Consider the following 72089-nt stretch of genomic DNA (forward strand, 5'->3'; position numbering starts at 1 on the left):
GAAGGCTAACACCTACGAATTTTTGACCAAGAAATGGTCTCCACCATAAATCCAAGAATGTGATATATGGCAAGGAAACATATGTGGGGTGAGGTGTACGAGCCTCTGGTCAATGATCAATGGCCACACAACCCCCATTTTTGTCGAAAATAGCCATGAACGACCATTCTCAATAATACCGAAGGCTAACACCTACGGATTTTTGACCAAGAAATGGTCTCCACCAGAAATCCAAGAATGTGTTCTATGGCAAAGAAACATATGTGTAGTGAGGTGTATGAGCCTCTGGTCGAAGATCAATGGCCACATAACCCCCATTTTTGTCGAAAATAGCCATGAATGACCATTTTCAATAATACCGAATGCTAACACGTTCGGATTTTTGCCCAAGAAATGGTCTCCACCAGAAATCCAAGAATGCGATCTATGGCAAGGAAACACATGTGGGGTGAGGTGTACGAGCCTCTGGTCGATGATCAATGGCCACACAATCCCCGTTTTGTCGAAAATAGCCATGAACGACCATTTTCAATAATACCTAAGGCTAACACGTACAAATTTTTTACCAAGAAATGGTCTCCACCAGAAATCCAAGAATGTGATCTATGGCAAGGAAACATATGTGGGGTGAGGTGTACGAGCCTTTGGTCGATGATAAATGGCCACACAACCCCCATTTTTCATGAAAATCACCATGAACGACCATTTTCAATAATACCGAAGGCTAACACCTACGGATTTTTGACCAAGAAATGGTCTCCACCAAAAATCCAAGAATGTGATCTATGGCAAGGAAACATATGTGGGGTGAGGTATATGAGCCTCTGGTCGATGATCAATGGCCACACAACCCCCATTTTTGTCGAAAATAGCCATGAACGACCATTTTCAATAATACCGAAGGCTAACACCTACGGATTTTTGACCAAGAAATGGTCTCCACTAGAAATCCAAGAATGCGATCTATGGCAAGGAAACATATGTGGAGTGAGGTGTATGAGCCTCTGGTTGATGATCAATGGCAACACAACCCCCATTTTTGTCTAAAATAGCCATGAACGACCATTTTCAATAATACCGAAGGCTAACACGTACGGATATTTGACCAAGAAATCGTCTGCACTAGAAATCCAAGAATACAATTTATGGTAAGGAAACATATGTGGGGTGAGGTGTACGAGCCTCTGGTCGATGATCAATGGCAACACAATCCCCATTTTTGTCGAAAATAGCCATGAACGACCATTTTCAATAATATCGAAGGCTAACACCTACGGATTTTTGACCAAGAAATGGTCTCCACTAGAAATCCAAGAATGCGATCTATGGCAAGAAAACATATGTGGGGTGAGGTGTACGAGCCTCTGGTCGATGATCAATGGCCACACAACTCCAATTTTTGTCGAAAATAGCCATGAACGACCATTTTCAATAATACCGAAGGCTAACACCAACGGATTTTTGACCAAGAAATGGTCTCCACCATAAATCCAAGAATGTGATCTATGGCAAGAAAAAAATGTGGGGTGAGGTGTATGAGCCTCTGGTCGATGATCAATGGCCACACAACCCCCATTTTTGTCGAAAATAGCCATGAATGACCATTTTCAATAATACTGAAGGCTAACACCTATGGATTTTTTACCAAGAATTGGTCTCCACTAGAAATACAAGAATGCGATCTATGGCAAGGAAACATATGTGGGGTGAGGTGTACGGGCCTCTGGTCGATGATCAATGGCAACACAACCCCCATTTTTGTCGAAAATAGCCATGAACGGCCATTTTCAATAATACCGAAGGCTAACGCCTACGGATTTTTGACCAAGAAATGGTCTCCACTAGAAATCCAAGAATACAATCTATGCCAAGGAAACATATGTGGGGTGAGGTGTACGAGCCTCTGGTTGATGATCAATGGCAACACAACCCCCATTTTTGTCGAAAATAGCCATGAACGGCCATTTTCAATAATACCGAAGGCTAACACCTACGGATTTTTGACCAAGAAATGGTCTCCACTAGAAATCCAAGAATACGATCTATGGCAAGGAAACATATGTGGGGTGAGGTGTACGAGCCTCTGGTCGATGATCAATGGCAACACAACCCCTATTTTTGTCGAAAATAGCCAAGAACGGCCATTTTCAATAATACCGAAGGCTAACACCTTCAGATTTTTGACCAAGAAATGGTCTCCACCAGAATTCCAAGAATGTGATCTATGGCAAGGAAACATATGTGGGGTGAGGTGTACGAGCCTCTGGTCGATGATCAATGGCCACACAACCCCCATTTTTGTCGAAAATAGCCATGAACGACGATTTTCAATAATACCGAAGGCTAACACCTACGGATTTTGACCAAGAAATGGTCTCCACCATGAATCCAAGAATGTGATCTATGGCAAGGAAACATATGTGGGGTGAGGTGTACGAGCCTCTAGTCAATGATCAATGGCCACACAAACCCCATTTTTGTCGAAAATAGCCATGAACGACCATTTTCAATAATACCGAAGGCTAACACCTACTGATTTTTCACCAAGAAATGGTCTCCACCATAAATCTAAGAATGTGATCTTTGGCAAGGAAACATATGTGGGGTGAGGTGTACGAGCCTCTGGTCGATGATCCATGGCCACACAACCCCCATTTTTTGTCGAAAATAGCCAAGAACGACCATTTTCAATGACAGTGAAGGCTAACACCTACGAATTTTTGACCAAGAAATGGTCTCCACCATAAATCCAAGAATGTGATCTATGGCAATGAAACATATGTGGGGTTAGGTGTACGAGCCTCTGGTCGATAATCAATGGCCACACAACCCCCATTTTTGTCAAAAATAGCCAAGAACGACCATATTCAATGACACTGAAGGCTAACACCTACGGATTTTTGACCAAAAAATGGTCTCCACTATAAATCCAAGAATGTGATCGGATTTTTGCCCAAGAAATGGTCTCCACCAGAAATCCAAGCATGTGATCTATGGTATGGAAACATATGTGGGGTGAGGTGTACGAGCCTCTAGTCGATGATCAATGACCACACAACCCCCATTTTTGTCGAAAATAGCCATGAACGACCATTTTCAATAATACCGAAGGCCAACACCTACAGATTTTTTACCAAGAAATGGTCTCCACCATAAATCCAAGAATGTGATCTATGGCAAGTAAACATATGTGGAGTGAGGTGTACAAGCCTCTGGTCGATGATCAATGGCCACACAACCCCCATTTTTGTCGAAAATAGCCATGAATGACCATTTTCAATAATACCGAAGGCTAACACTTATGGATTTTTGACCAAAAATGGTCTCCACCAGAAATCCAAGAATGTGATCTATGGCAAGGAAACATATGTGGGGTGAGGTGTACGAGCCTCTAGTCGATGATCAATGGCCACACAAACCCCCATTTTTGTCAAAAATAGCCATGAACGACGATTTTCAATAATACCAAGGCTAACACCTACGGATTTTTGACCAAGAAATGGTCTCCACCATAAATCCAAGAATGTGATCTATGGCAAGGAAACATATGTGGGGTGAGGTGTACGAGCCTCTGGTCAATGATCAATGGCCATACAACCCCCATTTTAGTCGAAAATAGCCATGAACGACCATTTTCAATAATACCGAAGGCTAACACCTACGGATTTTTGACCAAGAAATGGTCTCCACCATAAATCCAATAATGTAATCTTTGGCAAGGAAACATATGTGGGGTGAGGTGTATGAGCCTCTGGTTGATGATCAATGGCCACACAACCCCCATTTTTGTCGAAAATAGCCAAGAACGACCATTTTCAATGACATTGAAGGCTAACACCTACGAATTTTTGACCAAGAAATGGTCTCCACCATAAATCCAAGAATGTGATCTATGGCAATGAAACATATGTGGGGTGAGGTGTACGAGCCTCTGGTCGATAATCAATGGCCACACAACCCCCATTTTTGTCAAAAATAGCCATGAACGACCATATTCAATGACACTGAACGCTAACACCTATGGATTTTTGACCAAGAAATGGTCTCCACTATAAATCCAAGAATGTGATCGGATTTTTGCCCAAGAAATGGTCTCCACCAGAAATCCAAGCATGTGATCTATGGCAAGGAAACATATGTGGGGTGAGGTGTACGAGCCTCTGGTCGACGATTAATGGCCACCCAACCCCCATTTTTATCGAAAATAGCTATGAAGGACCATTTTCAATAATACCGAAGGCTAACACCTCCACCATAAATCCAAGAATGTGATCTATGGCAAGGAAACATATGTGGGGTGAGGTGTACGAGCCTCTGGCCGATGATCAATGGCCACACAACCCCCATTTTTGTCGAAAATAGCCATGAACGACCATTTTAAATAATACCGAAGGCTAACACCTACGGATTTTTAACCAAAAATGGTCTCCACTAGAAATCCAAGAATATAATCTATGGCAAGGAAACATATGTGGGGTGAGGTGTATGAGCCTCTGGTCGATGATCAATGGCCACACAACCCCCATTTTTGTCGAAAATAGCCATGAACGACATTTTCAATAATACCAAAGGCTAACGCCTACGGATTTTTGACCAAGAAATGGTCCCCACCAGAAATCCAAGAATGTGATCTTTGGCAAGGAAACATATGTGGGATGAGGTGTACGAGCCTCTGGTTGATGATCAATGGCCACACAACCCCCATTTTTGTCGAAAATAGCCATGAACGACCATTTTCAATAATACCGAGTGCTAAGACCTACGGATATTTGACCAAGAAATCGTCTCCACCAAAAATCCAAGAATGTGATCTATGGCAAGGAAACATTTGTGGGGTGAGGTGTACGAGCCTCAGGTCGATGATCAATGGCCACACAACCCCCATGTTTGTCGAAAATAGCCATGAACGGCCATTTTCAATGACATTGAAGGCTAACACCTATGGATTTTTGACCAAAAATGGTCTCCACCATAAATCCAAGAATGTGATCTATGGAAAGGAAACAAATGTGTAGTGAGGTGTATGAGCCTCTGGTCGAATATCAATGGCCACACAACCCCCATTTTTGTCGAAAATAGCCATGAACGACCATTTTCAATAGTACCGAAGGCTAACACATTCAAATTTTTGACCAAGAAATGATCTCCACCAGAAATCAAAGAATGTGATCTAGGGCAAGGAAACATATGTGGGGTGAGTTTTACGAGCCTCTAGTCGATGATCATTGGCCACACAACCACCATTTTTGTCGAAAATAGCCATGAATGACCATTTTCAATAATACCGAAGGCTAACACGTACGGATTTTTGACCAAGAAATGGTCTCCACGAGAAATCCAAGAATGTGATCTTTGGCAAGAAAACATATGTGGGGTGAAGTGTACGAGCCTCAAGTCGATGATCAATGGCCACACAACCCCCATTTTTGTCGAAAATAGCCATGAACGACCATTTTCAATGACACTGAAGGCTAACACCTATGGATTTTTGAGCAAGAAATGGTCTCCACCATAAATCCAAGAATGTGATCTATGGCAAGGAAATATATGTGTAGTGAGGTGAATGAGCCTCTGGTCGAAGATCAATGGCCACACAACCCCCATTTTTGTCGAAAATAGCCATGAATGACCATTTTCAAAAATACCGAAGGCTAATACATTCGGATTTTTGCCCAAGAAATGGTCTCCACTAGAAATCCAAGAATGTGATCTATGGCAAGGAAACATATGTCGGGTGAGGTGTATGAGCCTCTTGTCGATGATCAATGGCCACACAACCCCCATTTTGTCGAAAATAGCCATGAACGACCATTTTCAATAATACCGAAGGCTAACACGTAAGAATTTTTGACCAAGAAATGGTCTCCACCAGAAATCAAAGAATGTGATCTACGGCAAGGAAACATATGTGGTGTGAGGTGTACGAGCCTTTGGTCAATGATAAATGGCCACACAACCCCCATTTTTGATTAAAATAGCCATGAGCGACCATTTTCAATAATACCATAGGCTAACACCTACGGATTTTTGACCAAGAAATGGTCTCCACCAGAAATCCAAGAATGTGATTTATGGCAAGGAAACATATGTGGGGTGAGGTGTATGAGGCTCTGGTCGATGATCAATGGCCACACAACCCCCATTTTTATCGAAAATAACCATGAACGACCATTTTCAATAATACCGAAGGCTAACACCTACGGATTTTTGACCAAGAAATGGTCTCCACCAGAAATCCAAGAATGTGATCTACGGCAAGGAAACATATGTGGGGTGAGGTGTATGAGCCTCTGGTCGATGATCAATGGCCACACAACCCCCATTTTTGTCGAAAATAGCCATGAATGACCATTTTCAATGACACTGAAAGCTAACCCCTATGGATTTTTGACCAAGAAATGGTCTCCACCATAAATCCAAGATTGTGATCTATGGCAAGGAAACATATGTGTAGTGAGGTGTATGAGCCTCTGGTCGAATATTAATGGCCACACAACCCCCATTTTTGTCGAAAATAGCCATGAACGACCATTTTCAATAGTACCGAAGGCTAACACATTCAGATTTTTGACCAAGAAATGGTCTCCACCAGAAATCAGCGAATCTGATCTATGGCAAGGAAACATATGTGGGGTGAGGTTTACGAGCCTCTGGTCGATGATCAATGGCCACACAACCCCCATTTTTGTCGAAAATAGCCATGAATGACCATTTTCAATAATACCGAAGGCTAACACGTACGGATTTTTGACTAAGAAATGGTCTCCACCAGAAATACAAGAATGTGATCTATGGCAAGGAAACATATGTAGGGTGAGGTGTATGAGCCTCTGGTCGATGATCAATGGCCACACAACCCCCATTTTTGTTGAAAATAGCCATGAACGACCATTTTCAATAATACCGAAGGCTAACACCTACGGATTTTTGACCAAGAAATGGTCTCCACCAGAAATCTAAAATGTGATCTATGGCAAGGAAAGATAGGTGGGGTGAGGTGTACGAGCCTTTGGTCGATGATCAATGGCCACAGATCCCCCATTTTTGTCAAAAATAGCCATGAACGACCATTTTCAATAATACCGAAGGCTAACACCTACGGATTTTTGACCAAGAAATGGTCTCCACCATAAATCCAAGAATGTGATCTATGGCAAGGAAACATATGTGTAGTGAGGTGTATGAGCCTCTGGTCGAATATCAATGGCAACACAACCCCCATTTTTGTCGAAAATAGCCATGAACGGCCATTTTCAATAATACCGAAGGCTAACACATTCAGATTTTTGACCAAGAAATGGTCTCCACCAGAAATCAAAGAATGTGATCTATGGCAAGGAAACATATGTGGGGTGAGGTTTACGAGCCTCTGGTCGATGATCAATGGCCACACAACCGCCATTTTTGTCGAAAATAGCCATGAACGACGATTTTCAATAATACCGAAGGCTAACACGTACGGATTTTTGACCAAGAAATGGTCTCCACCAGAAATCCAAGAATGTGATCTATGGCAAGGAAACATATGTGGGGTGAGGTGTACGAGCCTCTGGTCGATGATAAATGGCCACACAACCCCCATTTTAGTCGAAAATAGCCATGAACGACCATTTTCAATAATACCGAAGGCTAACACCAACGGATTTTTTGACCTAGAAATGGTCTTCACCAGAAATCCAAGAATGTGATCTATGGCAAGAAAACATATGTGGGGTGAAGTGTACGAGCCTCTGGTCGATGATCAATGGCCACACAACCCCCATTTTTGTCGAAAATAGCCATGAACGACCATTTTCAATGACACTGAAGGCTAACACCTACGGATTTTTGACCAAGAAATGGTCTCCACCATAAATCCAAGAATGTGATCTATGGTAAGGAAACATATGTGTAGTGAGGTGTATGAGCCTCTGGTCGAAGATCAATGGCCACACAACCCCCATTTTTGTCGAGAATAGCCATGAATGAACATTTTCAATAATACCGAAGGCTAACACATTTGGATTTTTGCCCAAGAAATGGTCTCCACCAGGAATCCAAGAATGTGATCTATGGCAAGAAAACATATGTGGGGTGAGGTGTACGAGCCTCTGGTCGATGATCAATGGCCACACAACCCCCATTTTGTCGAAAATAGCCATGAACGGCCATTTTCAATAATACCAAAGGCTAACACGTACGAATTTTTGACCAAGAAATGGTCTCCACCAGAAATCCAAGAATGTGATCTATGGCAAGGAAACATATGTGGGGTGAGGTGTACGAGCCTCTGGTCGATGATAAATGGCCACACAACCCCCATTTTTGATGAAAATAGCCATGAACGACCATTTTCAACCGAAGGCTAACACCTACGGATTTTTGACCAAGAAATGGTCTCCACCAGAAATTCAAGAATGTGATCTATGGCAAGGAAACATATGTGGGGTGAGGTGTATGAGCCTCTGGTCGATGATCCATGGCCACACAACCCCCATTTTGTCGAAAATAGCCATGAACGACCATTTTCAATAATACTGAAGGCTAACACCTACGGATTTTTGACCAAGAAATGGTCTCCACCAGAAATCCAAAATGTGATCTATGGCAAGGAAAAATAGGTGGGGTGAGGTGTATGAGCCTTTGGTCGATGATCAATGGCCCCACAACCCCCATTTTTGTCAAAAATAGCCATGAACGACCTTTTTCAATGACACTGAAGGCTAACACCTACGGATTTTTGACCAAGAACTGGTCTCCACCATAAATCCAAGAATGTGATCTATGGCAAGGAAACATATGTGGGGTGAGGTGTATGGGCCTCTGGTCGATGATCAATGGCCACACAACGCCCATTTTTTTCGAAAATAGCGATCAATGACCATTTTCAATAATACCAAAGGCTAACACGTATGGATTTTTGACCAATAAGTGGTCTCCACCAGAAATCCGAGAATGTGATCTATGGAAAGGAAACATATGTGGGGTGAGGTGTACGAGCCTCTGGTCGATGATTAATGGCCACACAACCCCCATTTTTGTCGAAAATAGCCATGAACGACCATTTTCAATGACACTGAAGGCTAACACCAAAGGAATTTCGACCAAGAAATGGTCTCCACCATAAATCCAAGAATGTGATCTATGGCAAGGAAACATATGTGTAGTGAGGTGTATGAGCCTCTGGTCAAAGATCAATGGCCACACAACCCCCATTTTTGTCGAAAATAGCCATGAGTGACCATTTTCAATAATACTGAAGGCTAACACATTCAGATTTTTGCCCAAGAAATGGTCACCACCAGAAATCCAAGAATGTGATCTATGGCAAGGAAGCATATGTGTTGTGAGGTGTATGAGCCTCTGGTCGAATATCAATGGCCACACAACCCCCATTTTTGTCGAGAATAGCCATGAACGACCATTTTCAATAGTACCAAAGGCTAACACATTCGGATTTTTTACCAAGAAATGGTCTCCACCAGAAATCAAAGAATGTGGTCTATGGCAAGGAAACATATGTGGGGTGAGGTTTATGAGCCTCTGGTCGATGATCAATGGCCACACAACCCCCATTTTTGTCGAAAATAGCCATGAATGACCATTTTCAATAATACCGAAGGCTAACACGAACGTATTTTTGACCAAGAAATGGTCTCCACCAGAAATCCAAGAATGTGATCTATGGCAAGGAAACATATGTGGGGTGAGGTGTACGAGCCTCTGGTCGATGATAAATGGCCACACAACCCCCATTTTAGACAAAAATAGCCAAGAACGACCATTTTCAATAATATCGAAGGCTAACACCAACGGATTCTTGACCAAGAAATGGTCTCCACCAGAAATCCAAGAATGTGGTCAATGGCAAGAAAACATATGTGGGGTAAAGTGTACAAGCCTCTGGTCGATGATCAATGGCCACACAACCCCCATTTTTGTCGAAAATAGCCATGAACGACCATTTTCAATGACACGGAAGGCTAACACCTACGGATTTTTGACCAAGAAATGGTCTACACCATAAATCCAAGAATGTGATCTATGGCAAGGAAACATATGTGGGGTGAGGTGTACGAGCCTTTGGTCAATGATAAATGGCCACACAACCCCCATTTTCGATGAAAATAGCCATGAACGACCATTTTCAATAACACCGAAGGCTAACACACACGGATTTTTGACCAAGAAGTGGTCTCCACCAGAAATCCAAGAACGTGATCTATGGCAAGGAAACATATGTGGGGTGAGGTGTATGAGCCTCTGGTCAATGATCAATGGCCACACAACCCCCATTTTAGACGAAAATAGCCATGAACGACCATTTTGAATAATACCGAAGGCTAACACCAACGGATTCTTGACCAAGAAATGGTCTCCACCAGAAATCCAAGAATGTGATCAATGGCAAGAAAACATATGTGGGGTAAAGTGTACAAGCCTCTAGTCGATGATCGATGGCCACACAACCCCCATTTTTGTCGAAAATAGCCATGAACGACCATTTTCAATGACACGGAAGGCTAACACCTACGAATTTTTGACCAAGAAATGGTCTCCACCATAAATCCAAGAATGTGATCTATGGCAAGGAAACATATGTGAGGTGAGGTGTACGAGCCTCTGGTCGATGATAAATGGCCACACAACCCCCATTTTTGATGAAAATAGCCATGAACGACCATTTTCAATAATACCGAAGGCTAACACCTACGGATTTTTGACCAAGAAATGGTCTCCACCAAAAATCCAAGAATGTGATCTATGGCAAGGAAACATACGTGGGGTGAGGTGTATGAGCCTCTGGTCGATGATTAATGGCCACACATTTTTTTCGAAAATAGCCATGAACGACCATTTTCAATAGTACCGAAGGCTAACACATTCAGATTTTTGACCAAGAAATGGTCTCCACCAGAAATCAAAGAATGTGATCTATGGCAAGAAAACATATGTGGGGTGAGGTTTACGAGCCTCTGGTCGATGATCAATGGCCACACAACCCCAATTTTTGTCGAAAATAGCCATGAATGACCATTTTCAATAATACCGAAGGCTAACACGTACGGATTTTTGACCATGAAATGGTCTCCACCAGAAATCCAAGATTGTGATCTATGGCAAGGAAACATATGTGGGGTGAGGTGTATGAGCCTCTGGTCGATGATTAATGGCCACACAACCCCCAGTTTAGTCAAAAATAGCCATGAACGACCATTTTTCAATAATAACAAAGGCTAACACCAACGGATTTCTGACCAAGAAATGGTCTCCACTAGAAATCCAAGAATGTGATCTATGGCAAGAAAACATATGTGGGGTGAAGTGTACGAGCCTCTATTCGATGATCAATGGCCACACAACCCCCATTTTTGTCGAAAATAGCAATGAACGACCATTTTCAATGGCACTGAAGGCTAACACCTACAGAATTTTGACCAAGAAATGGTCTCCACCATAAATCCAAGAATGTGATCTATGGCAAGGAAACATATGTGTAGTGAGGTGTATGAGCCTCTGGTCGAATATCAATGACCACACAACCCCCATTTTTGTCGAAAATAGCCATGAACGACCATTTTCAATAGTACCGAAGGCTAACACATTCGGATTTTTGACCAAGAAATGGTCTCCACCAGAAATCAAAGAATGTGACCTATGGCAAGAAAACATATGTGGGGTGAGGTTTACGAGCCTCTGGTCGATCATCAATGGCCACACAACCCCCATTTTTGTCGAAAATAGCCATGAATGACCATTTTCAATAATACCGATGGCTAACACGTACGGATTTTTGACCAAGAAATGGTCTCCACCAGAAATCCAAGAATGTGATCTATGGCAAGGAAACATATGTGGGGTGAGGTGTACGTGCCTCTGGTCGATGATAAATGGCCACACAACCCCCATTTTAGTCAAAAATAGCCATGAACGACCATTTTTCAATAATACCAAAGGCGAACACCAACGGATTTTTGACCAAGAAATGGTCTCCACCAGAAATCCAAGAATGTGATCTATGGCAAGAAAACATATGTGGGGTGAAGTGTACGAGCCTCTGGTCGATGATCAATGGCCACACAACCCCCATTTTTGTCAAAAATAGCCATGAACGACCATTTTCAATGACACTGAAGGCTAACACCTATAGATTTTTGACCAAGAAATGGTATCCACCATAAATCCAAGAATGTGATCTATGGCAAGGAAACATATGTGTAGTGAGGTGTATGAGCCTCTGGTCGAAGATCAATGGCCACACAACCCCCATTTTTGTCGAAAATATCTATGAACGACCATTTTCAATAATACCAAAGGCTAACACATTCGGATTTTTGCTCAAGAAATGGTCTCCACCAGAAATCCAAGAATGTGATCTATGGCAAGGAAACATATGTGGGGTGAGGTGTACGAGCCTCTAGTCGATGATCAATGGCCACACAACCCCCATTTTTGTCGAAAATAGCCATGAACGACCATTTTCAATGACACTAAAGGCTAGCACCTACGAATTTTTGACCAAGAAATGGTCTCCACCATAAATCCAAGAATGTGATCTATGGCAAGGAAACATATGTGTTGTGTGGTTTATGAGCCTCTGGTCGAATATCAATGGCCACACAACCCCCATTTTTGTCGAAAATAGCCATGAATGACCATTTTCAATAGTACCAAAGGCTAACACATTCGAATTTTTGACCAAGAAATGGTCTCCACCAGAAATCAAAGAATGTGATCTATGGCAAGGAAACATATGTGGGGTGAGGTTTACGAGCCTCTTTTCGATGATCAATGGCCACACAACCCCCATTTTTGTCGAAAATAGCCATGAATGACCATTTTCAATAATACCGAAGGCTAACACGTACGGGTTTTTGACCAAGAAATCGTCTCCACCAGAAATGCAAGAATGTGATCTATGGCAAGGAAACATATGTTGGGTGAGGTGTACGAGCCTCTGGTCGATGATAAATGGCCACACAACCCCCATTTTAGACGAAAATAGCCATGAACGACCATTTTCAATAATATCGAAGGCTAACACCAACGGATTCTTGACCAAGAAATGGTCTCCACCAGAAATCCAAGAATGTGGTCAATGGCAAGAAAACATATGTGGGGTAAAGTGTACGAGCCTCTGGTCGATGATCAATGGCCGCACAACCCCCATTTTTGTCGAAAATAGCCATGGACGACCATTTTCAATGACACGGAAGGCTAACACCTACTTATTTTTGACCAAGAAATGGTCTACACCATAAATCCAAGAATGTGATCTATGTCAAGGAAACATATGTGGGGTGAGGTGTACGAGCCTTTGGTCAATGATAAATGGGCACACAACCCCCATTTTTGATGAAAATAGCCATGAACGACCATTTTCAATAACACCAAAGGCTAACACACACGGATTTTTGACCAAGAAATGGTCTCCACCAGAAATCCAAGAACGTGATCTATGGCAAGGAAACATACGTGGGGTGAGGTGTATGATCCTCTGGTCGATGATCAATGGGTACACAACCCCCATTTTTGTCGAAAATAGCCATGAACGACCATTTTCAATAATACCGAAGGCTAACACCTACGGATTTTTACCAAGAAATGGTCTCCACCAGAAATTCAAAATGTGGTCTATGGCCAGGAAACATATGTGGGGTGAAGTGTACGAGCCTCTATTCGATGATCAATGGCCACACAACCCCCATTTTTGTCGAAAATAGCAATGAACGACCATTTTCAATGGCACTGAAGGCTAACACCTACAGAATTTTGACCAAGAAATGGTCTCCACCATAAATCCAAGAATGTGATCTATGGCAAGGAAACATATGTGTAGTGAGGTGTATGAGCCTCTGGTCGAATATCAATGACCACACAACCCCCATTTTTGACGAAAATAGCCATGAACGACCATTTTCAATAGTACCGAAGGCTAACACATTCGGATTTTTGACCAAGAAATGGTCTCCACCAGAAATCAAAGAATGTGACCTATGGCAAGAAAACATATGTGGGGTGAGGTTTACGAGCCTCTGGTCGATCATCAATGGCCACACAACCCCCATTTTTGTCGAAAATAGCCATGAATGACCATTTTCAATAATACCGATGGCTAACACGTACGGATTTTTGACCAAGAAATGGTCTCCACCAGAAATCCAAGAATGTGATCTATGGCAAGGAAACATATGTGGGGTGAGGTGTACGTGCCTCTTGTCGATGATAAATGGCCACACAACCCCCATTTTAGTCAAAAATAGCCATGAACACCCATTTTTCAATAATACCAAAGGCGAACACCAACGGATTTTTGACCAAGAAATGGTCTCCACCAGAAATCCAAGAATGTGATCTATGGCAAGAAAACATATGTGGGGTGAAGTGTACGAGCCTCTGGTCGATGATCAATGGCCACACAACCCCCATTTTTGTCAAAAATAGCCATGAACGACCATTTTCAATGACACTGAAGGCTAACACCTATAGATTTTTGACCAAGAAATGGTATCCACCATAAATCCAAGAATGTGATCTATGGCAAGGAAACATATGTGTAGTGAGGTGTATGAGCCTCTGGTCGAAGGTCAATGGCCACACAACCCCCATTTTTGTCGAAAATATCTATGAATGACCATTTTCAATAATACCAAAGGCTAACACATTCGGATTTTTGCTCAAGAAATGGTCTCCACCAGAAATCCAAGAATGTGATCTATGGCAAGGAAACATATGTGGGGTGAGGTGTACGAGCCTCTAGTCGATGATCAATGGCCACACAACCCCCATTTTTGTCGAAAATAGCCATGAACGACCATTTTCAATGACACTAAAGGCTAGCACCTACGAATTTTTGACCAAGAAATGGTCTCCACCATAAATCCAAGAATGTGATCTATGGCAAGGAAACATATGTGTTGTGTGGTTTATGAGCCTCTGGTCGAATATCAATGGCCACACAACCCCCATTTTTGTCGAAAATAGCCATGAATGACCATTTTCAATAGTACCAAAGGCTAACACATTCGAATTTTTGACCAAGAAATGGTCTCCACCAGAAATCAAAGAATTTGATCTATGGCAAGGAAACATATGTGGGGTGAGGTTTACGAGCCTCTTTTCGATGATCAATGGCCACACAACCCCCATTTTTGTCGAAAATAGCCATGAATGACCATTTTCAATAATACCGAAGGCTAACACGTACGGGTTTTTGACCAAGAAATCGTCTCCACCAGAAATGCAAGAATGTGATCTATGGCAAGGAAACATATGTTGGGTGAGGTGTACGAGCCTCTAGTCGATGATAAATGGCCACACAACCCCCATTTTAGACGAAAATAGCCATGAACGACCATTTTCAATAATATCGAAGGCTAACACCAACGGATTCTTGACCAAGAAATGGTCTCCACCAGAAATCCAAGAATGTGGTCAATGGCAAGAAAACATATGTGGGGTAAAGTGTACGAGCCTCTGGTCGATGATCAATGGCCGCACAACCCCCATTTTTGTCGAAAATAGCCATGGACGACCATTTTCAATGACACGGAAGGCTAACACCTACGTATTTTTGACCAAGAAATGGTCTACACCATAAATCCAAGAATGTGATCTATGTCAAGGAAACATATGTGGGGTGAGGTGTACGAGCCTTTGGTCAATGATAAATGGGCACACAACCCCCATTTTTGATGAAAATAGCCATGAACGACCATTTTCAATAACACCAAAGGCTAACACACACGGATTTTTGACCAAGAAATGGTCTCCACCAGAAATCCAAGAACGTGATCTATGGCAAGGAAACATACGTGGGGTGAGGTGTATGATCCTCTGGTCGATGATCAATGGGTACACAACCCCCATTTTTGTCGAAAATAGCCATGAACGACCATTTTCAATAATACCGAAGGCTAACACCTACGGATTTTTACCAAGAAATGGTCTCCACCAGAAATTCAAAATGTGGTCTATGGCCAGGAAACATATGTGGGGTGAGGTGTACGAGCCTCTGGTCGATGATCAATGGCCACACAACCCCCATTTTTGTCAAAAATAGCCATGAACGACCATTTTCAATGACACTGAAGACTAACACCTACGGATTTTTGACCAAGAAATGGTCTCCACCATAAATCCAAGAATGTGATGTATGGCAAGGAAACATATGTGGGGTGAGGTGTATGGGCCTCTGGTCGATGATCAATGGCCACACAACGCCCATTTTTGTCGAAAATAGCGATCAACGACCATTTTCAATAATACCGAAGGCTAACACATATGGATTTTTTACCAAGAAATGGTCTCCACCAGAAATCCGAGAATGTGATCTATGGCAATTGGCAAGGAAACATATGTGGGGTGAGGTGTACGAGCCTCTGGTCGATGATCAATGGCCACACAATCCCCATTTTTGTCAAAAATAGCCATGAACGACTATTTTCAATAATACCGAAGGCTAACACCTACGGTTTTTTGACCAAAAAATGGTCTCCACCAGAAATCCAAGAATGTGATATATGGCAAGGAAACATATGTGGGGTGAGATGTACGAGCCTCTGGTCGATGATCAATGGCCACACAACCCCCATTTTTGTCGAAAATAGCCATGAACGACCATATTCAATGACACTCAAGGCTAACACCTACGGAATTTTGACAAAGAAATGGTCTCCACCATAAATCCAAGAATGTGATCTATGGCAAGGAAACATATGTGTAGTGAGATGTATGAGCCTCTGATCGAATATCAATGGCCACACAACCTCCATTTTTGTCGAAAATAGCCATGAACGACCATTTTCAATAATACCGAAGGCTAACACCTAAGGATTTTTGACCAAAAAATGGTTCCACCAGAAATCCAAGAATGTGATCTATGGCAAGAAAACATATGTGGGGTAAAGTGTACAAGCCTCTGGTCGATGATCAATGGCCACACAACCCCAATTTTTGTCAAAAATAGCCATGAACGACCATTTTCAATGACACTGAAGGCTAACACCTACGGATTTTTGACCAAGAAATGGTCTCCACCATAAATCCAAGAATGTGATCTATGGCAAGGAAACATATGTGTAGTGAGGTGTATGAGCCTCTGGTCGAAGATCAATGGCCACACAACCCCCATTTTTGTCGAAAATAGCCATGAATGACCATTTTCAATAATACCGAAGGCTAACACATTTGGATTTTTGCCCAAGAAATAGTCTCCGCCAGAAATCCTTGAATGTGATCTATGCCAAGGAAACATACGTGGGGTGAGGTGTACGAGCCTCTGGTCGATGATCAATGGCCACACAACCCCCATTTTTGTCGAAAATAGCCATGAACGACCATTTTAAATGACATAGAAGGCTAACACCTACGGATTTTTGACCAAGAAATGGTCTCCACCATAAATCCAAGAATGTGATCTATGGCAAGGAAACATATGTGTAGTGAGGTGTATGAGCCTCTGGTTGAAGATCAATGGCCACACAACCCCCATTTTTGTCGAAAATAGCCATGAATGACCATTTTCAATAATACCGAAGGCTAACACAATCAGATTTTTGCCCAAGAAATGGTCTCCACTAGAAACCCAAGAATGTGATCTATGGCAAGGAAACATATGTGGAGTGAGGTGTACGAGCCTCTGGTCGATGATCAATGGCCACACAACCCCCATTTTGTCGAAAATAGCCATGAACGACCATTTTCAATAATACAGAAGGCTAACACGTACGAATTTTTTACCAAGAAATGGTCTCCACCAGAAATCCAAGAATGTGATCTTGGCAAGAAAACATATGTGGGATAAAGTGTACGAGCCTCTGGTCGATGATCAATGGCCACACAACCCCCATTTTTGTCAAAAATAGCCATGAACGACCATTTTCAATGACACTAAAGGCTAACACCTACAGATTTTTTACCAAGAAATGGTCTCCACCATAAATCCAAGAATGTGATCTATGGCAAGGAAACATATGTGTAGTGAGGTGTATGAGCCTGTGGTCGAAGATCAATGGCCACACAACCCCCATTTTTGTCGAAAATAGCCACGAATGACCATTTTCAATAATACTGAAGGCTAACACATTCAGATTTTTGCCCAAGAAATAGTCTCCACCAGAAATCCAGGAATGTGATCTATGTTAAGGAAACATATGTGGGGTGAGTTGTACGAGCCTCTGGTCGATGATCAATGGCCACACAACCCCCATTTTTGTCGAAAATAGCCATGAACAACCATTTTCAGTGACACTAAAGGCTAATACCTACGGATTTTTGACCAAGAAATGGTCTCCACCATAAATCCAAGAATGTGATCTATGGCAAGGAAACATATGTGTAGTGAGGTGTATGAGCCTCTGGTCGAAGATCAATGGCCACACAACCCCCATTTTTGTCGAAAATAGCCATGAATGACCATTTTCAATAATACCGAAGGCTAACACATTCGGATTTTTGCCCAAGAAATGGTCTCCACTAGAAACCCAAGAATGTGATCTATGGCAAGGAAACATATGTGGGGTGAGGTGTACGAGCCTCTGGTCGATGATCAATGGCCACACAACCCCCATTTTGTCGAAAATAGCCATGAACGACCATTTTCAATAATACAGAAGGCTAACACGTATGAATTTTTGACCAAGAAATGGTCTCCACCAGAAATCCAAAAATGAGATCTATGGCAAGGAAACATATGTGGGGTGAGGTGTACGAGCCTCTGGTCGATGATAAATGGCCACACAACCCCCATTTTTGATGAAAATAGCCATGAACGACCATTTTCAATAATATTAAAGGCTAACACCTACGGATTTTTGATCAAGAAATGGTCTCCACCAGAAATCCAAGAATGTGATCTATGGCAAGGAATCATATGTGGGGTGAGGTGTATGAGCCTCTGGTTGATGATCAATGGCCACACAACCCCCATTTTGTCAAAAATAGCCATGAACGACCATTTTCAATAATACTAAAGGCTAACACTTACGGATTTTTGACCAAGAAATGGTCTCCACCAGAAATCCAAGAATGTGACCTATGGTAAGGAAACATATGTGGGGTGAGGTGTACGAGCCTCTGGTCGATGATCAATGGCCACACAACCCCTATTTTTGTCGAAAATAGCCATGAACGACCATTTTCAATAACACTGAAGGCTAACACCTACGGAATTTTGACCAAGAAATGAACTCCACCATAAATCCAAGAATGTGATCTATGGTAAGTAAACATATGTGTAGTGAGGTGTATGAGCCTCTGGTCGAATATCAACGACCACACAACCCCCATTTTTGTCGAAAATAGCCATGAACGACCACTTTCAATAGCACCGAAGGCTAACACATTCGGATTTTTGACCATGAAATGGTCTCCACCAGAAATCAAAGAATGTGATATATGGCAAGGAAACATATGTGGGGTGAGGTTTACGAGCCTCTGTTCGATGATCAATGGCCACACAACCCCCATTTTTGTCGAAAATAGCCATGAACAACCATTTTCAATGACACTGAAGGCTAACACCTACGGATTTTTGACCAAGAAATGGTCTCCACCAGAAATCAAAGAATGTGATCTATGGCAACGAAACATATCTGTAGTGAGGTGTATGAGCCTCTGGTCGAAGATCAATGGCCACACAACCCCCATTTTTGTCGAAAATAGCCATGAATGACCATTTTCAATAATACCGAAGGCTAACACATTCGGATTTTTGCCCAAGAAATGGTCTCCACTAGAAACCCAAGAATGTGATCTATGGCAAGGAAACATATGTGGGTGAGGTGTACGAGCCTCTGGTCGATGATCAATGGCCACACAACCCCCATTTTGTCGAAAATAGCCATGAACGACCATTTTCAATAATACAGAAGGCTAACACGTACGAATTTTTGACCAAGAAATGGTCTCCACCAGAAATCCAAAAATGTGATCTATGGCAAGGAAACATATGTGGGGTGAGGTGTACGAGCCTCTGGTCGATGATAAATGGCCACACAACCCCCATTTTTGATGAAAATAGCCATGAACGACCATTTTCAATAATACTAAAGGCTAACACCTACAGATTTTTGATAAAGAAATGGTCTCCACCAGAAATCCAAGAATGTGATCTATGGCAAGGAAACATATGTTGGGTGAGGTGTATGAGCCTCTGGTTGATGATCAATGGCCACACAACCCCCATTTTGTCAAAAATAGCCATGAACGACCATTTTCAATAATACTAAAGGCTAACACTTACGGATTTTTGACCAAGAAATTGTCTCCACCAGAAATCCAAGAATGTGATCTATGGCAAGGAAACATATGTGGGGTGAGGTGTACGAGCCTCTGGTCGATGATCAATGGCCACACAACCCCCATTTTTGTCGAAAATAGCCATGAACGACCATTTTCAATAACACTGAAGGCTAACACCTACGGAATTTTGACCAAGAAATGAACTCCACCATAAATCCAAGAATGTGATCTATGGTAAGGAAACATATGTGTAGTGAGGTGTATGAGCCTCTGGTCGAATATCAATGACCACACAACCCCCATTTTGTCGAAAATAGCCATGAACGACCATTTTCAATAGTACCGAAGGCTAACACATTCGGATTTTTGACCATGAAATGGTCTCCACCCGAAATCAAAGAATGTGATATATGGCAAGGAAACATATGTGGGGTGAGGTTTACGAGCCTCTGGTCGATGATCAATGGCCACACAACCCCCATTTTTGTCGAAAATAGCCATGAACAACCATTTTCAATGACACTGAAGGCTAACACCTACGGATTTTTGACCAAGAAATGGTCTCCACCATAAATCCAAGAATGTGATCTATGGCAAGGAAACATAACTGTAGTGAGGTGTATGAGCCTCTGGTCGAAGATCAATGGCCACACATCCCCCATTTTTGTCGAAAATAGCCATGAATGACCATTTTCAATAATACCGAAGGCTAACACATTCGGATTTTTGCCCAAGAAATGGTCTCCACTAGAAACCCAAGAATGTGATCTATGGCAAGGAAACATATGTGGGGTGAGGTGTACGAGCCTCTGGTCGATGATCAATGGCCACACAACCCCCATTTTTTCGAAAATAGCCATGAACGACCATTTTCAATAATACAGAAGGCTAACACGTACGAATTTTTGACCAAGAAATGGTCTCCACCAGAAATCCAAAAATGTGATCTATGGCAAGGAAACATATGTGGGGTGAGGTGTACGAGCCTCTGGTCGATGATAAATGGCCACACAACCCCCATTTTTGATGAAAATAGCCATGAACGACCATTTTCAATAGTACCGAAGGCTAACACATTCGGATTTTTGACCAAGAAATGGTATCCACCTGAAATCAAAGAATGTGATATATGGCAAGGAAACATATGTGGGGTGAGGTTTACGAGCCTCTGGTCGATGATCAATGGCCACACAACCCCCATTTTTGTCGAAAATAGCCATGAATGACCATTTTCAATAATACCAAAGGCTAACACGTATGGATTTTTGACCAAGAAATGGTCTCCACTTAGAAATCCAAGAATGTGATCTATGGCAAGGAAACATATGTGAAGTGAGGTGTACGAGCCTCTGGTCGATGACAAATTGCCACACAACACCCATTTTAGTCAAAAATAGCCATGAACGACTATTTTCAATAATACCGAAGGCTAACACCAACGGATTTTTGACCAAGAAATGGTCGCCACCAGAAATCCAAGAATGTGATCTATGGCAAGAAAATATATGTGGGGTGAAGTGTACGAGCCTCTGGTCGATGATTAAAGGCCACACAACCCCCATTTTTGTCGAAAATAGCCACGAACGACAATTTTCAATGACACTGAAGGCTAACACCTACGGATTTTTGACCAAGAAGTGGTCTCCACCATAAATCAAAGAATGTGATCTATGGCAAGGGAACATATGTGTAGTGAGGTGTATGAGCCTCTGATCGAAGATCAATGGCCACACAACCCCCATTTTTGTCGAAAATAGCCATGAATGACCATTTTCAATAATACCGAAGGCTAACACGTACGAATTTTTGACCAAGAAATGGTCTCCACCAGAAATCCAAGACTGTGATCTATGGCAAGGAAACATATGTGGGGTGAGGTGTACGAGCCTCTGGTCGATGATAAATGGCCACACAACCCCCATTTTTGATGAAAATAGCCATGAACGACTGTTTTCAATAATCCAAAGGCTAACACCTACGGATTTTTGACCAAGAATGGCCTCCACCAGAAATCCAAGAATGTGATCTATGGCAAGGAAACATATGTGGGGTGAGGTGTATGAGCCTCTGGTCGATGATCAATGGCCACAAAACCCCCATTTTTGTCAAAAATAGCCATGAATGGCCATTTTCAATAATACCGAAGGCTAACACCTACGGATTTTTGACCAAGAAGAGGTCTCCACCAGAAATCCAAGAATGTGATCTATGGCAAGGAAACATATGTGGGGTGAGGTGTACGAGCCTCTGGTCGATGATCAATGGCCACACAACCCCCATTTTTGTCGAAAATAGCCATGAACGACCATTTTCAATGACACTGAAGGCTAACACCTACGGATTTTTGATCAAGAAATGGTCTCCACCAGAAATCCAAGAATGTTATCTATGGCAAGGAAACATATGTGGGGTGAGGTGTATGAGCCTCTGGTGGAATATCAAGGGCCACACAGCCCCCATTTTTGTCGAAAATAGCCATGAATGACCATTTTCAATAGTACCGAAGGCTAACACATTCGGATTTTTGACCAAGAAATGGTCTCCACCAGAAATCAAAGAATGTGATCTATGGCAAGGAAACATATGTGGGGTGAGGTTTACGATCCTCTAGTCAATGATCAATGGCCACACAACCCCCATTTTTGTCGAAAATACCATGAATGACCATTTTCAATAATACCGAAGGCTAACACGTATGGATTTTTGATCAAGAAATGGTCTCCACCAGAAATCCAACAGTGTGATCTATGGCAAGGAAACATATGTGGGGTGAGGTGTACGAGCCTCTGGTCGATGATAAATGGCCACACAACCCCCATTTTATTCGAAAATAGCCATGAACGACCATTTTCAATAATACCGAAGGCTAACACCAACAGATTTTTTACCAAGAAATGGTCTCCACTAGAAATCCAAGAATGTGATCTATGGCAAGAAAACATATGTGGGGTGAAGTGTACAAGCCTCTGGTCGATGATCAATGGCCACACAACCCCCATTTTTGTCGAAAATAGCCATGAACGACTATTTTCAATGACACTTAAGGCTAACACCTACGGATTTTTGACCAAGAAATGGTATCCACCATAAATCCAAGAATGTGATCTATGGCAAGGAAACATATGTGTAGTGGGGTGTATGAGCCTCTGGTCGAAGATCAATGGCCACACAACCCCAGTTTTTGTCGAAAATAGCCATGAATGACCATTTTCAATAATACCGAAGGCTAACACATTCGGATTTTTGCCCAAGAAATGGTCTCCATCAGAAATCCAAGAATGTGATCTATGGCAAGGAAACATATGTGGGGTGAGGTGTACGAGCCTCTGGTCGATGATCAATGGCCACACAACCCCCATTTTGTCGAAAATAGCCATGAATTACCATTTTCAATAATACTGAAGCCTAACACGTACAAATTTTTGACCAAGAAATGGTCTCCACCAGAAATCCAAGAACGTGATCTATGGCAAGGAAACATATGTCGGGTGAGGTGTACGTGCCTCTGGTCGATGATAAATGGCCACACAACCCCCATTTTTTATGAAAATAGCCATGAACGACCATTTTCAATAATACCGAAGGCTAAGACCTACGGATTTTTGACCAAGAAATGGTCTCCACCAGAAATCCAAGAATGTGATCTATGGCAAGGAAACATATGTGGGGTGAGGTGTATGAGCCTCTGGTCGATGTTCAATGGCCACAGAACCCCCATTTTTGTCGAAAATAGCCATGAACGACCATTTTCAATAATACCGAAGGCTAACACCTACAAACTTTTGACCAAGAAATGGTCTCCACTAGAAATCCAATAATGTGATCTATGGCAAGGAAACATATGTGGGGTAAGGTGTACGAGCCTCTGGTCGATGATCAATGGCCACACAACCCTCATTTTTGTCGAAAATAGCCATGAACAACAATTTTCAATGACACTGAAGGCTCACACCTACGGATTTTTGACCAAGAAATGGTTTCCACCATAAATCCAACAATGTGATCTATGGCAAGGAAACATTTGTGTAGTGAGGTGTATGAGCCTCTGGTCGAATATCAATGGCCACACAACCCCCATTTTTGTCGAAAATAGCCATGAACGACCATTTTCAATAGTACCGAAGGCTAACACATTAGGATTTTTGACCAAGAAATGGTCTCCACCAGAAATCAAAGAATGTGATCTATGGCAAGGAAACATATGTGGGGTGAGGTTTACGAGCCTCTGGTCGATGATCAATGGTCACACAATCCCCTTTTTTATCGAAAATAGCCATGAATGACCATTTTCAATAATACCGAAGGCTAACACGTACGGATTTTTGACGAAGAAATGGTCTCCACCAGAAATCCAAGAATGCAATCTATGGCAAGGAAACATATATGGGGTGAGGTGTACGAGCCTCTGGAAGATGATAAATGGACACACAACCCCCATTTTAGTCGAAAATAGCCATGAACGACCATTTTCAATAATACCGAAGGCTAACTCCAACGGATTTTTGACCAAGAAATGGTTGTAACACCCCAGGTGTTTATATTCCGCTCGACAACGAGTACGGATGCAAGCACGTAATCAGTGGATAAAACGGATGCCAAAATTTTAATCCTTTTCACTTATCGCGATTTTTATATCGCATCTGTTCCGTCTGTCGCGAGCGCGACATCGTTTTTATTTTTATCTATCCGGACTCTTCCTTAATCTTCATAATGTTCGGAATTCCGAAAATCGGTGCGTCCGATGAGTATTTAAAATTCATCGCCCGCGAATACAAATTCGGAAGTTCGAGCTCACTCGGATGGTTTTATCCGGATAAATTAATTTGAACTCGACAACTAAAATTGTTCGGAGTAAAATAATCTAAATCGCGCATCGCCGAGAGAAATCATGCGCAAGACTAATAATCAGAAGTATTTGGTAATTAGAGCCAGACTTGAATAATTTCTAATCAGTTTAACTTCAACGAAATTAGTCATAAATTAAAATACCGAAGTCGAAATCCTTTAATTCAGTCCATTTACGTCCTGTCCGAAACAAACCAGACTACTGTAATAAACAAAATCAAAATTGAAACAGCTCGTCCTAGAAATTTTAATTGAGCTCAAATTCACTGGTAAATTATCCGTGGCTGTGGAACCAGGTGTTCAGACACGGATGAAATTATTGATTTCAGATCAATTAGAATACAGTTCGAAAAACTGTTCTGATTGGTTCCGATTACGTTTCGCTCCGATCTAAAAAAATCAAGACTTAAAGATATTTGTGATTTCTGGAAATTAAAACAAAAAAAACATAAAAATCTAAAACTAAAAATCCCAGTCGATTTTATCCTATCTCTAACCGCCCCTCGCCTGAGATTTTTTTTACCACAGCCGTCGTTATCCTTATCTTTCCCTTGATCTTTTTTCAGCCGTCCTCATCCTCTCTATGAGAGCCGACGCCCAGCCTTATCTTGAGCACGGACTTCATCTTCTCCAACCTCCAAGCTCCAGCACCGGGCCGCACGGCTCTTCCTGCTCTGTGCGCGCGTTCCCTACCCAGCGACGCTCCTCCAAGCTTCTCCCTCCCTGCGCGTTTCTCTGCTCACGGCGCTCCCTGTCCGCTCGTCCAACAGCTGCCCAAGTCCGGCCTCTGCTTGGATCTCGTCTGTGCCATGGAGCTCTCCCCTGCCGCGCCCAGTCCAAGCTCCTCCCCTGCCGGCGTCCAGCACCCGGCCGGATCTCTGATGGCGCGCGTGCCCTTCTCTTGGCGGCGCTCACTTTCTGCTTCTCTCTGTCTCTAGCTCGCCGCAGTGCTTTTCCCTTGCTCCCATGGCGCGCCGGCCGCTCCTCTCTGCCCAGCATAGCAGCTTCTTTCTCTGCTTCTCCCAGTCGGCCGAGGCCCCGCCCGTCCGTGCTCCTTCTTCTAGCTCCAGCTCGCGGCGTTCCCTCTGCTGAGCCATGGCTGTCGTGCCTCCGCTCCCTTGTTTTCCCTGCGCGCAGCAATGAGGTTTCTGCCGCCTAGCCTTCGCTCTCTTCAACCTCCAGCTCGCCACGGCGCTCGGTCCTGCTCGATGTTCCTTTGCTCGCCTAGATTCCCCCTTGCCATGGCCGTGCGTGCCGGCTCACTGCTTGCTCGACCGCGTTCCTGGATCGGCCAGCGTCGCGTGTAGTGTAGGTGTTTGCGGTCGGTGGATCCTCGTCGTCGATACTGCGCTTGCTGATGGCCGAAGCTCGGGTCGTTCGTGGTGCTGTCGCGCCATCGCCTCGGTCTGGCCGTCGGCCAGGACCTCTCAATACTCAGCTCCCTGTTCGTCCACAGTGCGCCCTGTTTTCTTTGTCTTGTCGTCGTCGTTCAGTCACCGCGCCCTCAGCTCGCGCAGCTTGCTTGTGGCCCGGTCACTCGCCCTCGGCCACAGCCTTGATCTATCACGGTCTGGCTCACCGTCAACCCGCTCGAACTCTGCCCTGGCTAAGCCTTTCTGCTCGTGCCGTTGTGGCGTTATCGTCGTTCGTCTTCATGTGGTGGATACAACAACGTCGTCGTTTACTCTATGGGGTTCATGGTCGACTTTGTCACCCGAAGAGTGATTCTGGAGTTGGATAAAAATGTGAGAAAAGTCCGTGCAACAATTGCCAGAAGCCCGATCGGATATCCAAACTGAGAACCGTCGTCGTCCTCGAGGTTATCAAATCGATTCGATCGTGGTGAGCCAATTTATTATTTCAGTTTATTGAATTAGATAATTATATAGCCACGATGATTTTTCTTGTCGTTAGCATAGGCACATTGTGTGACGACTTCTAGATTGGTAGCCGTACCTGTTGCTGATCCTCTTAAGTGTCTTTGGAAGGATTTCCCTTCCTTTGTTTTCTTTTTATATTATAATGGCACATAAAATTCTTATAGAGGCGTCTCATTTCGTGTAGCAGTTAGTTGTATATCTAGTCGCGAAGTAGTTGCGATATGTGGCGAAGTATAGATTTTAGATAATAAAGATACAAAGCATGTGTTGGAAGACTTGTATGCGTAGCGTGATTAGTTTATGATGCGAAAGATAGGTTAAGTATTTTCTCTAGCTAGCTAGTAAGTCTGACGATGTTGTCGTGCCGATTTAGTTTGCTTAAATAAATTAATACTTGGCTAGTAGGCATTTTAATGAGCTGGCGGGTAATGCAAAGTCGTCCAGTCTGCTAGTTTAGAAAATTGACGTGTTTCTATTCGTGTTTTAAGATTTAAATATCTTAGACTAATGAATTTAAAATTAATAAGTTTTTGGTGTTGAACTTTAACTAAGGCAAATAGAGTGTGAATACATATATTGTTGTTTTGCGATATATAAGCTACCTTTGAATAGGCTAGAGAAGCGTAATTATTGCGCTTAGTCGTATATCGGTAACTAGTATTTCTGTAAGAACTTATACAACGCCTCGCCGCTAGGTGTTTCGCTATCGCATAGCACTATTTAGGTGTGTGATATTCTTGTCGATATGCATTCATGTGTATAATGCATTCCATTCAGGTACGTTAATTAATCGCGTGATGCGGAAGACGAACCAAGTCGACCCCAAGCGCGGGCTAACCCGCAGGATGAAGCTGATGGACCAACTTGAAGATGGTTAAATCAAGCAAGTGCTTGGTCGAGGGATACTCGTCAAGTGGACATCGCCTAACAAACACTAACCTAGTGTTACTCAGGCAAGCCCCGGTGCATTTGCCACTCTCCTTGATGTCTTTAAAATCTTTCTCACTTGATTGATGCATTAGGTGATAGGAGTTGAATGCTTAAACAATTCCTGCATTACCTTCCTTGAACTTGATTACCCTCCTTCAAACCCTGTTTTTACAAAAAGGTTTTACTATGCTTAGCCTTGCTTTAGAAAAACAAAAGGATTTGTTTTTACAAAATATGATATGGCAAAGGTGGGTGGGATGTTTTCGAAAATAAAACTTGATGGTGGATCTGTCAAAGGCCTTGATGGATTCAACATCGGAAAAGATGTACCTCTGCCAGGTACCAAACTTTGGGTTTGAAATGATTAAGCTGAGACCGGGCGAGTGACTTGCACGAGAAAGGAGTCTCGGTGTAGTGTCTCCGTCTGAGTCGATTAAGGACCGTGTCGATGTAGGCTTGATGACCGAGGACCCTTTAACTGGTCACATGCCTCGTCATGGGTAAGCCTTGCCTCGGGCAGACTAAGGCCAGAATAAGATAACACGAAATGGGCGTGGAGCGGTGGCGGGAGTAGCGTGTACCCTCCGTAGCAAGAGGCTGGACGGTGGTGTATCTGTGCTCTCGGTTTGCGTGAACCTGATCTGGTCTTAAGAACCCCGGTGGCGGGTTGACATATGCAAGGGTTAAGTGCTACATATGTCGTGTGATTGGAGATCCTCAGCTGAGTATAATCGATTCGGATCGCCGTACCTTCGCGGTTATGAAGACTTGGTCACTGACTTACACGTAGCAATCCAGTAAAGATAAACAGTTTTGTTAAGAAATTGGCTAGTGCAGGTCAAGTGATTGAACTAGGGTAGAAAGAACTCTAGTTGCAGGTAATTTTACTTAACTTGACAAATAAAACTGGATTTTTAAGGATCCACTTTTAGTAAGCATTTCTGCAAAACAGAGTCTTTGATTCTTGATAAGCCATACCTTGACTCCCTTATAACCAGCATACCCTTGAGAGTCTTTTCTTTAGTCGGGTAAGTCTTGCTAAGTAATTCCATACTCAGGGTTTTATTCCCTGTTGTTTTTCAGGTTCTAACTTTGTGCTATTGTTGATGGTGTTAAGTGCCGGTGGGCTCGGCCTTCTTATAAGTCTAAGTAACCCTTCTATACTTCTTATTGAGGATGATTCCTTGAGCTAGCATATATTTCAAACTTATACTTTTGTAATCACTCCGATAAACTAATATAAAATTTTTGTAACTTGTAAAATTTGGTAGTAAGATTTCCGCTGCAATAATATTGGTGTGTGTGATTTGTATTACTTAATCCCGCGATCTTGGTTGTAAGTGGTTTATCCGATGTCCTTGGGGCAATCGGACAGATCCTGTTAAGTTATCTGGTGCACATGCATAGCCGTCTGAAGTCTTTGGGACAAGGACATGTGCATGTGGGCCCAATAACTTGGAGGTTCTGCCACAGGCTGGTATCGGAGCAGGATTAAGTATATACGGTCACATACGTATTTTCAAAACAAAAGTTTTGGTTTCGAAAAACCTATTTTCAACTAAACACATTGTTTGGCTTTGAAAAACAGTTTTAAAAAACTATAATGCTAGCGACATCCTCTATTAAGCCCTAAGTTAAGGACTATCAGGTGGCTTAGTTCAAAACCACTAACCCACAACCGGGGGTATTGCATACATGTGTATTGTTATTTTTGAGGCCATTCAGTTCTGAATGGATCGACGCTCAGGTAAGGTGAGATGTGAGAGCATGACCGAACAAACATCGGTCTAGGGAAGAGTATAAAAAGCGCTTGATTATATACATGTTCCACATATGTATATATGAAGGCTGCGATATGGAGTATTTACTTTTTCGGGAATTCAGTACCCCATGGATGTGTATGGGTATACAGGCATGGGAATACTGAGCAGTGTAATGTACTTGTAACGACGCACCTACGCTCAGGTAAGAAGGTGAGTTACCATAATGAGTTGCCCTATGGTTAAAGTGTGGCAACGGCGCCTATGCATGGCTCGGCGCTTAATGAAGAGCTGGCCTCCATATAGCAATATATGGAGTATAAACTGTGATAAACTGACATGTGTGGATCTTGCATCATGGGAAATTGGGCTATGATGGAATTTTCTGCAGGTACACTAACCTCGAAAACGTATGTGTAGCTAACGACTAGCAAAATACCGTGAGAATCGTACGTATGCCACCGGTATAGAACGTTATTGCCATATTATGTTGGCAAAATCAGTGAGGACGCATAGGACGAGCATGCATCCTGATTGTTGCATCATGTTTGTCACCTATACACCCAAAATGCTTCTCTCATCTTTATTCCAGTAACCATTGATTGTAGATAATATGGTGTAATGTTGAATTATGAACTTCGATGAAATAGGTGTCCTCCATTCTTTAGGTAACCTATTAAGGTCTTATATGGTGTTTGCTCTTGTGCTTGATGTGTCGATAGAAGGTTAGTGACTTGTTTGCCTAAACCCAAAATTAGGCCATGTTCTTATCTGGTAAACATAGACCCAAATTTGAATTTACCATTATCCCTCCTTGACTAAAATCATGTAAATGAATGCTTAGATAATTTCCTTTGTTGTACATAAAGTGTACCCACGTTTAAAACAAGGATCTCAAGTCATGTCTCCTTCCAAAACCATTCCCTTGTTCCGTTGGTGCAAGCTGATATCCCTAATTCCATTTTGCCTCTTCTTGAGGATCATGTCGTTATTTTATCAACCCAACCCAGAAAAGACAGGTTTGATCATTTTCTTGAGTTTGATGCCTTTGGTTTCCCCATACCTATCGAAGGCATACCAACTTAATCCTTGACCTTGTGATCTCTGCGATGAGCATAGAAATATGCTTGGGGCTGAAATAACAGTCTCCCATCGTACTCCCTTCATTAACAAGTTTAGGTTATGGCCATGTCTTGTTCATTTCATCGGGCCATGATCTATTTGGCTCTCTACTTGTAACCATTCTTACAGGTGGAGTCTCTTTTGAATATTGTCATTCATACTCAGTCTATTTGTGTCGTGCGAGATTTGTTATTGTTTATGTCTGATAATGGTGTTGTGACTAAAACTGATGGTGCCGCGACGAAACCGAGGGCCTCCTGTGGATGCATACACATGGTTGCGCTACTAGGCACGCGCTGGTATCACGGTTAGTAGTTATAATCCATTATGAGACTATATCAATGTGTTATCTTGTCACAAATTGTTCTTACCATGTGAGATTCATTATTGGTGCCAGTTCGGTAATGGTGTCACGATTAACGACTTATGGTGCCGCAGCGAAACTGAGAGCCCCTTGTGAATGTACACACAAGGTTATGCTGCTTGGCGCATGCTGGTATCGATGTCTCTAGTCATGATCCATTTTGGAAGTACACTGATGTGTGATCTTCCGTGGAGTCCTCCCTTGAAACAATTTCTATGTTGTTTGTCAAGTGATCAAGCAACATCTATCATCTCTGTTGGATCAAAAGGGCATACCACTTTCATGTGTGATCTCTTATCTCTTGACTTTGATGGTGACTTCACACATACAAGTTCCCTTTACATCCTTTGTGTAAAGGTGAAGCCTTGGAGCTTTTTAGTGTTGCAAGACAACCAATTAGTTCCCAAAATGGAGATTGGTTTCCCCTGCTGCTGAAATGCAGGAGTTTGTTCATTCGCTCTCTTATTTAATCCAAGTATTCACTAACCAAGTGGATAATTCATCTCGCATGAGGAAACGGATGAACAACCTGACCAAATGGACTTCTATTCAAATACATGATCTCTTGTTAACCAGAGTGAACTCTCAACCATTGGCTTACCGATGGTACTGAGAGGACTTGCTCAATGACAAAAGTAGTTCAATTTTATCGATTTGCCTGAACTCACTTTGGTTCAATCTGTCCAAAGAAAATACTTACAAGAATCAAGATTAAGTCGGCTAGTAACCACCTAATCATCGCTCTAATCGTGCCTCGATCGCCTCGCGTGTGCTTTTCCAGCATGTGTGATCAAGTCGAGCCATGGTTAGTGCTCGATACCATGGATTGGTTGCGAAGGCAGCATCTACAGATCCCTCCGCTGGTGATTTTTTTCAAGTCTTTATCATTTTTCTTGGACTTGGATTCTCTGGCTAACACGAGTTAACTGGGATGTTATTCGACATTCACACTTGTCTCGTGTACTATGAACTCACTGTGACCACTTGTTGGTAAACCTCTTTCAGTGTGTTTTACCCACGATGGTTGCATCTGATTCTGTTTGGGTAAAATCGCGTATTTGCCGCTCGCTCAACAGACTCGGATAGTACAGTGTCATCAGAAAAAGAAAACTGCACACATGGAACCTTATGTGTTCTCATGGCAGACATCGTCTCTACTGATGGACATATCTAATTTAGCTTGTGGCAATACATGCTATGTCCACTAGGGAAACGACATTCTGAGACACTCGCCTTCGCTTTGGACTGTCTTAGGGTTACCGCTGATATGGACGTGGGTTACATGCTTCTCTATCCTTAGAAGTCTTTCGCTTTGAATCTCGGGACGAGATTTTTTTAAGGGGGGAGGGCTGTAACACCCCAGGTGTTTATATTCCGCTCGACAACGAGTACGGATGCAAGCACGTAATCAGTGGATAAAACGGATGCCAAAATTTTAATCCTTTTCACTTATCGCGATTTTTATATCGCATCTGTTCCGTCTGTCGCGAGCGCGACATCGTTTTTATTTTTATCTATCCGGACTCTTCCTTAATCTTCGTAATGTTCGGAATTCCGAAAATCGGTGCGTCCGATGAGTATTTAAAATTCATCGCCCGCGAATACGAATTCGGAAGTTCGAGCTCACTCGGATGGTTTTATCCGGATAAATTAATTTGAACTCGACAACTAAAATTGTTCGGAGTAAAATAATCTAAATCGCGCATCGCCGAGAGAAATCATGCGCAAGACTAATAATCAGAAGTATTTGGTAATTAGAGCCGGACTTGAATAATTTCTAATCAGTTTAACTTCAACGAAATTAGTCATAAATTAAAATACCGAAGTCGAAATCCATTAATTCAGTCCATTTACGTTCTGTCCGAAACAAACCAAACTACTGTAATAAACAAAATCAAAACTGAGACAGCTCGTCCGAGAAATTTTAATTGAGCTCAAATTCACCGGTAAATTATCCGTGGCTGTGGAACCAGGTGTTCAGACACGGATGAAATTATTGATTTCAGATCAATTGGAATACAGTTCGAAAAACTGTTCTGATTGGTTCCGATTACGTTTCGCTCCGATCTAAAAAAATCAAGACTTAAAGATATTTGTGATTTCTGGAAATTAAAACAAAAAAACATAAAAATCTAAAACTAAAAATCCCAGTCGATTTTATCCTATCTCTAACCGCCCCTCGCCTGAGATTTTTTTACCGCAGCCGTCGTTATCCTTATCTTTACCTTGATCTTTTTTCAGCCGTCCTCATCCTCTCTATGAGAGCCGACGCCCAGCCTTATCTTGAGCACGGACTTCATCTTCTCCAACCTCCAAGCTCCAGCACCGGGCCGCACGGCTCTTCCTGCTCTGTGCGCGCGTTCCCTACCCAGCGACGCTCCTCCAAGCTTCTCCCTCCCTGCGCGTTTCTCTGCTCACGGCGCTCCCTGTCCGCTCGTCCAACAGCTGCCCAAGTCCGGCCTCTGCTTGGATCTCGTCTGTGCCATGGAGCTCTCCCCTGCCGCGCCCAGTCCAAGCTCCTCCCCTGCCGGCGTCCAGCACCCGGCCGGATCTCTGATGGCGCGCGTGCCCTTCTCTTGGCGGTGCTCACTTTCTGCTTCTCTCTCTCTCGAGCTCGCCGCAGTGCTTTTCCCTTGCTCCCATGGCGCGCCGGCCGCTCCTCTCTGCCCAGCATAGTGTCAGCCCCTGTACTCAGGATGCTGATGAACACCAACAGGACACGCAGAATAGGCAGGCACCAAGGGAGATGGGCCGCCGCGCCAGGAAGCCCAGTGTCCGCTTTGCCGGCCCAGAGTGGCAGTGTTAGCTGTAGCTTTATTATATGCTGTAAGGGAGAGTGGAAAACCTATGTCATGTATGAACTCACATTTATCTGAATACCCTAATCTACCTCGGGGGAACACTTCCAGTTCCTCCTTCTCCCTCTCCTTCTCTTCTCCAGTTCGAGTTGGTTCCTGTTAGCAATCTGGTTGCTAACAACTGGTATCAAAGGTCCCACGATCGCTGAGCCTGGAGTCGGTGCACCACTACACGAGAGGAGCACGGATGGCAGGGGCTTCGGATCCGAGCATCGCCATCGCATTGGAAGAACAGTCCAAGTCGTTGAAAGCTCAAGCCAAATCGCTGGACTCTACCCAGAAACTCCTCCAGCGCATCTGCGACCGCTTCGACGCCCAGGATGCGCGCTACCGCGTCCTGGAAGCTTCCGTGGCCAGCCAGGCGGTGGATCTGGCGACTCTCCGCGCCGGGGAGGGTGACGCGGTGTCCAACCTGCGGGCGGATCTGGAGCACCAAGTGGCGTCGCGGGTAGCGGAGATCGAGTCCTTCGTGTGGGACCGCGTCGACGCCATCGCCGCGGACGCCAGCACCCGGGTGGCTGCGCTGGAGAACGTCCACGCGGTGTTCGACAGTTGGCGGCCCCGGATCGAGAACTCCGTCGACTCGGTGCGCGCTGAACTCTCCAAGGTCGCCAAGCTGCTCGAGCGCGGGGCGCTAACGGAGTCGGAGGCCTCTCCTGGCATCCTCGGCGTCCATCAAGCGGCAGCGGGGCGTCAATCGACATCCGCGACGAACGCAGCAGGCCATACTGGGCACCGCGCTGCACAACCGACACGGGAGGTGGGTGCTGGGTATGTCTACGCCCATACCCAACACCAACTCCCGGACAATGGTATGCCCAGGGATCCCTACTCCCAGTTCATTCAACATAATCATGCTAATGGGGAAAATAGGGTCCACAATCACTACAATCCTTACCACACCGAGGGTACTGCTGCCGACCATTTACCCACTCCTCCCTCCCTCGGTCACTTGCCCAAGCTCAACTTCCCTCCATTCGACGGAGACAACCCCAAATTATGGCAAGCTAGGTGTGTCGACTACTTTTACATGTATGCCGTCCACCCTAGTATATGGATTACGGTTTCTACCATGACCTTTTCTGGCCCCGCAGCGCGGTGGTTACAGGCTGTTAAACCTACACTGTTCTCCATGTCTTGGGAGGAGTTCTGCCAACTACTTCTAGACCGCTTTGGCAAACAAGAACACGAAATCCTTATCCGTCGTTTATTCCACATCAAGCAAACCACTACTGTCATTGCCTACATTGATCAGTTTGCCCAACTGCTAGACCAACTCCGTGCCTATCAGACCATCACAGACCCCCTTTATTATACTATGAAATTTCTGGATGGTTTGAAAGATGACATTAAGTCTGTTGTAATGATTCAACGCCCCAAAGATTTGGATACTACCTTCGTTCTCGCTCAATTGCAGGAAGAGGTGGGAGATACGGCCAAGAAACGGGAGTTACGCAAGTGGGATCTGTCTTCGCAATTCAGATCTTATTCCAAGGGCCCAATGCCCTTGCCACTGCCACCAAACAAGACATTGTCGCCACTAGCAGCTGTCAATGACAAGTTGGGGCAGGTTCCTGCCAAGCCGCATTCAACAACTGAAGAACGTTTGTCCAACCTATATGCTTATCGCAAGGCTCAGGGACTCTGTTACAAATGTGGGTTGGCTTATTCCAAAGGTCACAAGTGCCCAGATGTTGTGCAGCTTCATTTGGTCGAGGAACTTTGGCAACACTTGGATCTGTGTGACTCTGATGATCCACCAGTCGCGGACGAAGCTGAGCTCCACAATCTGCTGCTTTCTCAGTCTGCTGCAGGCCTAAAAGTTTCTTCCAAGACGATGAAGTTCAGGGGTTCCATACAGGGTTTGGAATTATTAATCCTCCTGGATTCAGGCAGTTCGCATACCTTTCTGAGTGCTTCAGTTGCAGCACAGCTTGAGGGGTGCTCGCTGGTAAATGTTCCAATGCCAGTACAGGTGGCCAATGGTCATAAGCTGCTCTGTTCTTATGAATTACGGGACACGATATGGTTCCTCAACGAGTATCAGTTCCAATCTACACTGAAGATTTTACCACTGACCACGTACGATATGGTGGTCGGCATGGATTGGTTGGAGTTGCATAGTCCTATGTCCGTTCACTGGTTGGATAAGTGGCTCACCATTCCCTACCGAGGTTCCATCATCAAGCTCTTGGGCCTTCAATCAAGTTCATCACAGTGTGCTGTACTGGAGCTTTGCCACATTACCACGCTGCCAGACAAAGACACTCAGCTCGTTCAAGAATTACCGGAACAGCTGCAACAACTCCTTGCGCGTTTCTCCCATGTGTTTGCTCTGCCGCAAGGGCTTCCACCTGCCAGAGACTGTGATCACCACATTCCTCTTGTGCCAGGTGTCAGACCAGTACAAATCCGACCATACCGTTACGCCCCAGCCCTCAAAACAGAAATAGAAAAACAGGTAGCTGAGATGCTCCAATCTGGTATTATTGAACGCAGCAAAAGTGAATTTTCCAGCTCGGTGATCCTAGTGAGGAAGAAAGACGACACATATCGGTTCTGCGTCGATTATAGGCACCTTAATGCTATCACGGCAAAGACAAAATTTCCAGTTCCCATCATCGATGAATTTCTGGATGAACTGCATGGAGCAGCGTGGTTCTCCACCTTAGACCTCCGAGCTGGGTTCCACCAAATTCGACTAGCCCCGGAGGACCAACACAAGTCAGCGTTCCAAACCCATCATGGCCACTTTGAGTTCAAGGTGATGGCATTTGGTCTCTCCGGAGCTCCAGCTACCTTTCAAGGCGCTATGAACCGAACGTTGGGTCCGTTACTGCGTTCCTGCGTGCTCGTCTTCTTTGACGACATACTCGTATATAGTCCTACTTGGGAGGATCATCTTCACCACCTAGAACAAGTCCTGCAATTATTGTCCACAGACCAGTGGCAAGTGAAGCTCTCCAAGTGTTCCTTCGCCAAGCAACAGATCCATTATTTGGGCCATGTCATTTCCAACAAGGGTGTGGCCACCGATCCTTCTAAGGTTGCTGTTGTCACCACTTGGCCCCAACCTACAAATTGCAAACAATTACGTGGCTTTCTGGGTCTAGCGGGTTACTACCGTAAGTTTGTACGGCATTTTGGGGTCATCGCCAAAACACTTACCAGCCTTCTCAAGAAGAACACGCCATTTGTTTGGACTGGAGACCATGAGCAATCCTTTCAGGCTCTGAAGACTGCTTTGTCCACGGCACCGGTCCTTGCTCTGCCAGATTTTACCAAACAGTTTGCTATCGAGACTGACGCTTCGGGCACGGGCATTGGTGCAGTTCTCACACAGGAAGGCCATCCTCTTGCGTTTGTCAGTAAGGCACTCAGTACCAAGACTCAAGGCCTCTCAACTTACGAGAAGGAATATCTGGCAGTTCTGTTGGCAGTGAACCAGTGGAGACCTTATCTTCAGCACTCAGAATTCATTATCTTCTCGGACCAACGCAGTCTGTCTCACCTGTCCGAGCAGAGGCTCCATACCCCTTGGCAGCAGCGCGTCTTCACTAAGCTTCTCGGTCTTCAGTACCAAATTGTGTACAAAAAAGGGGTGGATAATGGTGCAGCGGACGCATTGTCTCGCCGCCCCCAAGAGGGCCTCGAAGTGTTCCAGGTGTCTGCTGCTTGTTCACAATGGTTGTCCAAGGTGGTTCAGGGTTACAGTCAGGACAGCAAAGCCCAGTCCTTGCTCACTGAATTGTCACTCCAACCTGTGACCGAGGGTCCCTACTCGCTGCATCAAGGGTTGATCCGTTACAAGGGCCGTGTCTGGCTGGGCAACAATATGTCTCTCCAACAGCAGATCATGTCCGCCCTCCACGATAGTGCTTTAGGCGGGCACTCGGGTTTTCCAGTCACTTATCGCCGCGTGAAGCAGTTGTTCTCCTGGCCTGGTCTCAAGAAAACAGTCAGGGATTATGTCACCTCATGCTCCATTTGCCAGCAGGCCAAGTCAGATCGAGCCAAGTATCCTGGCCTTCTTCAACCCTTACCAGTACCGGAACACGCCTGGCAGGTAGTCTCCTTGGATTTCATTGAGGGTCTCCCGCGTTCTGGTAATGCTGATTGTATTCTGGTGGTGGTGGACACCTTCAGTAAATATGCACATTTTATTGGATTGCTTCATCCCTTCACAGCACTTAAAGTGGCACAACTATTCATAGCTCACGTGTACAAATTGCACGGGTTGCCCAAGGCGCTAGTGTCAGACAGAGACAAGATTTTTACAAGTACTCTCTGGCAGGAACTGTTTCGCCTTTCTGACACAAAACTCCAAATGAGCACAGCATATCATCCTCAAAGTGATGGACAAACTGAGCGGGTCAACCAATGTCTTGAAACCTTTCTCCGCAGTTTTGTCCATTCGTGTCCGAACAAGTGGAGCGCTTGGTTACCTCAGGCTGAGTTCTGGTACAATACTTGCCCTCATTCTTCCTTGGGCATGTCTCCATTCGAGGTACTGTATGGGCGTGCGCCGCGTCACCTGGGAATACTTCCTGCAGATGCAATCACCAGCTCTGACCTGTCCGAATGGATGTCCCAACGCGAGATAATCCTACGCGTCATCAAGCACAACCTATTGAGAGCCAAGCAACGCATGAAACACCAAGCTGACAAGGGCCGTTCAGAGCGAGAATTTGCAGTGGGCGACCTCGTTTTCGTCAAGCTGCAGCCTTATGTTCAAGGATCAGTTGCGCCTCGTGCTTGCCATAAACTCAGCTTCAAGTTCTTTGGCCCTTTTGAGGTCCTACAGCGGGTGGGTACAGTTGCTTATAAGCTGAAACTCCCAGAAGATGCAGTTATCCATCCTGTCTTCCATGTTTCTCAGTTGAAAAAATACATCAGTCCATCAACACCGGTTAGTGCTCTTGTCCCTACAACCGACCTGTCTATGCAATTCCCAGCGCAGATTCTGGACCGTCGCTCGGTATCTAGAGGGGGTTCCTCGGTGGCACAAGTGCTTGTTCGCTGGTCTGGCATGGACAACTCTCTGGCGTCCTGGGAAGATGAAGCTCCGTTGAGGATGAAGTTTCCAGCTGCGGCCGCTTGGGGGCAAGCGCCGTTTCAAGGAGGGGAGGATGTCAGCCCCTGTACTCAGGATGCTGATGAACACCAACAGGACACGCAGAATAGGCAGGCACCAAGGGAGATGGGCCGCCGCGCCAGGAAGCCCAGTGTCCGCTTTGCCGGCCCAGAGTGGCAGTGTTAGATGTAGCTTTATTATATGCTGTAAGGGAGAGTGGAAAACCTATGTCATGTATGAACTCACATTTATCTGAATACCCTAATCTACCTCGGGGGAACACTTCCAGTTCCTCCTTCTCCCTCTCCTTCTCTTCTCCAGTTCGAGTTGGTTCCTGTTAGCAAGCTTCTTTCTCTGCTTCTCCCAGTCGGCCGAGGCCCCGCCCGTCCGTGCTCCTTCTTCTAGCTCCAGCTCACGGCGTTCCCTCTGCTGAGCCATGGCTGTCGTGCCTCCGCTCCCTTGTTTTCCCTGCGCGCAGCAATGAGGTTTCTGCCGCCTAGCCTTCGCTCTCTTCAACCTCCAGCTCGCCACGGCGCTCGGTCCTGCTCGATGTTCCTTTGCTCGCCTAGATTCCCCCTTGCCATGGCCGTGCGTGCCGGCTCACTGCTTGCTCGACCGCGTTCCTGGATCGGCCAGCGTCGCGTGTAGTTTAGGTGTTTGCGGTCGGTGGATCCTCGTCGTCGATACTGCGCTTGCTGATGGCCGAAGCTCGGGTCGTTCGTGGTGCTGTCGCGCCATCGCCTCGGTCTGGCCGTCGGCCAGGACCTCTCAATACTCAGCTCCCTGTTCGTCCACAGTGCGCCCTGTTTTCTTTGTCTTGTCGTCGTCGTTCAGTCACCGCGCCCTCAGCTCGCGCAGCTTGCTTGTGGCCCGGTCACTCGCCCTCGGCCACAGCCTTGATCTATCACGGTCCGGCTCACCGTCAACCCGCTCGGACTCTGCCCTGGCTAAGCCTTTCTGCTCGTGCCGTTGTGGCGTTATCGTCGTTCGTCTTCATGTGGTGGATACAACAACGTCGTCGTTTACTATATGGGGTTCATGGTCGACTTTGTCACCCGAAGAGTGATTCTGGAGTTGGATAAAAATGTGAGAAAAGTCCGTGCAACAATTGCCAGAAGCCCGATCGGATATCCAAACTGAGAACCGTCGTCGTCCTCGCGGTTATCAAATCGATTCGATCGTGGTGAGCCAATTTATTATTTCAGTTCATTGAATTAGATAATTATATAGCCACGATGATTTTTCTTGTCGTTAGCATAGGCACATTGTATGACGACTTCTAGATTGGTAGCCGTACCTGTTGCTGATCCTCTTAAGTGTCATTGGAAGGATTTCCCTTCCTTTGTTTTCTTTTTATATTATAATGGCACATAAAATTCTTATAGAGGCGTCTCATTTCGTGTAGCAGTTAGTTGTATATCTAGTCGCGAAGTAGTTGCGATATGTGGCGAAGTATAGATTTTAGATAATAAAGATACAAAGCATGTGTTGGAAGACTTGTATGCGTAGCGTGATTAGTTTATGATGCGAAAGATAGGTTAAGTATTTTCTCTAGCTAGTTAGTAAGTCTGACGATGTTGTCGTGCCGATTTAGTTTGCTTAAATAAATTAATACTTGGCTAGTAGGCATTTTAATGAGCTGGCGGGTAATGCAAAGTCGTCCAGTCTGCTAGTTTAGAAAATTGACGTGTTTCTATTCGTGTTTTAAGATTTAAATATCTTAGACTAATGAATTTAAAATTAATAAGTTTTTGGTGTTGAACTTTAACTAAGGCAAATAGAGTGTGAATACATATATTGTTGTTTTGCGATATATAAGCTACCTTTGAATAGGCTAGAGAAGCGTAATTATTGCGCTTAGTCGTATATCGGTAACTAGTATTTCTGTAAGAACTTATACAACGCCTCGCCGCTAGGTGTTTCGCTATCGCGTAGCACTATTTAGGTGTGTGATATTCTTGTCGATATGCATTCATGTGGATAATGCATTCCATTCAGATACGTTAATTAATCGCGTGATGAGAAAGACGAACCAAGTCGACCCCAAGCGCGGGCTAACCCGCAGGATGAAGCTGATGGACCAACCTGAAGATGGTTAAATCAAGCAAGTGCTTGGTCGAGGGATACTCGTCAAGTGGACATCGCCTAACAAACATTAACCTAGTGTTACTCCGGCAAGCCCCGGTGCATTTGCCACTCTCCTTGATGTCTTTAAAATCTTTCTCACTTGATTGATGCATTAGGTGATAGGAGTTGAATGCTTAAACAATTCCTGCATTACCTTCCTTGAACTTGATTACCCTCCTTCAAACCCTGTTTTTACAAAAAGGTTTTACTATGCTTAGCCTTGCTTGAGAAAAACAAAAGGATTTGTTTTTACAAAATATGATATGGCAAAGGTGGGTGGGATGTTTTCGAAAATAAAACTTGATGGTGGATCTGTCAAAGGCCTTGATGGATTCAACATCGGAAAAGATGTACCTCTACCAGGTACCAAACTTTGGGTTTGAAATGATTAAGCTGAGACCGGGCGAGTGACTTGCACGAGAAAGGAGTCTCGGTGTAGTGTCTCCGTCTGAGTCGATTAAGGACCGTGTCGATGTAGGCTTGATGACCGAGGACCCTTTAACTGGTCACATGCCTCGTCATGGGTAAGCCTTGCCTCGGGCAGACTAAGGCCAGAATAAGATAACACGAAATGGGCGTGGAGCGGTGGCGGGAGTAGCGTGTACCCTCCGTAGCAAGAGGCTGGACGGTGGTGTATCTGTGCTCTCGGTTTGCGTGAACCTGATCTGGTCTTAAGAACCCCGGTGGCGGGTTGACATATGCAAGGGTTAAGTGCTACATATGTCGTGTGATTGGAGATCCTCAGCTGAGTATAATCGATTCGGATCGCCGTACCTTCGCGGTTATGAAGACTTGGTCACTGACTTACACGTAGCAATCCAGTAAAGATAAACAGTTTTGTTAAGAAATTGGCTAGTGCAGGTCAAGTGATTGAACTAGGGTAGAAAGAACTCTAGTTGCAGGTAATTTTACTTAACTTGACAAATAAAACTGGATTTTTAAGGATCCACTTTTAGTAAGCATTTCTGCAAAACAGAGTCTTTGATTCTTGATAAGCCATACCTTGACTCCCTTATAACCAGCATACCCTTGAGAGTCTTTTCTTTAGTCGGGTAAGTCTTGTTGAGTAATTCCATACTCAGGGTTTTATTCCCTGTTGTTTTTCAGGTTCTAACTTTGTGCTATTGTTGATGGTGTTAAGTGCCGGTGGGCTCGGCCTTCTTATAAGTCTAAGTAACCCTTCTATACTTCTTATTGAGGATGATTCCTTGAGCTAGCATATAACTTATACTTTTGTAATCACTCCGATAAACTAATATAAAATTTTTGTAACTTGTAAAATTTGGTAGTAAGATTTCCGCTGCAATAATATTGGTGTGTGTGATTTGTATTACTTAATCCCGCGATCTTGGTTGTAAGTGGTTTATCCGATGTCCTTGGGGCAATCGGACAGATCCTGTTAAGTTATCTGGTGCACATGCATAGCCGTCTGAAGTCTTTGGGACAAGGACATGTGCATGTGGGCCCAATAACTTGGAGGTTCTGCCACAATGGTCTCCACCAGAAATCCCAGAATGTGATCTATTGCAAGGAAACATATGTGGGGTGAGGTGTACAAGCCTATGGCTGATGATAAATGGCCACACAACACCCATTTTGGTCGAAAATAGCCATGAACGACCATTTTCAATTGTACCGAAGGCTAACACATTCGGATTTTTGACCAAGAAATGGTCTCCACCAGAAATCAAAGAATGTGATCTATGGAAAGGAAACATATGTGGGGTGAGGTTTATGAGCCTCTGGTCGATGATCAATGGCCACACAACCCCCATTTTTGTCGAAAATAGCCATGAATGACCATTTTCAATAATACCGAAGGCTAACACGTACATATTTTTGACCAAGAAATGGTGTCCACCAGAATTCCAAGAATGCGATCTATGGCAAGGAAACATATGTGGGGTGAGCTGTACGAGCCTCTGGTCAATGATAAATGGCCACAACCCCCATTTTAATCAAAAATAGCCATGAACGACCATTTCCAATAATACCGAAGGCTAACACCAACAGATTTTTGACCAAGAAATGGACTCCACTAGAAATCCAAGAATGTGATCTATGGCAAGGAAACATATGTGGGATGAGGTATACGAGCCTCTGGTGATGATAAATGGCCACACAACCCCCATTTTTGATGAAAATAGCCATGAACGAGCATTTTCAATAATACCGAAGGCTAACACCTACGAATTTTTGACTAAGAAACGGTCTCCACCAGAAATCCAAGAATGTGATCTATGGCAAGGAAACATATGTGGGGAGAGGTGTACGAGCCTCTGGTCGATGATCAATGGCCACACAACCCCCATTTTTGTCGAAAATAGCCATGAACGACCATTTTCAATGACACTGAAGGCTAACACCTACGGATTTTTGACCAAGAAATGGTCTCCACCATAAATCCAAGAATGTGATCAATGGTAAGGAAACATATGTGTAGTGAGGTGTATGAGCCTCTGGTCGAAGATCAATGGCCATGCAACCCCCATTTTTGTCGAAAATAGCCATAAATGACGGTTTTCAATAATACCGAAGGCTAACACATTCGGATTTTTGCCCAAGAAATGGTCTCCACCAGAAATCCAAGAATGTGATCTATGGCAAGGAAACATATGTGGGGTGAGGTTTACGAGCCTCTGGTCGATGATCAATGGCCACACAACCCCGATTTTGTCGAAAATAGCCATGAACGACCATTTTCAATAATACCGAAGGCTAACACGTACGGATTTTTTACCAAGAAATGGACTCCACTAGAAATCCAAGAATGTGATCTATGGCAAGGAAACATATGTGGGGTGAGGTGTACGAGCCTCTGGTCGATGATAAATGGCCACACAACCCCCATTTTTGATGAAAATAGCCATGAACGACCATTTTCAATAATACCGAAGGCTAACACCTACGGATTTTTGACCAAGAAATGGTCTCCACCAGAAATCCAAGAATGTAATCTATGGCAAGGAAACATATGTGGTGTGAGGTGTACGAGCCTCTGGTCGATGATCAATGGCCACACAACCCCCATTTTTGTCGAAAATAGCCATGAATGACCATTTTCAATAATACTGAAGGCTAACACGTACAGATTTTTGACCAAGAAATGGTGTCCACCAGAATTCCAAGAATGCGATCTATGGCAAGGAAACATATGTGGGGTGAGCTGTACGAGCCTCTGGTCAATGATAAATGGCCACACAACCCCCATTTTAATCGAAAATAGCCATGAACGACTATTTTCAATAATACCGAAGGCTAACTCCAACTGATTTTTGACCAAGAAATGGACTCCACCAGAAATCCCAGAATGTGATCTATTGCAAGGAAACATATGTGGGGTGAGGTGTACAAGCCTCTGGCTGATGATAAATGGCCACACAACACCCATTTTGGTCGAAAATAGCCATGAACGACCATTTTCAATTGTACCGAAGGCTAACACATTCGGATTTTTGACCAAGAAATGGTCTCCACCAGAAATCAAAGAATGTGATCTATGGAAAGGAAACATATGTGGGGTGAGGTTTACGAGCCTCTGGTCGATGATCAATGGCCACACAACCCCCATTTTTGTCGAAAATAGCCATGAATGACCATTTTCAATAATACCGAAGGCTAACACGTACATATTTTTGACCAAGAAATGGTGTCCACCAGAATTCCAAGAATGCGATCTATGGCAAGGAAACATATGTGGGGTGAGCTGTACGAGCCTCTGGTCAATGATAAATGGCCGCAACCCCCATTTTAATCGAAAATAGCCATGAACGACCATTTCCAATAATACCGAAGGCTAACACCAACGGATTTTTGACCAAGAAATGGACTCCACTAGAAATCCAAGAATGTGATCTATGGCAAGGAAACATATGTGGGATGAGGTATACGAGCCTCTGGTGATGATAAATGGCCACACAACCCCCATTTTTGATGAAAATAGCCATGAACGAGCATTTTCAATAATACCGAAGGCTAACACCTACGAATTTTTGACTAAGAAACGGTCTCCACCAGAAATCCAAGAATGTGATCTATGGCAAGGAAACATATGTGGGGAGAGGTGTACGAGCCTCTGGTCGATGATCAATGGCCACACAACCCCCATTTTTGTCGAAAATAGCCATGAACGACCATTTTCAATGACACTGAAGGCTAACACCTACGGATTTTTGACCAAGAAATGGTCTCCACCATAAATCCAAGAATGTGATCAATGGTAAGGAAACATATTTGTAGTGAGGTGTATGAGCCTCTGGTCGAAGATCAATGGCCATGCAACCCCCATTTTTGTCGAAAATAGCCATAAATGACGGTTTTCAATAATACCGAAGGCTAACACATTCGGATTTTTGCCCAAGAAATGGTCTCCACCAGAAATCCAAGAATGTGATCTATGGCAAGGAAACATATGTGGGGTGAGGTTTACGAGCCTCTGGTCGATGATCAATGGCCACACAACCCCGATTTTGTCGAAAATAGCCATGAACGACCATTTTCAATAATACCGAAGGCTAACACGTACGGATTTTTTACCAAGAAATGGACTCCACTAGAAATCCAAGAATGTGATCTATGGCAAGGAAACATATGTGGGGTGAGGTGTACGAGCCTCTGGTCGATGATAAATGGCCACACAACCCCCATTTTTGATGAAAATAGCCATGAACGACCATTTTCAATAATACCGAAGGTTAACACCTACGGATTTTTGACCAAGAAATGGTCTCCACCAGAAATCCAAGAATGTAATCTATGGCAAGGAAACATATGTGGTGTGAGGTGTACGAGCCTCTGGTCGATGATCAATGGCCACACAACCCCCATTTTTGTCGAAAATAGCCATGAATGACCATTTTCAATAATACCGAAGGCTAACACGTACGGATTTTTGACCAAGAAATGGTGTCCACCAGAATTCCAAGAATGCGATCTATGGCAAGGAAACATATGTGGGGTGAGCTGTACGAGCCTCTGGTCAATGATAAATGGCCACACAACCCCCATTTTAATCGAAAATAGCCATGAACGACCATTTCCAATAATACCGAAGGCTAACACCAACGGATTTTTGACCAAGAAATGGACTCCACTAGAAATCCAAGAATGTGATCTATGGCAAGGAAACATATGTGGGATGAGGTATACGAGCCTCTGGTGATGATAAATGGCCACACAACCCCCATTTTTGATGAAAATAGCCATGAACGAGCATTTTCAATAATACCGAAGGCTAACACCTCGAATTTTTGACCAAGAAACGGTCTCCACCAGAAATCCAAGAACGTGATCTATGGCAAGGAAACATATGTGGGGAGAGGTGTACGAGCCTCTGGTCGATGATCAATGGCCACACAACCCCCATTTTTGTCGAAAATAGCCATGAACGACCATTTTCAATGACACTGAAGGCTAACACCTACGGATTTTTGACCAAGAAATGGTCTCCACCATAAATCCAAGAATGTGATCAATGGTAAGGAAACATATTTGTAGTGAGGTGTATGAGCCTCTGGTCGAAGATCAATGGCCATGCAACCCCCATTTTTGTCGAAAATAGCCATAAATGACGGTTTTCAATAATACCGAAGGCTAACACATTCGGATTTTTGCCCAAGAAATGGTCTCCACCAGAAATCCAAGAATGTGATCTATGGCAAGGAAACATATGTGGGGTGAGGTTTACGAGCCTCTGGTTGATGATCAATGGCCACACAACCCCGATTTTGTCGAAAATAGCCATGAACGACCATTTTCAATAATACCGAAGGCTAACACGTACGGTTTTTTTACCAAGAAATGGACTCCACTAGAAATCCAAGAATGTGATCTATGGCAAGGAAACATATGTGGGGTGAGGTGTACGAGCCTCTTGTCGATGATAAATGGCCACACAACCCCCATTTTTGATGAAAATAGCCATGAACGACCATTTTCAATAATATCGAAGGCTAACACCTACGGATTTTTGACCAAGAAATGGTCTCCACCAGAAATCCAAGAATGTAATCTATGGCAAGGAAACATATGTGGTGTGAGGTGTACGAGCCTCTGGTCGATGATCAATGGCCACACAACCCCCATTTTTGTCGAAAATAGCCATGAACGACCATTTTCAATGACACTGAAGGCTAACACCTACGAATTTTTGATCAAGAAATGGTCTCCACCATAAATCCAAGAATGTGATCAATGGCAAGGAAACATATGTGTAGTGAGGTGTATGAGCCTCTGGTCGAAGATCAATGGCCACGCGACCCCCATTTTTTCGAAAATAGCCATGAATGACCATTTTCAATAATACCGAAGGCTAACACATTCGGATTTTTGCCCAAGAAATGGTCTCCACCAGAAATCCAAGAATGTGATCTATGGCAAGGAAACATATGTTGGGTGAGGTGTACGAGCCTCTGGTCGATGATCAATGGACATAACCCCAATTTTGTCGAAAATAGCCATGAACGACCATTTTCAGTAATACCGAAGGCTAACACATACGAATTTTTGACCAAGAAATGGTCTCCACTAGAAATCCAAGAATGTGATCTATGGCAAGGAAACATACGTGGGGTGAGGTGTACGAGCCAAAGGTCAATGATAAATGGCCACACCACCCCCATTTTTGTCGAAAATAGCCATGAACGACCATTTTCAATAATACCGAAGGCTAACACGTACGGATTTTTGACCTAGAAATGGACTCCACCAGAAATCCAAGAATGTGATCTATAGCAAGGAAACATATGTGGGGTGAGGTGTACGAGCCTCTGGTCGATGATAAATGGCCACACAACTCTCATTTTTTATTTAAATAGCCATGAACAACCATTTTCAATAATACCGAAGGCTAACACCTACAGATTTTTGACCAAGAAATGGTCTCCCCCAGAAATCCAAGAATGTGACCTACGGCAAGGAAACATATATGTGGGGTGAGGTGTATGAGCCTCTAGTCGATGATCAATGGCCACACAACCCCCAATTTTGTCAAAAATAGCCATGAACGACCATTTTCAATAGTACCGAAGGCTAACACATTCGGATTTTTGACTAAGAAATGGTCTCCACCAGAAATCAAAGAATGTGATCTATGGCAAGGAAACATATGTGGGGTGAGGTTTACGAGCCTCTGGTCGATGATCAATGGCCACACAATCCCCATTTTTGTCGAAAATAGCCATGAATGGCCATTTTCAATAATACCGAATGCTAACACGTACGGATTTTTGACCAAGAAATGGTCTCCACCAGAAATCCAAGAATGTGATCTATGGAAAGGAAACATATGTGGGGTGAGGTGTACGAGCCTCTGGGCCATGATAAATGGCCACACAACCCCCATTTTAGTCGAAAATGGCCATGAACGACCATTTTCAATAATACCGAATGCTAACACGTACGGATTTTTCACCAAGAAATGGTCTCCACCAGAAATCCAAGAATGTGATCTATTGCAAGGAAACATATGTGGGGTGAGGTGTACGAGCCTCTGGCCGATGATAAATGGCCACACAACACCCATTTTGGTCGAAAATAGCCATGAACGACCATTTTCAATAGTACCGAAGGCTAACACATTAGGATTTTTGACCAAGAAATGGTCTCCACCAGAAATCAAAGAATGTGATCTATGGCAAGGAAACATATGTGGGGTGAGGTTTACGAGCCTCTGGTCGATGATCAAGGGCCACACAACCCCCATTTTTGTCGAAAATAGACATGAATGACCATTTTCAATAATACCGAAGGCTAACACGTACGGATTTTTGACCAAGAAATGTTGTCCACCAGAAATCCAAGAATGCGATCTATGGCAAGGAAACATATGTGGCGTGAGGTGTACGAGCCTCTGGTCGATGATCAATGGCCACACAACCCCCATTTTTGTCGAAAATAGCCATGAACGACCATTTTCAATGACACTGAAAGGCTAACACCTACGGATTTTTGACCAAGAAATGGTCTCCACCAGAAATCTAAGAATGTGATCTATGGCAAGAAAACATATGTGGGGTGAACTGTACGAGCCTCTGGTCGATGATCAATGGCCACACAACCCCCATTTTTGTCGAAAATAGCCATGAACGACCATTTTCAATGACACTGAAGGCTAACACCAAAGGATTTTTGACCAAGAAATGGTCTCCACCATAAATCTAAGAATGTGATCAATGGCAAGGAAACATATGTGTAGTGAGGTGTATTAGCCTCTGGTTGAAGATTAATGGCCACGCAACCCCCATTTTTGTCGAAAATAGCAATGAACGACCATTTTCAATAATACCGAAGGCTAACAGATTCGGATTTTTGCCCAAGAAATGGTCTCCACCAGAAATCAAAGAATGTGGGGTGAGGTGTACGAGCCTCTGGTCGATGATTAATGGCCACACAAGCCCCATTTTGTCGAAAATAGCCATGAATGACCATTTTCAATAATACCGAAGGCTAACACGTACGGATTTTTGGCCAAGAAATGGACTCCACCAGAAATCCAAGAATGTGATCTATGGCAAGGAAACATATGTGGGGTGAGGTGTACGAGCCTCTGGTCGATGATAAATGGCCACACAACCCTCATTTTTGATGAAAATAGCCATGAACGACCATTTTCAATAATACCGAAGGCTGACACCTACGAATTTTTGACAAAGAAATGTTCTCCACCAGAAATCCAAGAATGTGATCTATGGCAAGGAAACATATGTGGGGTGAGGTGTACGAGCCTCTGGTCGATGATCAATAGCCACACAACCCCCATTTTTGTCGAAAATTGTCATGAACGACCATTTTCAATGACGTTGAAGGCTAATACCTACAGATTTTTGACCAAGAAATATTCTCCACCAGAAATCCAAGAATGTGATCTATGGCAAGGAAACATATGTGGGGTGAGGTGTACGAGCCTCTGGTCGATGATCAATAGCAACACAACCCCCATTTTTGTCGAAAATAGCCATGAACGACCATTTTCAATGACGTTGAAGGCTAATACCTACAGATTTTTGACCAAGAAATGGTCTCCACCATAAATCCAAGAATGTGATCAATGGCAAGGAAACATATGTGTAGTGAGGTGTATGAGCCTCTGGTCGAAGATCAATGGCCACACAACCCCCATTTTTTGTCGAAAATAGCCATGAATGACCGTTTTCAATAATACCGAAGGCTAACACATTCGGATTTTTTCCCAAAAAAATGGTCTCCGCCAGAAATCCAAGAATGTGATCTATGGCAAGGAAACATATGTGGGGTGAGGTGTACGAGCCTCTGGTCGATGATCAATGGCCACACAACCCCCATTTTGTCGAAAATAGCCATGAACGACCATTTTCAATAATACCGAAGGCTAACACGTACGGATTTTTGACCAAGAAATGGTCTCCACCATAAATCCAAGAATGTGATCAATGGCAAGGAAACATATGTGTAGTGAGGTGTATGAGCCTCTGGTTGAAGATCAATGGCCACACAACCCCCATTTTTGTCGAAAATAGCCATGAATGACCATTTTCAATAATACCGAAGGCTAACACATTCGGATTTTTGCCCAAGAAATGGTCTCCATCAGAAATCCAAGAATGTGATCTATGGCAAGGAAACATATGTGGGGTGAGGTGTACGAGCCTCTGGTCGATGATCAATGGCCACACAACCCCCATTTTGTCGAAAATAGCCATGAACGACCATTTTCAATAATATCGAAGGCTAACACGTACGGATTTTTGACCAAGAAATGGACTCCACCAGAAATCCAAGAATCTGATCTATGGCAAGGAAACATATGTGGGGTGAGGTGTATGAGCCTATGGTCGATGATAAATGGCCACACAACCCCCATTTTTGATGAAAATAGCCATGAACGACCATTTTCAATAATACCGAAGGTTAACACCTACGGATTTTTGACCAAGAAATGGTCTCCACCAGAAATCCAAGAATGTGATCTATGGCAAGGAAACATATGCGGGGTGAGGTGTACGAGCCTCTGGTCGATGATCAATGGCCACACAACCCCCATTTTTGATGAAAATAGCCATCAACGACCATTTTCAATGATACTGAAGGCTAACACCTACGGATTTTTGACCAAAAATGATCTACACCATAAATCCAAGAATGTGATCAATGGCAAGGAAACATATGTGTAGTGAGGTGTATGAGCCTCTGGTCGAAGATCAATGGCCACGCAACCCCCATTTTTTCGAAAATAGCCATGAATGACCATTTTCAATAATACCGAAGGCTAACACATTCGAATTTTTGCCCAAGAAATGGTCTCCACCAGAAATCCAAGAATGTGATCTATGGCAAGGAAACATATGTGGGGTGAGGTGTACGAGCCTCTGGTCGATGATCAATGGCCACAACCCCCATTTTGTCAAAAATAGCCATGAACGACCATTTTCAATAATACCGAAGGCTAACACATACGAATTTTTGACCAAGAAATGGTCTCCACCAGAAATCCAAGAATGTGATCTATGGCAAGGAAACATACTTGGGGTGAGGTGTACGAGCTTCTTGTCAATGATAAATGGCCACACTACCCCCATTTTTGTCGAAAATAGCCATGAATGACCATTTTCAATAATACCGAAGGCTAACATGTACGGATTTTTGACCAAGAAATGGACTCCACCAGAAATCCAAGAATGTGATCTATGGCAAGGAAACATATGTGGGGTGAGGTGTACGAGCCTCTGGTCGATGATAAATGGCCACACAACCCCCATTATTGATGAAAATAGCCATGAACAACCATTTTCAATAATACCGAAGGCTAACACCTACGGATTTTTGACCAAGAAATGGTCTCCACCAGAAATCAAAGAATGTGATCTATGGCAAGGAAACATATATGTGGGGTGAGGTGTATGAGCCTCTCGTCGATGATCAATGGCCACACAACCCCCATTTTTGTCGAAAATAGCCATGAACGACCATTTTCAATGACACTGAAGGCTAACACCTACGGATTTTTGACCAAGAAATGGTCTCCACCAGAAATCCAAGAATGTTATCTATGGCAAGGAAACATATGTGGGGTGAGGTGTATGAGCCTCTGGTCGATGATCAATGGCCACACAACCCCCATTTTTGTCGAAAATAGTCATGAACGACCATTTTCAATGACACTAAAGGCTAACACCTACGGATTTTTGACCAAGAAATGGTCTCCACCATAAATCCAAGAATGTGATCAATGGCAAGGAAACATATGTGTAGCAAGGTGTATGAGCCTCTGGTCGATGATCAATGGCCACGCAACCCCCATTTTTGTCGAAAATAGCCATGAATGACCATTTTCAATAATACCGAAGGCTAACACATTCGGATTTTTTCCCATGAAATGGTCTCTACCAGAAATCTAAGAATGTGATCTATGGCAAGGAAACATATGTGGGGTGAGTTGTACGAGCCTCTGGTCGATGATCAATGGCCACACAACCCTCATTTTGTCGAAAATAGCCATGAACGACCATTTTCAATAATACCGAAGGCTAACACGTACGGATTTTTGACCAAGAAATGGACTCCACCAGAAATCCAAGAATGTGATCTATGGCAAGGAAACATATGTGGGGTGAGGTGTACGAGCCTCTGGTCGATGATAAATGGTCACACAACCCCCATTTTTGATGAAAATAGCCATGAACAACCATTTTCGATAATACCGAAGGCTAACACCTACGGATTTTTGACAAAGAAATGGTCTCCACCAGAAATCCAAGAATGTGATCTATGGCAAGGAAACATATATGTGGGATGAGGTGTACGAGCCTCTGGTTGATGATCAATGGCCACACAACCCCCATTTTTGTCGAAAATAGCCATGAACGACCATTTTCAATGACACTGAAGGCTAACACCTACGGATTTTTGACCAAGAAATGGTCTCCACCATAAATCCAAGAATGTGATCAATGGCAAGGAAACATATGTGTAGTGAGGTGTATGAGCCTCTGGTCGAAGATTAATGGCCACGCAACCCCCATTTTTGTCGAAAATAGCCATGAATGACCATTTTCAATAATACCGACGGCTAACACATTCGGATTTTTTTCCCAAGAAATGGTCTCCACCAGAAATCCAAGAATGTGATCTATGGCAAGGAAACATATGTGGGGTGAGGTGTACAAGCCTTTGGTCAATGATCAATGGCCACAACCCCCATTTTGTCGAAAATAGCCATGAACGACCATTTTCAATCATACCGAAGGCTAACACGTACGAATTTTTGACCAAGAAATGGTCTCCACCAGAAATCCAAGATTGTGATCCATGGCAAGGAAACATACGTGGGGTGAGGTGTACGAGCCTCTGGTCAATGATAAATGGCCACACTACCCCCATTTTTGTCGAAAATAGCCATGAACGACCATTTTCAATAATACCGAAGGCTAACACGTACAGATTTTTGACAAAGAAATGGACTCCACCAGAAATCCAAGAATGTGATCTATGGCACGGAAGCATATGTGGGGTGAGTTGTACGAGCCTCTGGTCGATGATAAATGGCCACACAACCCCCATTTTTGATGAAAATAGCCATGAACAACCATTTTCAATAATACTGAAGGCTAACACCTACAGATTTTTGACCAAGAAATGGTCTCCACTAGAAATCCAAGAATGTGATCTATGGCAAGGAAACATATGTGGGGTGAGGTGTATGAGCCTCTGGTCGATGATCAATGGCCACACAGCCCCCCCTTTTGTCGAAAATAGCCATGAACGACCATTTTCAATGACACTGAAGGCTAACACCTACGGATTTTTGTCCAAGAAATGGTCTCCACCATAAATCTAAGAATGTGATCTATGGCAAGGAAACATATGTGTAGTGAGGTGTATGAGCCTCTGGTCAAATATCAATGGCCACACAACCCCCATTTTTGTCGAAAATAGCCATGAACGACAATTTTCAATAGTACCGAAGGCTAACACATTCGGATTTTTTACCAAGAAATGGTCTCCACCAGAAATCAAAGAATGTGATCTATGGCAAGGAAACATATGTGGGGTGAGGTTTACGAGCCTTTGGTCGATGATCATTGGCCACACAACACCCATTTTTGTCGAAAATAGCCATGAATGACCATTTTCAATAATACCGAAAGCTAACACGTATGGATTTTTGACCAAGAAATGGTCTCCACCAGAAATCCAAGAATGCGATCTATGGCAAGGAAACATATGTGGGGTGAGCTGTACGAGCCTCTGGTCGATGATAAATGGCCGCACAACCCCCATTTAGTCGAAAATAGCCATGAACGACCATTTTCAATAATACCGAAGGCTAACTCCAACGGATTTTTGACCAAGAAATGGTCTCCACCAGAAATCCAAGAATGTGATCTATGGCAAGAAAACATATGTGGGTGAAGTGTACGAGCCTCTGGTCGATGATCAATGGTCACACAACCCCCATTTTTGTCGAAAATAGCCATGAACGACCATTTTCAATGACACTGAAGGCTAACACCTATGGATTTTTGACCAAGAAATGGTCTCCACCATAAATCCAAGAATGTGATCTATGGCAAGGAAACATATGTGTAGTGAGGTGTATGAGCCTCTGGTCGAATGTCAATGGCCACACAACCCCCATTTTTGTCGAAAATAGCCATGAACGACCATTTTCAATAGTACCAAAGGCTAACACATTCGGATTTTTGACCAAGAAATGGTCTCCACCAGAAATCAAAGAATGTAATCTATGGCAAGGAAACATATGTGGGGTGAGGTTTACGAGCCTCTGGTCGATGATCAATGGCCACACAACCCCCATTTTTGTCGAAAATAGCCATGAACGACCATTTTCGATAATATCGAAGGCTAACACGTACGGATTTTTGACCAAGAAATGGACTCCACGAGAAATCCAAGATTATGATCTATGGCAAGGAAACATATGTGGGGTGAGGTGTATGAGCCTCTGGTCGATGATCAATGGCCACACAACACCCATTTTTGTCAAAAATTAGCCATGAACGACCATTTTTTCAGTAATACCAAGGGCTAACACCTACGGATTTTTGACCAAGAAATGGTCTCCACCAGAAATCCAAGAATGCGATCTATGGCAAGAAAACATATGTGGGGAGAGATGTACGAGCCTCTGGTCGATGATCAATGGCAACACAACCCCCATTTTTGTCGAAAATAGCCATGAACGACCATTTTCAATAATACCGAAGGCTAACACCTACGGATTTTTGACGAAGAAATGGTCTCCACCATAAATCCTAGAATGTGATCTATGGCAAGGAAACATATGTGGGGTGAGGTGTATGAGCCTTTGGTCGATGATCAATGGCCACACAACCCCCATTTTTGTCGAAAATAGCCATGAACGACCATTTTCAATAATACCGAAGCCTAACACATTCGGATTTTTGACCAAGAAATGGTCTCCACCAGAAATCAAAGAATGTGATCTATGGCAAGGAAACATATGTGGGGTGAGGGGTACGAGCCTCTGGTCGATGATCAATGGCCACACAACCCCCATTTTTGTCGAAAACAGCCATGAATGACCATTTTCAATAATACCGAAGGCTAACACGTACGGATTTTTGACCAAGAAATGGACTCCACCAGAAATCCAAGAATGTGATCTATGGCAAGAAAACTTATGTGGGGTGAGGTGTTCGAGCCTCTGGTTGATGATAAATGGCCACACAACCCCCATTTTTGATGAAAATAGCCATGAACGACCATTTTCAATAATACCAAAGGCTAACACCTACGGATTTTTGACCAAGAAATGGTCTCCACCAGAAATCCAAGAATGTGATCTACAACAAGGAAACATATGTGGGGTGAGGTGTATGAGCCTCTGGTCGATGATCAATGGCCACACAACCCCCATTTTTGTCGAAAATAGCCATGAACGACCATTTTCAATAATACCGAAGCCTAACACCTACGTATTTTTGACCAAGAAATGGTCTCCACCAGAAATCCAAGAATCTGATCTATGGCAAGGAAACATATGTGGGGTGAGGTGAACGAGCCTCTGGTCGATGATCAATGGCCACACAACCCCCATTTTTATCGAAAATAGCCATGAACGACCATTTTCAATAATATCGAAGGCTAACACCTACGGATTTTGACCAAGAAATCGTCTCCACCAGAAATCCAAGAATGTGATATATGGCAAGGAAACATATGTTGGGTGAGGTGTACGAGCCTTTGGTCGATGATCAATGGCCACACTACCCCCATTTTTGTCGAAAATAGCCATGAACGACCATTTTCAATAATACCGAAGGGTAACACGTACGGATGTTTGACCAAGAAAGGGACTCCATGAGAAATCCAAGAATGTGATATGTGGCATGGAAACATATGTGGGGTGAGGTGTACGAGCCTTTGGTCGATGATCAATGGCCACACAACCCCCATTTTTGTCGAAAACAACCATGAACGACCATTTTCAATAATATCGAAGGCTAACACGTACGGATTTTTGACCAAGAAATGGACTCAACGAGAAATCCAAGAATATGATCTATGGCAAGGAAACATATGTGGGGTGAGGTGTATGAGCCTCTGGTCGATGACCAATGGCCACACAACACCCATTTTTGTCAAAAATAGCCATGAACGACCATTTTCAGTAATACCAAGGGCTAACACCTACGGATTTTTGACCAAGAAATGGTCTCCACCAGAAATCCAAGAATGCGATCTATGGCAAGAAAACATATGTGGGGAGAGATGTACGAGCCTCTGGTCAATGATCAATGGCAACACAACCCCCATTTTTGTCGGAAATAGCCATGAACGACCATTTTCAATAATACAGAAGGCTAACACCTACGAATTTTTGACCAATAAATGGTCTCCACCAGAAATCCAAGAATATGATCTATGTCAAGGAAACATATGTGGGGTGAGGTGTACGAGCCTCTGGTCGATGATCAATGGCCACACAACCCACATTTTTGTCAAAAATAGCCATGAACGACCATTCTCAATAATGCCGAAGGGTAACACGTACGGATTTTTGACCAAGAAATGGTCTCCACCAGAAATCCAAGAATGTGATTTATGGCAAGGAAACATATGTGGGGTGAGGTGTATGAGCCTCTGGTCGATGATCAATGGCCACAAAACCCCCATTTTTGTCGAAAATAGCCATGAACGACCATTTTCAATAATATCGAAGGCTAACACCTACGGATTTTTAACGAAGAAATGGTCTCCACCATAAATCCAAGAATGTGATCTATGGCAAGGAAACATATGTGGTGTGAGGTGTATGAGCCTCTGGTCGATGATCAGTGGCCACACAACCCCCATTTTTGTCGAAAATAGCCATGAACGACCATTTTCAATAATACCGAAGGCTGACACATTCGGATTTTTGACCAAGAAATGGTCTCCACCAGAAATCAAAGAATGTGATCTATGGCAAGGAAACATATGTGGGGTGAGGTGTACGAGCCTCTGGTCGATGATCAATGGACACACAACCCCCATTTTTGTCGAAAATAGCCATGAATGACCATTTTCAATAATACTGAAGGCTAACACGTACGGATTTTTGACCAAGAAATGGACTCCACCAGAAATCCAAGAATGTGATCTATGGCAAGGAAACATATGTGGGGTGAGGTGTACGAGCCTCTTGTTGATGATAAATGGCCACACAACCCCCATTTTTGATGAAAATAGCCATGAACGACCATTTTCAATAATACCAAAGGCTAACACCTACGGATATTTCACCAAGAAATGGTCTCCACCAGAAATCCAAGAATGTGATCTACAGCAAGGAAACATATGTGGGGTGAGGTGTATGAGCCTCTGGTCGATGATCAATGGCCACACAACCCCCATTTTTGTCGAAAATAGCCATGAACGACCATTTTCAATAATACCGAAGGCTACCAAGAAATGGTCTCCACCAGAAATCCAAGAATCTGATCTATGGCAAGGAAACATATTTGGGGTGAGGTGTACGAGCCTCTGGTCGATTATCAATGGCCACACAACCGCCATTTTTGTCGAAAATAGCCATGAATGACCATTTTCAATAATACCGAAGGCTAACACGTACGGATTTTTGACCAAGAAATGGTCTCCACCAGAAATCCAAGAATATGATCTATGGCTAGGAAACATATGTGGGGTGAGGTGTACAAGCCTCTGGTCGATGATGAATGGCCACACAACCCTCATTTTTGTCGAAAATAGTCATGAACAACCATTTTCAATAATACCGAAGGATAACACGTACGGATTTTTGACCAAATGGTCTCCACCAAAAATCCAAGAATGTGATCTATGGCAAGGAAACATATGTGGGGTGAGGTGTACGAGCATCTGGTCGATGATAAATGGCCACACAACCCCCATTTTTGTCGAAAATAGTCATGAACAACCATTTTTCAATAATACCGAAGGTAACACCTATGGATTTTTGACCAAGAAATGGTCTCCACCAGAAATCCAAGAATGTGATCTATGGCAAGGAAACATATGTGGGGCGAGGTGTACGAGCCTCTGGTCGATGATCAATGGCCACACAACCCCCATTTTTGTCGAAAATAGCCATGAACGACCATTTTCAATAATACCAAAGGTTAACACCTACGAATTTTGACCAAGAAATCGTCTCCACCAGAAATCCAAGAATGTGATATATGGCAAGGAAACATATGTGGGGTGAGGTGTATGAGCCTTTGGTCGATGATCAATGGCCACACAACCCCCATTTTTTGTCGAAAATAGCCATGAACGACCATTTTCAATAATACCGAAGGCTAACACGTACAGATTTTTGACCAAGAAATGGTCTCCACCAGAAATCCAAGAATGTGATCTATGGCAAGAAAACATATGTGGGGATAGGTGTACGAGCCTCTGGTCGATGATCAATGGCAACACAACCCCCATTTTTCGAAAATAACCATGAATGACCATTTTCAATAATACCGAAGGCTAACACCTACGGATTTTTGACCAAGAAATGGCCTCCACCAGAAATCCAAGAATGTGATCTATGGCGAGGAAACAAATGCGGGGTGAGGTGCACGAGCCTCTAGTCGATGATCAATGGCCACACAACCCCCATTTTTGTCGAAAATAGCCATGAACGACCATTTTCGATAATACCGAAGGCTAACATGTACGGATGTTTGACCAAGAAATGGTCTCCACCAGAAATCCAAGAATGTGATCTATGGCAAGGAAACATATATGGGGAGAGGGGTACAAGCCTCTGGTCGAAGATCAATGGCCACACAACCCCTATTTTTGTCGAAAATAGCCATGAACGACCATTTTCAATAATACCGAAGGCTAACAGATTCGGATTTTTGCCCAAGAAATGGTCACCACCAGAAATCCAAGAACATGATCTAAGGCAAGGAAACATATGTGGGGTGAGGTGTACAAGCCTCTGGTCGATGATCAATGGCCGCACATCCCCCATTTTTGTCGAAAATAGCCATGAACGACCATTTTAAATAATACCGAAGGCTAACAGATTCGGATTTTTGCCCAAGAAATGGTCACCACCAGAAATCCAAGAATGTGATCTATGGCAAGGAAACATATGTGCGGTGAGGTCTACGAGCCTCTGGTTGATGATCAATGGCCACACAACCCCCATTTTTGTCGAAAATAGCCATGAACGACCATTTTCAATAATACTGAAGGATAACACGTACAGATTTTTTACCAAGAAACAGTCTCCACCAGAAATCCAAGAATGTGATCTATGGCAAGCAAACATATGTGGGGAGAGGTGGACAAGCCTCTGGTCGAAGATCAATGGCCACACAACTCCTATTTTTGTCGAAAATAGCCATGAACGACCATTTTCAATAATACAGAAGGCTAACTAATTCGGATTTTTCCCAAGAAATGGTTACCACCAGAAATTCAAGAATGTGATCTATGGCAAGGAAACATATGTGGGGTGAGGTGTACGAGCCTCTGGTCGATGATCAATGGCCACACAACCCCCATTTTTGTCGAAAATAGCCATGAACGACCATTTTAAATAATACCGAAGGCTAACAGATTCAGATTTTTGCCCAAGAAATGGTCACCACCAGAAATCCTAGAATGTGATCTATGGCAAGGAAACATATGTGGGGTGAGGTGTACGAGCCTCTGGTTGATGATAAATGGCCACACAACCCCCATTTTTGTCGAAAATAGCCATGAACGACCATTTTCAATGACACTGAAGGCTAACACCTACGGATTTTTGACCAAGAAATGGTCTCCACCATAAATCCAAGAATGTGATATATGGCAAGGAAACATATGTGTAGTGAGGTGTATGAGCCTCTGGTCGAAAATCAATGGCCACACAACCCCCATTTTTGTCGAAAATAGCCATGAACGACCATTTTCAATAATACCGAAGGCTAACTAACACATTCGGATTTTTGACTAAGCAATGGTCTCCACCAGAAATCAAAGAATGTGATATATGGCAAGGAAACATATGTGGAGTGAGGTGTACGAGCCTCTGGTCGATGATCAATGGCAACACAACCCCCATTTTTGTCGAAAATAGCCATGAATGACCATTTTCAATAATACCGAAGGCTAACACCTACGGATTTTTTTACCAAGAAATGGTCTCCACCAGAAATCCAAGAATATGATCTATGGCAAGGAAACATATGTGGGGTGAGGTGTATCAGCCCCTGGTCAATGATCAATGGCCACACAACCCCCATTTTTGTCAAAAATAGCCATGAACGACCATTTTCAATAATACCGAAGGGTAACACGTACGGATTTTTGACCAAGAAATGGTCTCCACCAGAAATCCAAGAATGTGATCTATGGCAAGGAAACATATGTGGAGTTAGGTGTATGAGCCTCTGGTCGATGATCAATGGCCACAAAACCCCCATTTTTGTCGAAAATAGTCATGAACGACCATTTTCAATAATACCGAAGGCTAACACCTACAGATTTTTGACCAAAAAATGGCCTCCACCAGAAATCTGAGAATGTGATCTATGGCAAGGAAACATATGTGGGGTGAGGTGTACGAGCCTCTGGTCGATGATCAATGGCCACACAACCCCCATTTTTGTCGAAAATAGCCATGAACGACTATTTTCAATAATACCGAAAGCTAACACGTACGGATTTTTGACCAAGAAATGGTCTCCACCAGAAATCCAAGAATGTGATATATGGCTAGGAAACATATGTGGGGTGAGGTGTACGAGCCTCTAGTCGATGATCAATGGCCACACAACACCAATTTTTGTCGAAAATAGCCATGAACGACCATTTTCAATAATACCGAAGGCTAACAAGTACGGATTTTTGACCAAGAAATGGTCTCCACCCGAAATCCAAGAATGTGATCTATGGCAAGGAAACATATGTGGGGTGAGGTGTATGAGCCTTTGGTCAGTGATCAATGGCCACAAAACCCCCATTTTTGTCGAAAATAGCCATGAACGACCATTTTCAATAATACCGGAGGCTAACAGATTCAGATTTTTGCCCAACAAATGGTCACCACCAGAAATCCAAGAATGTGATCTATGGCAAGGAAACATATGTGGGGTGAGGTGTACAAGCCTCTGGTCGATGATCAATGGCCACAAAACCCCCATTTTTGTCGAAAATAGCCATGAGCGACCATTTTAAATAATACCGAAGGCTAACAGATTCGGATTTTTGCCCAAGAAATTGTCACCACCAGAAATCCAAGAATGTGATCTATGGCAAGGAAACATATGTGGGGTGAGGTGTATGAGCCTCTGGTCGATGATCAATGGCCACACAACCCACATTTTTGTCGAAAATAGCCATGAACGACCATTTCAATGACACTGAAGGCTAACACCTACGGATTTTTGACCAAGAAATGGTCTCCAACATAAATCCAAGAATGTGATCTATGGCAAGGAAACATATGTGTAGTGAGGTGTATGAGCCTCTGGTCGAATATCAATGGCCACACAACCCCCATTTTTGTCGAAAATAGCCATGAACGACCATTTTCAACGATACCGAAGGCTAACACATTCAGATTTTTGACCAAGAAATTGTCTCCACCAGAAATCAATGAATGTGATCTATGGCAAGGAAACATATGTGGGGTGAGGTGTATGATCCTCTGGTCGATGATCAATGGCAACACAACCCCCATTTTTGTCGAAAATAGCCATGAACGACCATTTTCAATAATACCGAAGGCTAACACCTACGGATTTTTGACCAAGAAATGGTCTCCACCAGAAATCCAAGAATATGATCTATGGCAAGGAAACATATGTGGGGTGAGGTGTACGAGCCTCTGGTCGATGATCAATGGCCACACAACCCCCATTTTTGTCAAAAATAGCCATGAACGACCATTTTCAATAATACCGAAGGGTAACACGTACGGATTTTTGACCAAGAAATGGTCTCCACCAGAAATCCAAGAATGTGATCTATGGCAACGAAACATATGTGGGGTGAGGTGTATGAGCTTCTGGTCGATAATCAATGACCACAAAACCCCCATTTTTGTTGAAAATAGCCATGAACGACCATTTTCAATAATACCGAATGCTAACACCTACGGATTTTTGACCAAAAAATGGCCTCCACCAGAAATCCAAGAATTTGATCTATGGCAAGGAAACATATATGGGGTGAGGTGTGCGAGCGTCTTATCGATGATCAATGGCCACACAACCCCTATTTTTGTCGAAAATAGCCATGAACGACCATTTTCAATAATACCGAAGGCTAACACGTACGGATTTTTGACCAAGAAATGGTCTCCACCAGAAATCCAAGAATGTGATATATGGCTCGGAAACATATATGGGTGAGGTGTACGAGCCTCTGGTCGATGATCAATGGCCACACAACCCCCATTTTTGTCGAAAATAGCCATGAATGACCATTTTCAATAATACCGAAGGCTAACACGTACGGATTTTTGACCAAGAAATGGTCTCCACTAGAAATCCAAGAATGTGATCTATGGAAGGAAACATATATGGGGTGAGGTGTACGAGCCTCTGGTCGATGATTAATGGCCACAAAACCACCAATTTTTTTCGAAAATAGCCATGAACGACCATTTTCAAAAATAACGAAGGCTAACACCTACAGATTTTTGACCAAGAAATGGTCTCCACCAAAAATCCAAGAATGTGATCTATGGCAAGGAAACTTATGTGGGGTGAGGTGTACGAGCCTCTGGTTGATGATCAATGGCCACACAACCCCCATTTTTGTCGAAATTAGCCATGAACGACCATTTTCAATGACACCGGAAGCTAACATCTACGGATTTTTGACCAAGAAATGGTCACCACCATAAATCCAAGAATGTGATCTGTGGCAAGGAAACATATGTGTAGTGAGGTGTATGAGCCTCTGGTCGAATATCAATGGCCACACAACCCCAATTTTTGTCGAAAATAGCCATGAACGACCATTTTCAATAATACCGAAGGCTAACACATTCAGAATTTTGACCAAGAATTGGTCCCCACCAGAAATCAAATAATGTGATCTATGGCAAGGAAACATATGTGTAGTGAGGTGTATGAGCCTCTGGTCGAATATCAATGGCCACACAACCCCATTTTTTGTCGAAAATAACCATGAACGACCATTTTCAATAATACCGAAGGCTAACACATTCGGATTTTTGACCAAGAAATGGTCTCCACCAGAAATCAAAGAATGTGATCTATGGCAAGGAAACATATGTGGGGTGAGGTGTACGAGCCTCTGGTCAATGATCAATGGCCACACAACCCCCATTTTTGTCGAAAATAGCCATGAACGACCATTTTCAATAATACCGAAGGCTAACACGTACGGATTTTTGACCAAGAAACAGTCTCCACCAGAAATCCAAGAATGTGATCTATGGCAAGGAAACATATGTGGGGAGAGGTGTACAAGCCTCTGGTCGAAGATCAATGGCCACACAACCCCTATTTTTGTCGAAAATAGCCATGAACGACCATTTTCAATCATACCGAAGGCTAAAATATTCGGATTTTTGCCCAAGAAATGGTCACCACTAGAAATCCAAGAATGTGATCTATGGCAAGGAAACATATGTGGGGTGAGGTGTACGAGCCTCTGGTCGATGATTAATGGCCACAAAACCACCAATTTTTTTCGAAAATAGCCATGAACGACCATTTTCAAAAATAACGAAGGCTAACACCTACAGATTTTTGACCAAGAAATGGTCTCCACCAAAAATCCAAGAATGTGATCTATGGCAAGGAAACTTATGTGGGGTGAGGTGTACGAGCCTCTGGTTGATGATCAATGGCCACACAACCCCCATTTTTGTCGAAATTAGCCATGAACGACCATTTTCAATGACACCGGAAGCTAACATCTACGGATTTTTGACCAAGAAATGGTCACCACCATAAATCCAAGAATGTGATCTGTGGCAAGGAAACATATGTGTAGTGAGGTGTATGAGCCTCTGGTCGAATATCAATGGCCACACAACCCCAATTTTTGTCGAAAATAGCCATGAACGACCATTTTCAATAATACCGAAGGCTAACACATTCAGAATTTTGACCAAGAATTGGTCCCCACCAGAAATCAAATAATGTGATCTATGGCAAGGAAACATATGTGTAGTGAGGTGTATGAGCCTCTGGTCGAATATCAATGGCCACACAACCCCATTTTTTGTCGAAAATAACCATGAACGACCATTTTCAATAATACCGAAGGCTAACACATACGGATTTTTGACCAAGAAATGGTCTCCACCAGAAATCAAAGAATGTGATCTATGGCAAGGAAACATATGTGGGGTGAGGTGTACGAGCCTCTGGTCAATGATCAATGGCCACACAACCCCCATTTTTGTCGAAAATAGCCATGAACGACCATTTTCAATAATACCGAAGGCTAACACGTACGGATTTTTGACCAAGAAACAGTCTCCACCAGAAATCCAAGAATGTGATCTATGGCAAGGAAACATATGTGGGGAGAGGTGTACAACCCTCTGGTCGAAGATCAATGGCCACACAACCCCTATTTTTGTCGAAAATAGCCATGAACGACCATTTTCAATCATACCGAAGGCTAAAATATTCGGATTTTTGCCCAAGAAATGGTCACCACTAGAAATCTAAGAATGTGATCTATGGCAAGGAAACATATGTGGGGTGAGGTGTACGAGCCTCTGGTCGATGATCAATGGCCACACAACCCCCATTTTTGTCAAAAATAGCCATGAACGACCATTTTCAATAATACCGAAAGCTAACACATTCAGATTTTTGACCAAGAAATGGTCTCCACCAGAAATCAAAGAATGTGATCTATGGCAAGGAAACATATGTGGGGTTAGGTGTACGAGCCTTTGGTCGATGATCTATGGCCACACAACCCCCATTTTTGTCGAAAATAGCCCTGAACGACCATTTTCAATAATACCGAAGGCTAACACGTACGGATTTTTGACCAAGAAATGGTCTCCACTAGAAATCCAAAAAATTGATCTATGGCTAGGAAACATATGTGGGGTGAGGTGTATGAGCCTCTGGTCGATGATCAATGCCCACACAACCCCCATTTTTGTCGAAAATAGCCATGAACGACCATTTTCAATAATACCGAAGGCTAACACGTACGGATTTTTGACCAAGAAATGGTCACCACCAGAAATCCAACAATGTGATCTATGGCAGGGAAACATATGTGGGGTGAGGTGTAGGAGCCTTTGGTCGATGATCAATGGCCACATAACCCCCATTTTTGTCGAAAATAGCCATGAACGACCATTTTCAGTAATACCGAAGGCTAACACCAACGGATTTTTGACCAAGAAATGGCCTCCACCAGAAATCAAAGAATGTGATCTATGGAAAGGAAACATATGTGGGGTGAGGTGTACGAGCCTCTGGTCGACGATCAATGGCCACACAGCCCCCATTTTTGTCGAAAATAGCCATGAACGACCATTTTCAATAATACTGAAGGCTAACACGTACGGATTTTTGACCAAGAAACGGTCTCCACCAGAAATCCAAGAATGTGATCTATGGCAAGGAAACATATGAGGGGAGAGGTGTACAAGCCTCTGGTCGAAGGTCAATGGCCACACAACCCCTATTTTTGTCGAAAATAGCCATGAACGACCATTTTCAATAATACCGAAGGCTAACATATTCGGATTTTTGCCCAAGAAATGGTCACCACCAGAAATCCAAGAATGTGATCTATGGCAAGGAAACATATGTGGGGTGAGGTGTACGAGCCTCTGGTCGATGATCAATGGCCACACAACCCCCATTTTTGTCGAAAATAGCCATGAACGACCATTTTCAATAATACCGAAGGCTAACACATTCAGATTTTTGACCAAGAAATGGTCTCCCCCAGAAATCAAAGAATGTGATCTATGGCAAAGAAACATATGTCAGGTGAGTTGTACGAGCCTCTGGTCGATGATCAATGGCCACAAACCCCCCATTTTTGTCGAAAATAGCCATGAACGACCATTTTCAATAATACCGAAGGCTAACACCTACGGATTTTTGACCAAGAAATGGCCTCCACCAGAATTCCAAGAATGTGATCTATGGCGAGGAAACATATGTGGGGTGAGGTGTATGAGCCTCTGGTCGATGATCTATGGCCACACAACCCCCATTTTTGTCGAAAATTGCCATGAACGACCATTTTCAATAATACCGAAGGCTAACACGTACGGATTTTTGACCAAGAAATGGTCTCCACCAGAAATCCAAAAGTTTGATCTATGGCTAGGAAACATATGTGGGGTGAGGTGTATGAGCCTCTGGTAGATGATCAATGGCCACACAACCCCCATTTTTGTCGAAAATAGCCATGAACGACCATTTTCAATAATACCGAAGGCTAACACGTACGGATTTTTGACCAAGAAATGGTCACCACCAGAAATCCAACAATGTGATCTATGGCAAGGAAACATATGTGGGGTGAGGTGTAGGAGCCTCTGGTCGATGATCAATGGACACACAACCCCCATTTTTGTCGAAAATAGCCATGAACGACCATTTTCAATAATACCGAAGGCTAACACCAACGGATTTTTGACCAAGAAATGGTATCCACCAGAAATCCAAGAATTTGATCTATGGCAAGGAAACATATGTGGGGTGAGGTGTATGAGCCTCTGGTCGATGATCAATGGCCACACAACCCCCATTTTTGTCAAAAATAACCATGAACGACCATTTTCAATGACACCGAAGGCTAACACCTACGGATTTTTGACTAAGAAATGGTCTCCACCATAAATCCAAGAATGTGATCTATGGCAAGGAAACATACATGTAGTGAGGTGTATGAGCCTCTGGTCGAATATCAATGGCCACACAACCCCCATTTTTGTCGAAAATAGCCATGAACGACCATTTTCAATAATACCAAAGGCTAACACATTCAGATTTTTGACCAAGAAATGGTCTCCACTAGAAATCAAAGAATGTGATCTATGGCAAGGAAACATATGTGGGGTGAGGTGTACGAGCCTCTGGTCGATGATCAATGGCCACACAACCCCCATTTTTGTCGAAAATAGCCATGAACGACCATTTTCAATAATACCAAAGGCTAACACGTACGGATTTTTGACCAAGAAACGGTCTCCACCAGAAATTCAAGAATGTGATCTATGGCAAGGAAACATATGTGGGGTGAGGTGTACGAGCCTCTGGTCTAAGATCAATGGCCACACAACCCCTATTTTTGTCGAAAATACCATGAACGACCATTTTAAATAATACCGAAAGCTAACAGATTCAGATTTTTGCCCAAGAAATGGTCACCACCGGAAATCCAAGAATGTGATCTATGGCAAGGAAACATATGTGGGGTGAGGTGTACGTGCCTCTGGTCGAATATCAATGGCCACACAACCCCCATGTTTGTCAAAAATAGCCATGAATGACCATTTTCAAAAATACCGAAGGCTAACACATTCGGATTTTTGACCAAGAAATGGTCTCCACCAAAAATCAAAGAATGTGATCTATGGCAAGGAAACATATGTGGGGTGAGGTTTTTGAGCCTTTGGTCGATGATCAATGGCCACACAACCCCCATTTTTGTCTAAAAGAGCCATGAATGACCATTTTCAATAATACCGAAGGCTAACACATACGGATTTTTGACCAAGAAATTGTCACCACCAGAAATCCAAGAATGTGATCTATGGCAAGGAAACATATGTGGGGTGAGGTGTACGAGCCTCTAGTCGATGATAGATTGCCACACAACCCCTATTTTTGTCGAAAATAGCCATGAATGACCATTTTCAATAATTCCGAAGGCTAACACCTACGGATTTTTGACCAAGAAACGGTCTCCACCAGAAGTCCAAGAATGTGATCTATGGCAAGGAAACAGATGTGGGGTGAGGTGTACGAGCCTCTGGTCGATGATCAGTGGCCACACAACCCCCATTTTTGTCGAAAATAGCCATGAACGACCATTTTCAATAATACCGAAGGCTAACACGTACGGATTTTTGACCAAGAAATGGTCTCCAACAGAAATCCAACAATGTGATCTATGGCAAGGAAACATATGTGTGGTGAGGTGTACAAGCATCTGGTCGATGATCAATGGCCACACAACCCCAATTTTTGTCGAAAATAGCCATGAACGACCATTTTCAATAATGCCGAAGGCTAACACCTACGGATTTTTTACCATGAAATGGTCTCCACCAGAAATCCAAGAATGTGATCTATGGCAAGGAAACATATGTGAGGTGAGGTGTATGAGCCTCTGGTCGATGATCGAAGGACACACAACCCTCATTTTTGTCAAAAATAGCCATGAACGACCATTTTCAATGACACTGAAGGCTAACAACTACGGATTTTTGACCAAGAAATGGTCTCCCCCATAAATCCAAGAATGTGATCTATGGCAAGGAAACATATGTGTAGTGAGGTGTATGAGCCTCTTGTCGAAGATCAATGGCCACACAACCCCCGTTTTTGTCGAAAATAGCCATGAATGACCATTTTCAATAATACCGAAGGCTAACACATTCAGATTTTTGCCCAAGAAATGGTCTCCACCAGAAATCCAAGAATGTGATCTATGGCAAGGAAACATATGTGGGGTGAGGTGTACGAGCCTCTGGTCGACAATAAATTGCCACACAACCCCTATTTTTGTCGAAAATAGCCATGAACAACCATTTTCAATAATTCCGAAGGATAACACCTACGGATTTTTGACCAAGAAACGGTCTCCACCAGAAGTCCAAGAATGTGATCTATGGCAAGGAAACAGATGTGGGGTGAGGTGTACGAGCCTCTGGTCGTTGATCAGTGGCCACACAACCCCCATTTTTGTCGAAAATAGCCATGAACGACCATTTTCAATAATACCGAAGGCTAACACGTACGGATTTTTGACCAAGAAATGGTCTCCAACATAAATGCAAGAATGTGATCTATGGCAAGGAAACATATGTGTGGTGAGGTGTACAAGCATCTGGTCGATGATCAATGGCCACACAACCCCAATTTTTGTCAAAAATAGCCATGAACGACCATTTTCAATAATGCGAAGGCTAACACCTACGGATTTTTGACCATGAAATGGTCTCCACCAGAAATCCAAGAATGTGATCTATGGCAAGGAAACATATGTGAGGTGAGGTGTATGAGCCTCTGGTCGATGATCAAAGGACACACAACCCTCATTTTTGTCAAAAATAGCCATGAACGACCATTTTCAATGACACTGAAGGCTAACACCTACGGATTTTTGACCAAGAAATGGTCTCCCCCATAAATCCAAGAATGTGATCTATGGCAAGGAAACATATGTGTAGTGAGGTGTATGTGCCTCTGGTCGAAGATCAATGGCCACACAACCCCCATTTTTGTCGAAAATAGCCATGAATGACCATTTTCAATAATACCGAATGCTAACACATTCGGATTTTTGCCCAAGAAATGGTCTCCACCAGAAATCCAAGAATGTGATCTATGGCAAGGAAACTTATGTGGGGTGTGGTCTACGAGCCTCTAGTCGATGATCAATGGCCACACAACCCCTATTTTTGTCGAAAATAGCCATGAACGACCATTTTCAATGACACTGAAGGCTAACGCTTACGGATTTTTGACCAAGAAATGGTCTCCACCATAAATCCAAGAATGTGATATATGGCAAGGAAACGTATGTGTAGTGAGATTTACGAGCCTCTGGTCGAATATCAATTGCCACACAACCCCCATTTTTGTCAAAAATAGCCATGCACGACCATTTTCATTAATACCGAAGGCTAACACATTCGGATTTTTGACCAAGAAATGGTCTCCACCAAAAATCAAAGAATGTGATCTATGGCAAGGAAACATATGTGGGGTGAGGTTTTTGAGCCTTTGGTCGATGATCAATGGCCACACAACCCCCATTTTTGTTGAAAAGAGCCATGAATGACCATTTTCAATAATACCGAAGGCTAACACATACGGATTTTTGACCAAGAAATTGTCACCACCAGAAATCCAAGAATGTGATCTATGGCAAGGAAAGATATGTGGGGTGAGGTGTACGAGCCTCTGGTCGATGATAAATTGCCACACAACCCCCATTTTTGTTGAAAATAGCCATGAACGACCATTTTCAATAATTTTGAAGGCTAACACCTACGGATTTTTGACCAAGAAACGGTCTCCACCAGAAGTCCAAGAATGTGATCTATGACAAGGAAACAGATGTGGGGTGAGGTGTACGAGCCTCTGGTCGATGATCAGTGGCCACACAACCCCCATTTTTGTCGAAAATAGCCATGAACGACCATTTTCAATAATATCGAAGGCTAACACGTACGGATTTTTGACCAAGAAATGGTCTCCAACAAAAATCCAAGAATGTGATCTATGGCAGGGAAACATATGTGTGGTGAGGTGTACAAGCATTTGGTCGATGATCAATGGCCACACAACCCCAATTTTTGTCGAAAATAGCCATGAACGACCATTTTCAATAATGCCCAAGGCTAACACCTACGGATTTTTGACCATGAAATGGTCTCCACCAGAAATCCAAGAATGTGATCTATGGCAAGGAAACATATGTGAGGTGAGGTGTATGAGCCTCTGGTCGATGATCAAAGGACACACAACCCTCATTTTTGTCGAAAATAGCCATGAACGACCATTTTCAATGACACTGAAGGCTAACACCTACGGATTTTTGACCAAGAAATGGTCTCCCCCATAAATCCAAGAATGTGATCTATGGCAAGGAAACATATGTGTAGTGAGGTGTATGAGCCTCTGGTCGAAGATCAATGGCCACACAACCCCCATTTTTGTCGAAAATAGCCATGAATGACCATTTTTAATAATACCGAAGGCTAACACATTCGGATTTTTGCCCAAGAAATGGTCTCCACCAGAAATCCAAGAATGTGATCTATGGCAAGGAAACATATGTGGGGTGAGGTGTACGAGCCTCTGGTCGATAATCAATGGCCACACAACCCCCATTTTGTCGAAAATAGCCATGAACGACCATTTTCAATAATACCGAAGGTTAACATGTACATATTTTTGACCAAGAAATGGTCTCCACCAGAAATCCAAGAATATGATCTATTGCAAGGAAACATATGTGGGGTGAGGTTTACGAGCCTCTGGTCGATGATCAATGGCCACACAACCCCCATTTTTGTCGAAAATAGCCATGAATGACCATTTTCAATAATACCGAAGGCTAACACCTACAGATTTTTGACAAAGAAATCGTCTCCACCAGAAATCCAAGAATGTGATCTATGGCAAGGAAACATATGTGGGGTGAGGTGTACGAGCCTCTGGTCGATGATCAATGGCCACACAACCCCCATTTTTTCGAAAATAGCCATGAATGACCATTTTTAAT

General features: G+C 43.5%; 1 pseudogene; it reads right to left on the bottom strand.

Annotated features, from left to right (window-relative positions):
- Nucleotides 1–25434: 25434 nt before the first annotated feature.
- Nucleotides 25435–26323, bottom strand: LOC118473261 (uncharacterized; annotated as a pseudogene).
- Between the last annotated feature and the right edge of the window lie 45766 nt (nucleotides 26324–72089).

The sequence above is a fragment of the Zea mays genome, chromosome 9 (assembly GCF_902167145.1).
Source record: "Zea mays cultivar B73 chromosome 9, Zm-B73-REFERENCE-NAM-5.0, whole genome shotgun sequence".
Classification (NCBI taxonomy): Eukaryota; Viridiplantae; Streptophyta; class Magnoliopsida; order Poales; family Poaceae; genus Zea; species Zea mays.